The sequence below is a fragment of the Triticum aestivum genome, chromosome 3D, assembly GCF_018294505.1.
Source record: "Triticum aestivum cultivar Chinese Spring chromosome 3D, IWGSC CS RefSeq v2.1, whole genome shotgun sequence".
NCBI classification, from domain to species: Eukaryota; Viridiplantae; Streptophyta; class Magnoliopsida; order Poales; family Poaceae; genus Triticum; species Triticum aestivum.
The window spans coordinates 438,365,837-438,437,925 of NC_057802.1; the positions used below are offsets into that span (position 1 = coordinate 438,365,837).

A 72,089-nucleotide genomic window follows, 5' to 3' on the forward strand; every position below is an offset into this window, starting at 1 on the left:
ACTCGGGTTAAACTTGATGAGCCTAGCATATGCAGGTATGGCCTCGAAACACTGAGACCGAAAGGTCGAGCGTGAATCATATAGCAGATATGATCAACATAGTGATGTTCACCATTGAAAACTACTCCATCTCACGTGATGATCCGTTATGGTTTAGTTGATTTGGATCACGTGATCACTCAGATGATTAGAGGGATGTCTATCTAAGTGGGAGTTCTTAAGTAATATGATTAATTAAACTTTAACTTATCATGAACTTAGTCCTGGTAGTATTAGCATATCTATGTTGTAGATCAATAGCTCGCGTTTAGCTCCCCTGTTTCATTTTTGATATGTTCCTAGAGAAAACTAAGTTGAAAGATGTTGGTAGCAATGATGCGGATTGGATCCGTGATCTGAGGATTATCCTCATTGCTGCACAGAAGAATTATGTCCTGGATGCACCGCTAGGTGACAGACCGATTGCAGGAGCAAATGCAGACGTTATGAACGTGGCAAGCTCGATATGATGACTACTTGATAGTTTAGTGCACCATACTTTACGGCTTAGAATCGGGGCGTCAAAGACGTTTTTGAAACGCCACGGAGCATATGAGATGTTCCAAGAGTTGAAATTAGTATTTCAGACTCATGCCCATGTCGAAAGGTATGAGACCTTTCACAAGCACTTTGCCTACAAGATGGAGGAGAATTGCTCAACTAGTGAGCATGTGCTCAGAATGTCTGAGTACGAAAATCACTTGAATCAAGTGGGACTTAATCATCCAGATAAGACAGTGATTGACAGAGTTCTCTAGTCACTATCACCAAGTTACTAGAACTTCGTGATGAACTATAATATGCAAGGGATGACAAAAGTAATTCTCGAGCTCCGCAATGCTGAAAACGGCGAAGGTAGAAATCAGGAAAAGAGCATCAAGTGTTGATGGTTGACAAGACCACTAGTTTCAAGAAAAGGGCAAAGGGGTAGAAAGGGAACTTCAATAAGAATGACAAGCAAGTTGTCGCTCCCGTGAAGAAGCCCAAAGCTAGACCCAAGCCTGAAACTGAGTGCTTCTACTGCAAAGGAAATGGTCACTGGAAGTGGAACTGCCCTAGATACTTGGCGGATAAGAAGGATGGCATAGTGAACAAAGGTATATTGGATATACATGTTATTGATGTGTACTTTACTAGTGTTTATAGCAACCCCTCGGCAGTTGATATTGGTTCAGTTGCTAAGAGTAGTAACTCGAAACGTGATTTGCAGAAAGAACAGAAACTAGTTAAGGGTGAAGTGACGATGTGTGTTGGAAGTAGTTCCAAGATTGATATGATCATCATCGCACACTCCCTATACTTTCGGGATTAGTGTTGAACCTAAATAAGTGTTATTTGGTGTTTGCATTGAGCATGAATATGATTTGATCATGTTTATTGCAATACGGTTATTCATTTAAATTAGAGAATAATTGTTGCTCTATTTACATGAATAAAACCTTCTATGGTCATACACCCAATGAAAATGGTTTGTCGGATCTCGATCGTAGTGATACACATATTCATAATATTGAAGCCAAAAGATGCAAAGTTAATAATGATAGTGCAACTTATTTGTGGCACTGCCATTTTAGGTCATATTGGTGTAAAGCGCATGAAGAAAATCCATGCTGATGGGCTTTTGGAATCACTTGATTATGAATCAGTTGATGCTTGCGAACCATGCCTCATGGGCAAGATGACTAAGACTCCGTTCTCCGGAACAATGGAGCGAGCAACAGACTTGTTGGAAATAATACATACTGATGTATGCAGTCCGATGAGTGTTGAGGCTCGCGGCAGGTATCATTATTTTCTGACCTTCACAGATGATTTGAGCAGATATGGGTATATCTACTTGATGAAACATAAGTCTGAAACATTTGAAAAGTTCATATAATTTCAGAGTGAAGTGGAAAATCATCGTAACAAGAAAATAAAGTTTCTACGATCTGATCGTGGAGGAGAATATTTGAGTTACGAGTTTGGCCTTCATTTGAAACAACGCGGAATACTTTCGCAACTCACGCCACCTGGAACACCACAGTAATGGTGTGTCCGAACATCGTAACTGTACTTTATTAGATATGGTGCAATCTATGATGTCTCTTACCGATTTACCACTATCGTTTTGGGGTTATACATTAGAGACAGCTGCATTCACGTTAAATAGGGCACCATCAAAAGCCGTTGAGATGATATGAACTGTGGTTTGGCAAGAAACCAAAGTTGTTGTTTCTTAAAGTTTGGGGCTGCGATGCTTATGTGAAAAAGCTTGAACCTGATAAGCTCGAACCTAAATCGGAGAAATGTGTCTTCATAGGATACCCAAAGGAGACAGTTGGGTACACCTTCTATCACAGATCTGAAGGCAAGACATTCGTTGCTAAGAATGGATCCTTTCTAGAGAAGGAGTTTCTCTTGAAAGAAGTGAGTGGGAGGAAAGCAGAACTTGATGAGGTAACTGTACCTGCTCCCTTATTGGAAAGTAGTTCATCACAGAAATTTGCTCCTGTGACTCCTACACCAATTAGTGAGGAAGCTAATGATGATGATCATGTAACTTCAGATCAAGTTACTACCGAACCTCGTAGGTAAACCAGAGTGAGATCTGCACCAGAGTGGTACGGTCATCCTGTTCTGTAGGTCATGTTACTTGACCATGACGAACCTACGAACTATGAGGAAGCGATGATGAGCCCAGATTCCGCAAAATGGCTTGAGGCCATGAAATCTGAGATGGGATCTATGTATGAGAACAAAGTGTGGACTTTGGTTGACTTGCCCGATGATCGGCAAGCCATAGAAAATAAATGGATCTTCAAGAGGAAGATGGACGCTGATAGTAGTGTTACTATCTACAAAGCTAGACTTGTCGAAAAAGGTTTTGACAAAGTTCAAGGAGTTGACTACGATGAGACCTTCTCAGTCGTAGCGATGCTTAAGTCTGTCCGAATCATGTTAGCAAATTGCCACATTTTATGAAATCTGACAAATGGATGTAAAGACTGCATTCCTGAATGGATTTCTGGAAGAAGAGTTGTATATGATGCAACCTGAAGGTTTTATCGATCCAAAGGATGCTAACAAAGTGTGCAAGCTCCAACGATCCATCTATGGACTGGTGCAAGCATCTCGGAGTTGGAATATACGCTTTGATGAGTTGATCAAAGCATATACAGACTTGCGGTGAAGCCTGTATTTACAAGAAAGTGAGTGGGAGCACTACAGCATTTCTGATAAATATATGTGAATGACATATTGTTGATCGGAAATAATGTAGAATTTTCTGGAAAGCATAAAGGAGTATTTGAAAGGAGTTTTTCAAAGAAAGACCTCGGTGAAGCTGCTTACATATTGAGCATCAAGATCTATAGAGATAGATCAAGACGCTTGATAAGTTTTTTCAATGAGTACATACCTTGACAAGATTTTGAAGTAGTTCAAAATGGAACAGTCAAAGAAAGAGTTCTTGCCTGTGCTGCAAGGTGTGAAGTTGAGTAAGACTCAAAGACCGACCATGGGAGAAGATAGATAGAGAATGAAAGTCATTCCCTATGCCTCAGCCATAGGTTCTATAAAGTATGCTATGCTGTATACCCGACCTATTGTATACCCTGCCCTGAGTTTGGCAAGGGAGAACAATTTTGATCTAGGAGTAGATCACTAGACAGCGGTCAAAATTACCCTTAGAGGACTAAGGAAATATTTCTCGGTTATGGAGGTGATAAAGAGTTCATCGTAAAGAGTTACATCGATGCAAGCTTTGACACCGATCTGGATGACTCTAAGTCAAAATCCGGATACATATTGAAAGTAGGAGCAATTAGCTAAAGTAGCTCCGTGCAGAGCATTATAGACATAGAAATTTGCAAAATACATACGGATCTGAATTTGGCAGACCCGTTGACTAAACTTCTCTCACAAGCAAAACATGATCACACCTTAGTACTCTTTGGGTGTTAATCACATGGCGATGTGAACTAGATTACTGACTCTAGTAAACCCTTTGAGTGTTGGTCACATGGCGATGTGAATTATGGGTGTTAATCACATGGTGATGTGAACTATTGGTGTTAAAATCACATGGCGATGTGAACTAGATTATTGACTCTAGTGCAAGTGGGAGACTGAAGGAAATATGCCCTAGAGGCAATAATAATGTTGTTATTTATATTTCCTTATATCATGATAAATGTTTATTATTCATGCTAGAATTATATTAACCGGAAACTTAGTACATGTGTGGATACATAGACAAACAAAGTGTCACTAGTATGCCTCTACTTGACTAGCTCGTTGAATCAAATATGGTTAAGTTTCCTAGCCATAGACATGAGTTGTCATTTGATTAACGGGATGACATCATTAGTGAATGATGTGATTGACTTGACCCATTCCGTTAGCTTAGCATTTGATCGTTTAGTATATTGCTATTGCTTTCTTCATGACTTGTACATGTTCCTATGACTATTTGATTATGCAACTCCTGAATACCGGAGGAACACTTTGTGTGCTACCAAATGTCACAACGTAACTGGGTGATTATAAAGGTGCTCTACAGGTGTCTCCGATGGTACTTGTTGAGTTGGCATAGATCAAGATTAGGATTTGTCACTCCGATTGTCGGAGAGGTATCTCTGGGCCCTCTCAATAATGCACATTACTATAAGCCTTGCCAGCAATGCAACTAATGAGTTAGTTGTGAGATGATGCATTACAGAACGAGTAAAGAGACTTGCCGTAACGACATTGAGCTAGGTATTGAGATACCGACGATTGAATCTCGGGCAAGTAACATACCGATGACAAAGGGAACAACGTATGTTGTTATGCAGTTTGACCGTTAAAGATCTTCGTAGAATATGTAGGAACCAATATGAGCATCCAGGTTCCGCTATTGGTTATTGACCGGAGACGTGTCTTGGTCATGTCTACATAGTTCTCGAACCCGTAGGGTCCGCACGCTTAACGTTCGGTGACGATCGATATTATGAGTTTATGTGTTTTGATGTACCGAAGGTAGTTCGGAGTCCCGGATGAGATCGGGGACATGTCGAGGAGTCTCGAAATGGTCGAGACGTAAAGATCGATATATTGGACGACTATATTCGGACATCGAAAAGGTTCCGAGTGGTTCGGGTATTTATCGGAGTACCGGAGAGTTACGGGAATTCGCCGGGGAGTATATGGGCCTTATTGGGCTTTAGGCGAAAGAGAGAAAGGAGGCTGCGCGCCCCCCAAGGTCTAGTCCGAATTGGACTAGGGGGAGGGGCGGCGCCCCCTCCTTCCTTCTCTTCTCTTTTCCCTTTCCTTCTCTCCTACTCCTACTACATGGAAGGGGGGAATCCTACTCCCGGTGGGAGTAGGACTCCTCCAGGGCGCGCCATAGCTAGGCCGGCCCCCCCTCCTCCACTCCTTTATATACGTGGCCAGGGGCACCCCATAGACACAACAATTGATCAGTTGATCTTTTAGCCGTGTGCGGTGCCCCCCTCCACCATAATCCACCTCGGTCATATTGTAGCGGTGCTTAGGCAAAGCCCTGCGTCGGTAGCATCATCATCACCGTCACCACGCCGTCGTGCTGACGGAACTCATGCATCGAGCTGAACGTGTGCTGAACTCAGAGGTGCCGTGCGTTCAGTACTTGGATTGGTCGGATCGTGAAGACGTACGACTACATCAACCGCGTTGTTCTAACGCTTCAGCTTTTGGTCTACGAGGGTACGTGGACACACTCTCCCCTCACGTTGCTATGCATCACCATGATCTTGCGTGTGCGTAGGATTTTTTTTGAAATTACTACGTTCCCAACAAAATATACCAGACTCAAATTTAAGGACAGACAAATATAGATAGCAACCAGATTACTAGCATCAACATAGCCAACCATAACCAAATTCATGAAAACTAAATTCAGTTCAACAAACCATAACCAACGAGATTCAGTTCAACAAACCAAAAGTAACCCAACAGATAAACTTAAAGATTTAGTTCACAACATCACATCACGCCGGAGTCAGGGCCTTCGCGAGGGCGGCATGCTGCCCCCTAATCATGTAGTCCTCCCCGCGAATCGCTACATCCTCCGCATGAGACAGAAGGTGATCGAAGCGGCCATCCCTTGGCTTTGACTTGGTGGTGCAGTAGGGGCAGTGCCACTTCTTGGTCTTGCAGTTGTGGAAGGAAGCAACTCCCTTGGCCTTGATCTTCACCACCTCCTTGGCTGTGAAGGATGCGACGTTGCCCTTGTACACTTCTTCTCCAGAATCATAATGCACACATCAATGAGTTACATTAATACATTATAGATTCATGGATACACTATGTCAAAGGAACTAAATGAACAATCTAAATTTCAAGTAGGCTTACCTCATATTATTCATCATCACTTTCCTCTGGATCATACGGGTTGTACTGGGCCAGCTTCCTCTTTCTACCCCCCCCCAACCATCATCCTCCGGAACATACAAATACAAGTAGGCTTACATCCATCACTAGTAAATACGGAAGCCAATTGAAAATGTTGAAAATTTAGATATGCACACATGACACATTGATCATAGGGCTAATATACTCCCAATATACTATGATCATTGTTTTGCATTTTCCATTGTCATGCACACAAATTGAACAACAGAGCTAATATAACTACATATTGTGGACAAAGGGTTACTTTTGGTTATGACCACTAGTAGAAAAAGGGCCATTTGTCCCGGTTCATAAGGCCCATCTGTCCCGGTTGGGGAACCGGGACTAAAGTGTCGTTACTAATGCCCTAGGCCTTTAGTCCCGGTTCTTATACGAACCGGCACAGATGGGCCTCAACGTGGCCGCTCCGGCGAGCCCAGGCAAGAGGGCCTTTGGTCCCGGTTGGTAGCACCAACCGGGACCAATAAGATTCCACGCGTCAGCATTTCAGGGGCTATTTTTTTGAAAGGAGGTGGTTTTGGGGTTTTGGGGGTTAATTTAGGTTGTTATAGGTAGCTAATAGAGATATGTGTCCTCTCTTATCTCCGTGCTACTGCTACTGCTATGTCTAAACATGACTTAGATTGAAGTGAGGCAACATGTGGTGCATGTCGAAAGTAATACTAATCCTAACTTGATCAAGTTTGGATTGTACTACTTTCGACATGCACCACATGCATGTTGGCTTCACTTCAATCCAATCCATGTTCATTTCACCCACAGATATATAATAACTCTTCATGCTCGCATCATGCATCATCATAATAACAAGTCCTACTAATCATCATCATACAACTTCTACTCGTTATTAATAACAAGTCATACGATCATCATCCTGATAGTCATCGAACCAACCCTACTTAATTGTTCTTAGCACATGATCATCAGTATTAGGCAGGACCTAAATACCCTATTTAAGGTAAAATAGCATAAAACAATATAGACCCTGACTCTCCATTATGGAGAATGGAGATCATCCTGTCTCCAATTCTTGCGCGGCGCTTCCTTTTGCTTCCAAGAACCTCCTTACGACTGTCCATACATTTTTTCCATTCTCTGATTAGCATGTCTCCACTTCTTTTAGAAATCCGGTATGGACAGTTGAGATTCGTAGGATGACCTGGTTGTATGTTCAAAACATGAAGGCTACCATACTCATACATCAAATGAGGCACACAATCCGTCGGGATTCTCTGTTGAAAAACATAGTAATAACTTCATAGTTAGCAATGATGTACTAGTTTTAGAAGTATGCAAAAGATGCACGAATGTCGTAATAGTAGAAAATCTTACCAGGGTATCTCCATAGTAGTTACCGTAGTTCAACACGTGCACTAGTGGCACGTATTGACCATAATGTTGAGGAGTTTTACAATAGATATTGTAATTCTCAAGATCAGTACAAAATCCGACCAGATGATTTTTCTCCTTATAAGTTAACTCAGAGCCATCGGTGTAGTAGGTTCTGTCTACCATCTTCCGCACATTCTTTGAACAATCAAAATAAGCTGTCAATGGAAATAAGCTGTCAACTATTTTGAAATGAACAATATAAATTAGTTAATAATTAACTATGTTTGAGAAACTCACATAGCGGTAGAACTGGAGGCGTATCAACAAGGACCCAAATGTCCATATTGTCTTGGTCGATGTCAGGATCACCAAGATCCATGGTGACAAGCATACCCTCATCAAAACCATACATCTTGCAAAATGCTTCCCAATTTTTGCAACCAAAATGGGTTACGCTCTCAGCATTATACAGATTTACTTCAAAATCCACATCATGATGGGTCCTTAGGTGAATTTTCTTCGTTTCAAAATTTTCATGGTCTTCAAAATCCATCCTCTCCAAGACATAGCGTCTTGCATGGCATGGGATAAGCTATACTCGAATTGTAAAAGATGAAAATTACACGTTGAAATAGTTGAAGTCATGCTTAATTACGAAAAAAACACTTGTCGTCGTTGCGTACCGTTTCAACATCGAAGGTCTCCTCGAGCTTAATGCTGAAGCGCCGATCATCGTCCAGGTGAGGCCTGTCGCACAGACCTCGATCGTCGTGGCACCAGCCGCACTCCCCCGGGAGACTTTCGTCGTCCGATGACGACATTTCCTACGTTCATAATTCAAAGATTAAACTTGTACAATTAAATATATGTACTACAAAAACTAAATTAGATCATTATTATTCATCACGGGTTGACTATCGGTTTGTCGAGTCTTTTCTTGAAAACTCTCAGCTCACGTGGTGTATACATTCGACCGTTGGTGATGGTCGCTCCTCCATTCGTCCCCGAGTGCATTACACCAAAATGTCTAGCACACGGGAACGAAGGAGAAGCGACCCCCACGACAACAGTCGGGATTCTTCGTCCTCTCATATATGGTGGAGACTCGACAGACTTAAAGTCAACCCGAAATATCGTTTAATTATCTTTCTAAAAAAGGATTTGGCTGGTCTCACCTCGAGGTCGGAGGGGGTCGGTGACGGGGACGACGGCGGGGATGATGGAGGGGGGCTCCTAGATTTCTGCGACAACAAAAACCCTATAAGCTATCAACTAATCATATGCATACGCCTTGCATAGTGCTCTCCAATTTTAGCATTCAAAGTAGGAGTAGTTTTCCAATTTGAGCATTCAATAAGCAAAATCAAATCGCAAAATAAAGTAGTATTCATATTAGGATGCATTCAATTATAAGCAAAACTACATCATCTCTTGCGTCCATACATCGTCGAATATTATCACTAATACACCTCGAATACTATCATACATATAGCATCGCTAGTACAGCTAGAACCGTAGCGCCTGACGGGTATCGGCGCGGGCGGTGGACACCCAAAGAGAAGGAACCATCACAGGATCATAGCTCCAGTGAGATCCCTGAAGAAGCTGCCAGGTATTGTCGAACCTGCCCTCCAACGCAACCATGTAGCGACGGACGTGCTCGTCCTCCTCGCTGACACGGTGAGGTACCACCTCCGCGGTGTCCGAAAGCCTCGGCACCGTCACAGGCCCACGCGACCGCCACCAAACAAGGATCGGGTCAACGACGGGCTGGCTCCTCACCAACCTACGCCCCCCGGAAGGTAGCACCTCCCAATACCAGCCCGGTGGAGCCCAGTCCCGGACATGGCCCCTCTGATCAAGCCGGCCTCCTCCGCCGAGTCGACGACGAGGATGCGGGATAGGCATCATCGACGTCGATGCGGGAATAATTGCTTGAACTAAAAAAATAAACTAGTTCTATTAATTTTCTTGCTAAAAATAAACTAGTCCTCTTCATTTTCTTCTTCTTTTTCCTCTTCTTTTTCTTCTAAATATGAACATATACATAAAAGACTTTGATCATACACAATTTTAATATGAGTTTTAACTTAGTAAATTCTATGAACAAATTTTTTTCCACAAACATCTCATCTCGTCTCCACAAAACACATCTCATCTCATCTCATTTCATCCAAAAATAATTCTTTGCACATTCTTTGCATATGAACATACATACATTTACTTTTTTTTCTTAAATGTAACATATGAACATTTTCTTAAATGAGCATATGAACATACATATCACCAAAAAATAGACTTTTTCTTTGCATATGTACATAAAAAATCTATACACATCAATCCATCCATCCATATATATAAATACATCAATCCATCCATCTATATATATGAAAAAAATTAAAGACAAAAATTCTATGAACCTAAAAAATTCTAGGAAGCAGGGGCAGGGGCGGCGGCGGCAACGCGTAGGGGCGGTGGCGGCGGCAACTCGTAGGGCAGGGGCGGCGGCGGTGGCAGCGCAGGGCAGGGGTGGCAGCGCGCGGCGGCGACGCAGGGGGAAGGGGAGCGGAGCTCACTGGGGGGCGGCGGCAGCAGCGCGCAGGGGCGGGGGCAGCGGCGGCGGAGGCGCGCAGGGCAGGGCAGCGGCGGCGGCGGTAGTGCAGGGCAGGGGCGGTGGCGTAGGGCAGGGGAAGAGGGGGCAGAGCTCACTGGGGGCGGCGGAGCTCACTGGGGGAGCGTGCAAGCTTGGGGAAGGGCGGCGCAGTAGTAGCCTGGCGGCGTCGGCGTATGCGTCGATCGGCGTCGGGGCAGGGTGTCGGCGTCGAGAGGAGAATGGGAGGTGGGGGAAAATTTCCTAAGTGCTGTATATATAGACAGAGCATTGGTCCTGGTTCGTGACACCAACCGGGACCAAAGGTCTCTTTTCAGCAGCCGAAAGGGCGGGAAGCAGAGGCCTTTGGTCCCGGTTGGTGGCACCAACCGGGACTAAATGCCCTTGCACAGCGGCGTGGTGGTGGGAGTTTAGTCCCACCTCGCTAGTTGAGAGGGGCGCGCAGTGGTTTATAAGCCCCACTGATGCACCCCTCTCAACCTCCTCTCCATTGCAGGCTTACAGGCCTACTTGTTACTGCTATGCCTGATGGGCCTGCTGGCCTTGCTGCGGGCCTGAATCCTGGCCCATGGATGGGTTTCTAGTCGTATTCAGGCCATGGTGGCCCAGTAGGTGGCATTTTTTTTTATTTTTCCTAGTTTTTTTTCTTTTTTGCTTTATTTGTTTTGTTTTGTTTTGTTTTGTTTCTACTTACAACAAAATACTTATTTATTTTATTTTATTTGTTTCTAATTACTTATTTATTTTATTTTATGATAATTCTTTTTGCTACTAAAGTTTCTAACAAAAAAGTTCTTTATGATTTTTTTTGCTTTTAATGATTTTGAACAGAAAATACTTTGATAATTTTAATTGCATCAATTTTATATAATTTTAGTTTCAATAATACTAGAGGTTGCTTATAACGTTTTGAACAGAAAATACGTTGATAATTTTAGTTTCATAAATTTTATTTATGTTATTAAAGTTTATTTTATTTTATTTTATTTTGTTTCTACTTATATATTTTATTAAAGTTTATTTTATTCTCTTTCTAATTACTTATTTATTTTATTTTATGATAATTGTTATTTTCCATGCATTTACTGATTATTTTGAGCTATAAGACCCTGAAATTGAAAAGCACTACAAATGAACTCTGAAAAGGTTGAAAGTTGGCATGGTATCATCATTTCACCCACATAGCATGTGCAAGAAAGTAGAGAGGGTTACGGCAAAAACTGGATGCACTTTGTGTACAAAACGGACAATCTCTTTCAAAGTATCAGGGTTTCATACGGAAACTCATCTGTTACAAAGGGATTTCATTTTTTAGAACTTATTTGAACTCCATAGTTTTTCTGTGTTCAAAATGCACCATTCAAAGCCACATCATCAATTTTCAACCCTTTTTGACTTATTTTTTATTTCCATGTATTTACTGATTATTTTGAGCTATAAGACCCTGAAATTGAAAAGCACTACAATGAACTCTGAGAAGGTTGAAAGTTGGCATGGTATCACCATTTCACCCACATAGCATGTGCAAGAAAGTTGAGAGGGTTACGGAAAAAACTGGATGCACTTCGTATACGAAACGGACAATCTGTTTCAAAGTATCAGGATTTCATACGGAAACTCGTCTGTTACAACAGGCATTTCAAATGAACTACGAAAAGGTTGAAAGTTGGCATGGTATCATCATAATAGTTGTGGAGAGAAAGTCTTCACTTTTTTCGCTTGTGTGCTTTGCTTATTGCGCCGTAACCATGGATAATCTTCATCGTTTATCAGGATGCTTGGGTCAGCCTTGATTTTGAAGGGAGGAATTTCATGAAACTTTTCATAATCTTCAGACATGTCTGTCTTGCCCTCCACTCCCACGATGTCCCTTTTTCCTGAAAGAACTATGTGGCGCTTTGGCTCATCGTATGATGTATTCGCTTCCTTATCTTTTCTTTTTCTCGGTTTGGTAGACATGTCCTTCACATAGATAACCTGTGCCACATCATTGGCTAGGACGAACGGTTCGTCAGTGTACCCAAGATTGTTCAGATCCACTGTTGTCATTCCGTACTGTGGGTCTACCTGTACCCCGCCTCCTGACAGATTGACCCATTTGCACTTAAACAAAGGGACCTTAAAATCATGTCCGTAGTCAAGTTCCCATATGTCCACTATGTAACCATAATATGTGTCCTTTCCCCTCTCGGTTGCTGCATCAAAGCGGACACCGCTGTTTTGGTTGGTGCTCTTTTGATCTTGGGCGATCGTGTAAAATGTATTCCCATTTATCTCGTATCCTTTGTAAGTCAATACAGTCGAAGATGGTCCCCTGGACAACGAGTACAGCTCATCACAAACAGTGTTGTCACCTCTGAGACGTGTTTCCAACCAACTGCTGAAAGTCCTGATGTGTTCACATGTAATCCAGTCGTCACACTGCTCCGGGTGTTTGGAGCGCAGACTGTTCTTGTGTTCATCGACATACGGGGTCACCAAGGTAGAGTTCTGTAGAACTGTGTAGTGTGCTTGAGACCAAGAATGCCCGTCCCTGCATATTATTGAGTCCGCTCCTAGCGTGCCTTTTCCAGCCAATCTTCCGTCATACCGCGATTTAGGGAGACCTATCTTCTTAAGGCCAGGAATGAAGTCAACACAAAACCCAATGACATCCTCTGTTTGATGGCCCATGGAGATGCTTCCTTCTGGCCTAGCACGGTAACGGACATATTTCTTTAGGACTCCCATGAACCTCTCAAAGGGGAACATATTGTGTAGAAATACGGGGCCCAGAATGACAATCTCGTCGACTAGATGAACTAGGACGTGCGTCATGACATTGAAGAAGGATGGTGGGAACACCAGCTCGAAACTGACAAGACATTGCACCACATCACTCCTTAGCCTTGGTATGATTTCTGGATCGATCACCTTCTGAGAGATTGCATTGAGGAATGCACATAGCTTCACAATGGCTAATCGGACGTTTTCTGGTAGAAGCCCCCTCAATGCAACCGGAAGCAATTGCGTCATAATCACGTGGCAGTCATGAGACTTTAGGTTCTAGAACTTTTTCTCTGGAATATTTATTATTCCCTTTATATTCGACAAGAAGCCAGTCGGGACCTTCATACCGAGCAGGCATTCAAAAAAGATTTCCTTCTCTTCTTTGGTAAGAGCATAGCTGGCAGGACCTTCATACTGCTTTGGAGGCATGCCGTCTTTTTCGTGCAAACGTTGCAGGTCCTCCCGTGCCTCAGGTGTATCTTTTGTCTTCCCATACACGCCCAAGAAGCCTAACAGGTTCACGCAAAGGTTCTTCGTCACGTGCATCACGTCGATTGAAGAGCGTATCTCTAGGTCTTTCTAGTAGGGTAGGTCCCAAAATATAGATTTCTTCTTCCACATGGGTGCGCGTCCCTCAGCGTCATTCGGAACAGCTAGTCCGCCGGGACCCTTTCCAAAGATTACGTGTAAATCAGATACCATAGCAAGTACGTGATCACCGGTACGCATGGCGGGCTTCTTCCGGTGATCTGCCTCGCCTTTGAAATGCTTGCCTTTCTTTTGACATTGATGGTTGGTCGGGAGAAATCGACGATGGCCCAGGTACATATTCTTCCTGCATCTGTCCAGGTATATACTTTTGGTGTCAGCTAAACAGTGCGTGCATGCGTGGTATCCCTTGTTTGTCTGTCCTGAAAGGTTACTGAGAGCGGGCCAATCGTTGATGGTTACAAACAGCAACGCATGCAGGTTAAATTCCTCCTGTTTGTGCTCATCCCACGCACGTACACCGTTTCCATTCCACAGCTATAAAAGTTCTTCAACTAATGGCCTTAGGTACACATCAATGTTGTTGCTGGGTTGCTTAGGGCCTTGGATGAGAATTGGCATCATAATGAACTTCCGCTTCATGCACATCCAAGGAGGAAGGTTATACATACATAGAGTCACGGGCCAGGTGCTGTGATTGCTGCTCTGCTCCCCGAAAGGATTAATGCCATCTGCGCTTAAAGCAAACCATACGTTCCTTGGGTCACCTGCAAACTCAGCCCAGTACTTTCTCTCGATTCTTCTCCACTGCGACCCGTCAGCGGGTGCTCTCAACTTCCCGTCTTTCTTACGGTCCTCACTGTGCCATCGCATCAACTTGGCATGCTCTTTGTTGCTGAACAGTCGTTTCAACCGTGGTATTATAGGAGCATACCACATCACCTTCGCAGGAACCCTCTTCCTGCGGGGCTCGCCGTCAACATCACCAGGGTCATCTCGTCTGATCTTATACCGCAATGCACCGCATACTGGGCATGCGTTCAAATCCTTGTACGCACCACGGTAGAGGATGCAGTCATTAGGGCATGCATGTATCTTCTCCACCTCCAATACTAGAGGGCATACGACCTTCTTAGCTGCGTACGTACTGTCGGGCAATTCTTTATCCTTTGGAAGCTTCTTCTTCAATATTTTCAGTAGCTTCTCAAATCCTTTGTCAGGCATAGCATTCTCTGCCTTCCACTGCAGCAATTCCAGTATGGTACCGAGCTTTGTGTTGCCATCTTCGCAATTGGGGTACAACCCTTTTTTGTGATCCTCTAACATGCGATCGAACTTCAGCTTCTCCTTTTCACTTTCGCACTTTTCCCTTGCATCAACAATGACCTGGCGGAGATCATCATCGGGCACATCGTCTGGTTCCTCTTGATCTTCAGCAGCTTCCACCGTTGCAGCATCACCGTATTCAGGGGGCACATAGTTGTCATCGTCCTCTTCTTCTTCGTTGTCTTCCATCATAACCCCTATTTCTCCGTGCTTGGTCCAAACATTATAGTGTGGCATGAAACCCTTATAAAGCAGGTGGGTGTGAAGGGTTTTCGAGTCAGAGTAAGACCTCGTATTCCCACAGCTAGGGCATGGACAGCACATAAAACCATTCTGCTTGTTTGCCTCAGCCACTTCGAGAAAATTATGCACGCCCTTAATGTACTCGGAGGTGTGTCTGTCACCATACATCCATTGTCGGTTCATCTGCGTGCATTATATATAATTATGTGTGTCAAAAGTAAGAAAATTAGACAAGTATCTATGTAAAGTAAGATTTTTTTCAGAAAGAAGATAAGAACAAGAGGCTCACCATGGTGGTCCCGGCGACGAGATCGGCGCGAGCGATCGACGGCGGTGAAGACGGGGACGGGGCGTGACGGACCGCTAATATAAACCTAGACAAATCTCGGGGAAAATGGAGCTCGGAGGTCGAGCTTCGAGAGGAGAAAGCTTAACTAGTGTGGCTCGGACATTTCATCGAACACCTCATGTGCATAGGAGGTGAGCTAGAGCACCCAATGCCCTCCCCCTCGCCGGCTAGCAAAAAATAGAGCACTGTGGGGTGCTCTGCTCGCCGGCGATGGGGTATATATATAGGCAACTCATTTGTCCCGGTTCGTGGATGGAACCAGGACTAAAGGCCTTCCTTCTGTCCCGGTTCCTGCCACGAACCGGGACCAATGGTTGTGGGCCAGGAGCGAGGCCCATTGGTCCCGGTTCGTGCCAAGAACCGGGACAAATGGGCCCAGACGAACCAGGACCAATGCCCACGAGGCCCCGGCCGGCCCCCTGGGCTCTCGAACCAGGACAAATGCCTCCATTGGTCCCGGTTCGTGGCAGAACCGGGACTAATGGGCTGGCCAGGCCCGAACGAAAGCCCCCTTTTCTACTAGTTGACATTCAAATTTATATTGTGATTCATACGGTAGGATTGTGATTCTAAACATAACTAACTTCTTAATCAATGGATTCCATTTGGGCATATGACATTCAACACCCCAATCTGAGTAGCATTCAAAAAAAAAGCTAATAGGGACCCAATCTCCCAATCTAATAAGCATACATGTATGTAGCATTAAAAACCCCAATCTGTGAGCATTAAAAACAAATCTAATAAGCATACATCTGTGTAGCATTGAAGCACATCTAATAAACAGATCTATCTAGCATTTTTTGCAACGAATTTATCCAACAAACCCTAGTACAAAAACCCCCATCCCTCCAATACAGAAAACCCCGGCCCATCCGTCAAACCAACTACTCTAACCATCTGAACTACGGTATGAATCCATAATCTAACCAATCCAACTAAGTCTACAAGCTAATATCCTAGAGCAAAGCAAGTGCAAATACCTCCTGCTTCTCGCCAGGCTGCGCATGGCGGTATCGGGATTGACTGTGCCGCTCGACGCCGTCACCTTCTGCAACGCTGAGGTGGAGCCCGCCACTTTCTTCTCCACATCCGCAGCGATTGCGAGTTTCCCCGCACCGCCATGGACGCCGCCGGCATCCGCGGTCACCGCGCCCTGCAGATCGACCACATCTCCGGCCGCTGCGCCGGCGCCGCGACGGGCTTCGGCCATCTCTGGGTGAAGGCGATGAAGGTGAGGAAGAGGATGCGGTGGGGGAGAGCGAGACGGTGCAGTCGAGGCAGTGGAGGAGAGCGAGACGACGCCGGTGGGGGAGAGGAAGACGATGCAGCAGGGAGGGGATTTGGGGGAAAATGGTAGGGCGATGGAGGTGGTTGCCCCTCTTTATATGATGGGACGTTTCAGGCATGTCCATGGTGCTATCCCACGACCGCGGTCTTGCATGCGCCCACGTATACGCGGCCCCACTCGTCAGTGTTAACGGTCAAAGGCAGTGACCTGACGGCAACGTCCGTTACAACCTGTTCTGAGGGTTTCGGGCAAGGGAGTGGGGAAAAGTGAGCAAAAGTTAACAGAGTGGGGATGAATGAGTAGAGCTAAGGAACCAGGGGCACAGTAATAAAAATCCCTAATATTTTCTATCTTGAGAGAAGCCTCTAGTGAAACCTATGGCCCCCGAGTCTACTTTCCATCATATAAGTTTCTGATCTACAATTTTAGTTTCCTATTTACTTCCTTTGCAATCTTTTACTTTCCGTTCCATAAACCAAAAATACCAAAAATATTATTTTATCGTTTATCCATCTCTATCAGATTTCACTTTGCAAATAACCGTGAAGGGATTGACAACCCCTTTATCGCGTTGGGTGCAAGTTGGTGTCTGTTTTTGCAGGTATTCGGTGACTTGTGCGTTGTCTCCTACTGGATTGATACCTTGGTTCTCAAAACTGAGGGAAATACTTACTCTACTTTGCTGCATCACCCTTTCCTCTTCAAGGGAAAACCAACGCAAGCTCAGGAGGTAGCAGGAGGCCACCCAGGCGCGCCCTGGTGGGTTGTGCCCACGTCGGGGCACCCCTCTAGTACTTCTTTGGCCCATGTTGTTTCTTCTGGTCCATAAAAATTCTCCAAAAAGGTTCGCTGCGTTTGGAATCCGTTTGGTACCGATATTCTGCAAAGTAAAAAACAAGCAAAAAACAGCAACTGGCACTGGGCACTATGTCAATAGGTTAGTCCCAAAAAATGATATAAAGTTGCTATAAAATGATTGTAAAACATCCAAGAATGATAATATAACAGCATGGAACAAGCAAAAATTATAGATAAGTTGGAGACGTATCATACATCCTCGACTTTGATCCCTAAATGCCCCCCTCTCATAGTTTCCACAAACAAATCATTCCATTTATTAGGAAAAACTTTCAATTTAAACATTTTTTTGTGCAAAGGGCCAGTTCATTTGTCATATGCTTTTCTAAAGCCAACTTTGAAAAGCATAGCACTATATTTTTTAAACATGGATAGAGTTTAGAGCTTCATGAAGAATCAACACTCCTTCCATAATATGTCTGCCTTTAATAAAGGTTGTTTGGACTTGAGAATCAAAGATCCCACTATTTCACTTAGTCTACTCATCGGAGTTTTGGTAAAAAAAATCTTACAATCAATAGACAGATAGGTCTAATTTTTGTACCTATCTCGCATCTTTAGTTAGTGATAATACCATAATTCAGCCTAGACAAATTCAATTTTTCCTATGACTCATCTAACATAGCTTTCAAGTCATTTTTTGTTAGATTCCAAAACCTTTGATAGAACTCTATTGGGAAGCCATTAGGACCCCGACTTTTATCTTGTTCTATTGGAAAAAAACCTTATGGATCTCTTCCATAGAAAATTCTCTAATAAGTTTATTAGCATCAACTTCAGATATTTTACTAGCTTCCTAGATATTCAGAGAAATACTAAAATCATCAGGTTTGCCAAACAAATTATTGTAAAAGTTAGTATTATATTTCATGATATTATCTTTCCTAGTAATTCCCGCCCCAAAGAGGTAATAGTGTTTTCCTTATTCCCCCATTAGCCTTGGCTTGATAATACCTAGTATTAGAATCACCCTCTTTGATTTCTTTTTCTATACATCTATGTAGCCCTTTTAACTCTTCCTGTCTCAACAATCTATTCAATTGCAACCTAAGATCTTTTTGCTTCTGCCTAACATCAATGGTGAGTCCAAAATATTCAGTGTTTGTCAATAGCATCTAATTTTCCTACAATATTTTTCCTTAGTTTTCTATACCAAGAAGTAACATTTGTATCCCACCCTCTCAGTTTTTTCCCAAGTGTTCTTAGTTTCTTTTGCCATATTTCAATACTGGAATGAGAATATCCAGCATCCCGGACTTTGAAAACCACCTCATTCAAATCCTCTCTTAGAATCCAAGCATTTTCATTCATAAATATAGGAATTCTGCAACTATGTTCACCAGTGTCTAGAATTAGGGGAATATGATCAACAATCTCCCTTTGTAATGGGGTAACTGCAAGGATATTTCTCTTCCCAATGAGGACACAACAAATTTCTGTCAAGTTTTCAAATGTAGGGTCCTCCAAATTATTTGCCCAGGTATAATTTCTATCACCCAAGGGTAGTTCTCTAGGCCTGACATGTTTAAACATTAAAAGCAAAACTCTAATGGCCATGAGTATTGGGTTTATTCTTTTCAGAGCTCTTTCTAATTATGTTAAGATCCCCACCTAATAGGAAAGGCAAATCATTTTATATATATAACATGGATACTTTAGCTGAAAATTCAACTTTCCTCTCAGGTTAAGCGGCTCCCTAGAAAATATTTAAATTTATTTCATGGTCAAATCAACCTTCTTATCATAAACCAACATTCTTGACAAAGTATTCTCCATGTTCAATATCTAAAATTTCTAAAGAATCTTCATTCACACTCATTAGAATTCCTCCAGGTTGCCCTCTAGGAGGAGCACCAATGCCATTTAAAGGTCCCCCACTCCACAATAAGAGTGCAATTCATTGTTAGTAAAGTGATCTTTTATGGTTTTCCGAATCCCCAAGAAATCTAAAGAGAAATCCACTACACTCTCTCTAATAAATAGTCTTTTAGTTTCTCCACCATTCCCTCCAGCATTCAAAAAAAAAGCCTTTCATTTTTGTTCTCACTTTTTAATGTTTTTTTTGCTTTTTGTATCAGATCTATTAACATGTATACCTTTCGGAAGTTCAATTCGGCTCCCGGGAGCACGTGCTCCCGGGCCCAAAAATCGTTTTTGAAATGTCAAAAAAATCAAGACAAAAAAAAATTGTGTGTTCTTACTCACGTCCAAATGCTATTTGCAAATTTTGAGGCAAAAAGTTTAAGCATTTTGGCATGTGCAAAAAAACAAATCGAACACCAAATGTCACCTCAAATTTGTTTTTTTTCACCGACGACACGCTGCTGCTCCGTTTCGCATGAAATTTGTCAAGCATGCTTGCGACACTAACACGAACATCTACAAGAAAATCAGAATTTCTTGATTTTTTACATGTTTTTTGAATTTACCTGTTCATCCAGGAGCATATGCTCCCGGGAGCCAAAACGCCCCTCTCTATACCTTCCTTCAACCTAGCAATTACAAGAGATTAGACCTCCCTATTTTTCATAGAGAGAAAAAAAACTTTAAAATTTTCCAAATATTTTCTTCCAAGTCAACATCAGAGTTATCCCTATCAGAACATAATTCGTTTAATTCAGCATCTCCAGTGGCAATAGGACCTGGAGAGCTAGCAAGCATATCACTATCAGTATTATTATCATGCCCAAAGATCATATCTAATCTACCAATCTCTAGAGTTCTCATCATTTCGATATTATGCCCAATCAAATACATAGTGCATCCTAAATCAATACCAACGCAGGAAGACATGGTTAGCAATGAAGTATTATTAACATCCAAAAGATTAGGGATAAAATCATTACCATACATAAGTGTCTTTTGCAGCTGCTCTTTCCTTAGCCATGTCTTCCACTCTGACATCCTCCCTATCTTTAAGTCTAGGGCATCTTGTAGGTACCCTATCCTTGCCATCCTCCCCAATATCTTCCTCTTGCCCATCAAAATTAGTAATACGAGTAATCCTTGTCATCACAACTCCAAAGGAATCAGAACTACTTCAGTCTAATTGGCATTATTATCAATAGGTTCCAGATAGTCATCTCATGTATCCCCAAGCTTCTACTCCGTACCATTTCCTAATTCCTTATTTCTTCTATAGGAGGCACATAACTTCTTTGGAGCATCTTAGTTTGTTTTTGTAATTCCACCTGTAACTTATTCCTTTCAGCTTCATTATCTCCCATTCTTTTTTTATCCATAGCAATTTAACAGTTTGTTTAGCATTCTCTTATTCCACCTCTTTCATTTTAGCATTCAACTTAGGTCTATCATCTAACAGCTCAACAAATATGGGATGTGTGTCACTAGCAACTTTCTCTGTTACATTTATTTTATCAGCTTTCAAATTCATATTGAGCCAAAGACAAACTCCCCAAATTGATAATCTCTTTCTCAGCTTCAAAACCTTTATTCTTCTTAGACTCCCCCAAATATATTTGTGTCCGACTTTACTTATGAAAAGGAATTTATGATATGCCGCCAAATAATTGCTTATTCCTTCTAGAATATTACAAGCTATGCATTTCTTTTTCTTTATCTCTCTATGTTATCCCGTGATAACACAATCGCAAGAGAATATAAATGTCTAAAATTCCCAGCTAATCAACGGTTCAAAGAATCTATCCAAATTCCATCCTTTGGAGATTATATTCTGAGATAAAAATTCAGCCAAGTTGCTGAAACCCACAGTGCCAGATGCTACTGGTTGAAATGAACATAAAAGGAATCGTAGCAGAAGAAAATCATGTTGAGAAAATAGTAGTCCATGAATAGTGGCAAGCATAATAAAAAAGGGGAAACGGAGAACATTGGCCAGAACTAGGATTCTCCACCTTTTCTATCCTGTCCGCTCCGATCCAATAGCATCGCTGTCCACCGCTTGCTTCATTCCCTCTAGGTCTCTCCTCCTTCGAGATACCCAAAATAAAAGGAGAGGGGGCAGGAGAACACCAACACAAGATTGATGGAGAGGTGACGAGCAAAAGGTGTAGGCAAAAAGATCGAAAGAGAGGCAACAGTAAGAGGTTTTGCAGTTGCAAGGAGCAGCCGTTGTTGACACGTCTACACATCAGATGAGATCTTGATGCACTTCGGTAGTCTAGGTATTTTGCACTCACAATCTACTTTTGTTGATTCAGTCTGACTCCTCATTCTAAATTCAAATATACTGATGTTGTTTACCATGTATTCACATGCAGGAACGTTGGTGTCCTAACTGGAATCCTGTGAGGTTTTGCGATTGTGGTGAGAGTAGTTGACATGTTCATGCTCCTGGCCATCATGCAAATTTGGTACTTACTACATGATCTTTTGACCATTCAATCACTAATAAGTACACGCTCTGTTCCTAAATATAAGACGTTTTGGCAGTTTAAAAACAGAGGTAGTAGTAATCTAGGGGTTACGTGAATTTCTTTCGAATTGATTTTGCCTCTAATAAGATCCTGCTGAATCGGTAATAAGCTTTTATGGAGCAAGTAGGGTAACAAGTTCTCGAGTTTTTGAACTGTTTTTTGGCGCTTTTGTCCGACTTCCCCAGTTACTAATCATAGGAGGAGAATCTAGCTTGTTGGCACATTTTGTGACAAAATGGACGACGGACTATACCTTCCGATCCCCAGCCACCTTCTGTTTCCATATCCTGAGATCTCCCACGGCTTCGATGATGAGTTCCTAGCGTGTACTCACACACACACCTGCTGCAACGTTCCATCATGGCCGGCCGCGGCGCACGCCCACACGTGCCTCCACGCGCACACCCAAGTCATAGCTTCCGGTGAAGATCACGCGGAGCATGACCAACTGAGGAATCTCCGGAAGCCGCTGGGGAACCGTGAGGCCGTGCGCAAGTACCGGCAGAAGAAGAAAGCCCACGCAGCCTTCCTCGAGGAGGAGGTCAAGAAGCTCCGCGCCGCCAACCAGCAGCTCCTGAGGCGGCTGCAGGGCCACGCGGCCCTGGAGGCCGAGGTGGCGAGGCTGACGGGCCTCCTGCTCGATGTCCGAGGCAAGATCGACGCGGCAGAGATCGGCGCCCTGCCGTTAGAGGAGCGGTGCAGCTTCGGCTCTGTCGTCTGTACTGCTGCAGAACCGACGCCATGCTTTGACGCTGGCGGTGCTGAGGTAGCAGCGGTCCGGGAGGCTGGCGATGTCGATGACGGCGGCATCGTCTCGGGAGAACTCGGTGTTCCTGAAGTGGTGGATGCTGTTGCCAGCTTCGTGAACTCTGCTGCATAATTTGACGAAGTTCTTTGTACCCAAATACAGTATCAGATAGAACATGGCATCCTTTCATATAGCCTGCTTGAATAAATGGTGGCTGGGAGCAGAAGTGTGGAAGTGAGACACCGTATCAAGGTCTTGCTGCTTATACTTCTGTTCTGAAGTGTTCGGTTTGTAATGTACTTGTTGTGTTTGTATTGGATGGAGTTAATAGTAAGTGTGACCCAGCATTATCTGTGCTTTCCAAAGTGCTGCAACTGTGAAGAGATGAGCTAAACTTGGTTCCTTAGGTTGGTCTTCTCTGGAAGAATTGACCGCTGTTTAAAAATTCAATTGTGTTCTGTAATGGGATAATGATTTGTTTACTGTGTTATCTTCAGTTAGATGCAACCTGGAAATGTCTTTTTTTTTCCTTGAATACTTGGCTCTCTGGATATAATTTTACTATCTAGATCGATTTTGCTGTTACAGAATTAGGATATTTATCACATGTACTGTCTAAACGTTTACTCCTGCAAATTTATGTTGGCAACCATCTTCATCATCCATTTAAATGTCTTGATGAAGAAACATCGTCACACAAATGGGAGTGCGCTAGCTAATGCTTCCTTTACGAGATCTCGGCTCTTCGGAATGATTGGAGAGAGCCCCGCCTCCTCTTGGTTGGTGCCGGGCCTGAGAGTGATGGGACTACTTCTTTAAAGAGCCTTTCATTGGGGCGGCAGGTGGAGCCCTAATCTATCAAACTGAGGGAGCAAAAAACAGGTCTGCTTTGCTCCCCCTTTTTTAGTGAAGAAAGAAAGAAGGGCGAAGTTTAGACCACTCATAGTAGTTCTACCCATAGAAAAGATCATGAAAGAGACGATCAGAATGGTACCCGAATCTAGTTACAATCCCGAGTTTCTAGACACATCGCACTTTTGCTCGGGTCGAGGCTGCCATTCAGCCCTCAGATGGATCAAAGAAGAGTGGGGAACCTCTTGCTGGTTTTTGGAATTCGACATCAAGAAGTGTTTTCACACCATCAACTATTGTACAGCAACGACCTTTGACAACGTAAGCACAACAAAATTCACAAGACTTACTAACTGCAATTTACGTATTCCCACACAAAAACTGCAATTTATGCATATTGCTTCACTGTTTTGCAGTATATATTTAGATCTTTGAATTCCAGAGGATGATTCGGCAAGGCCAGGCAGTGCCACTTTGCCACAGGTCAACTGGGATGCCATGTCTATTGGATTTCATGAGTCGAATTTTCATACTGTGATGATACCAGTTACTTCAATCAATCACGTCTCTGTGGGGTTGAAATCATGGTTTTATGTTAGTGTCTAGACAATGAGATTTTGCTAGTTTGATTCTAAACCTTAAGGAAGCCTTGCTAAAATAGAATATTAGTAAAGTTTGTTTTGTACCTAAATGACACCACGGGTAGAGAATAATTAATTTAACGTTTTTCTCACCAATGCAACTAATTTAGTATCAAAATAGCATGATATAGCTTGTCTTGCTAACCTGGTAGTGTTGGCCCACCTGTTTCAAGCAAAATGGCGCATGATAAAAATGAAATGTAGACATACTGATGTTCACCATTTATTATAGGTTGCAAAGGCGTGCACAGATGGGCCGATAGACGAAATGGAGAATGAGAGGGGACTAATTGACTCGTACTCATGCTAGACCAATTGAGCTACCTATGCCAGTCGTGTCGCTTCCACACACAAGAAACCCATCAACAATATAACTAATGAGTACTTGTCCTATTTATGGACCACATGTGTTTCAACCGTCAATTTAGGAAAATATTTGAACATGATACTTTGTGATATTCTAGCTTAAGTTAGGCACATTGAAAAATATCCTCAAACATAACGTCTGTTGATACTTATGCCAACTTTGGAAATGCAGAATATATTTTTGCATACAAAAATATGTTAATAAAACATGATGTTGAATGCAAGAAAAGAAAAGGACAAACACAAACACGAAGATAAATTTTATAGAAACCCTTAGTCACTTTTATTAATGCATTAGAAAAAGGACACATGAAATAAAACGTGGTGTTCATATGATATGCAGCTTGCATGTGGACAGAAAAAAGGAAAGATAGAGCATATGTTGACTACTTGGTGCAAGTGCAAAAACGAATAACAACCAAGAATATTGGATGATTCTAGGCGAGTACTCATTCTAAAAGATCATGATGGCTACTTCATGCCAACAAGAATAACAAGTTAAACTATCAAATGGTTCTAGAATTGTTTCCACCTAAAATAAAGTATCTTCTAAGTGTTGATAAACTTTATTTTTTCAGATATATCATTTCTGCATCCCAAGAGAGAAGAAGCACAAATAATATGAGTGAGTCAGGAAACTAAACAATTGTCATTTGTGGGAACTTTGGGGCTCAAGACAACCGCGTGTAACATTGTAAGATGATGATGCCATCTATTGTAACTAATATGAGTGATCCGGAAAACTAAACAATAGTTATTTTGTACTTTATGCAATCTTCATGCTCTAAAGACAACTGTTTGTAACATTGTAGTGTGATGATTTCAACCACATACAAATCTATTTCATGTCCAAGATATTTATAAATGATTCATAGACTTATGTTGTTAATTTATTATGCAGGAGTTTATGCCATGTGCTTGTCTTTCAAGAAATATTTTTACATTACAGAATATCCATATGTTTATTGTGATGGTTTCCTAATATACATTTTCGTGTTTTTTATGAGCGTATTGACACATAAATGTAAATCTGACAAAACATGGGTTGGTTTAGTAAGGGCTTGTTTAGTTGGCCAACTTTAAAGTAAATATAATTATTATTATTGAAGTTGTAGAGGAATGAATAGAATTTACAACAATTAAGAAGTATAACAGTCACCGGCGAAACAAACACAATCCCTTTCTTCTTTAAAATCAAAGCTACGGCATGGAAGCTACAATATACGAGAAGATAACATGGCTAGTTGTCATTTGGCTAAAAATGACTCTACCATCATGTTGCTTATTTGAGCCAATAACAGATCTGGGATTTTATAAATTAGTCTTCTAGTTATAACAATATCATTCAATATACACAAATAAAAATCATCAGTTGCAAAATTGTAAGCACAATTTTTTGAAAGTTTTTAAAATTTTGGAAACCAAGAAACAAAATAGTTAATTCAAGTTAAACCGACTATGCTAGCAGATATTTCTATTAATAGCAATGTATAGTGTACACTCGAGATAAAATCTCCGGATATTCATTAAGTAGAAGAGAAACAATCTAGTTTAGAAGGGTTCTAAAATCTTAAGTTTAAACTCCTTTTTAGGAATACCATCATAGAGATTATGCATCTTATAGGCAGTGGCTAACATTATTGCTACAACACATATGCATATATTCGAGACTATACCCACGCCCATCAATAAAAGTCTATTTTTTAACATGATGTGTTTGTTTATACGTGATTCTTGTGCTAATGGCATGTTTGAAGTTTAAATTTTTACACGACACTTCTGAACTCCTTTCAGTTGCTTCTCTATATGTTCACAATACAACTCCCAGTACCTCAGAGCTTTTTCATCCGGTACTTCCGAGTTGTGACCCTGACATTTAAGGATGATCCTTGTTTGAGAACTTTTCCATCTACTATGGTATACAGAACAATTTGTTTTACCCGGTACTTCCAATTTAGTTCTCTACACGCAAAAAGGCACATTTTGGTCTTCAGGACCGCTTATTCTTATCCCGGTACTTTTGAGTACTGTGTTATCCTACGTTTCCCAAGAATTGTTCTGGCCGATCAAATTTTGAACGCGTTTCAAAGTTCCAAAGATTTTTTTCCTCCACTTTGGAACTTCTGAGCTAGTTATTTTTTTTCAAGTAATGGTTAGATTTCTGCCGAGCTCCATATATAGATCTGCATGCACCTTTGTTCTGGCAAGCCATTCAACTCATTTTCACTCGTATCCAACATCCACATGTCCAGGGGGTGCGGAGAGCCGCCAGGCAGGAAGACAAGGCAAGAAGTGATGGGTGATTCTGTGAATACTTCTTTGATTCTTTGAATACTAATACTTCTCCCTTCCTCTTGAACCCCCAAACCTAGTGTTAATCTCTTTTTACACCACTCACATCCTTTGTGTGCGTGAGAGAGAGAGAGAGATCCTATTGGTTCTTGAGAAGAACTTTGATTAAAGATCTTCTAGAGCAGTTATACCCAGTGACTTTGCTTTGTTGTTACTCTTGAAGGATGTGCGCCTCCTTGATAGTTGCGAGTTACTTAAGAGCATTCATCCTCTACTTGTGAAGGACCCGAGAGCTTGTGAAAGCAAGGAAATTGCCTACTTTGTGAATATCTACCCCTTTGCGAGACTTGACAATGAAAGGTCGATAGACCATGGTGAAACATTATGCTTGGTGGGGGTCGCAATCAAGGTCCTTGTGATCTTAGAACCATTTGGTTCAAAGCCTCCATCAAGGAGTAGGACAGCGGCAACTATCCAAACCTCGGTAAAACATCTTCAAGCCCCTCCATGTTCACATCATCTTCACTCAACTATTTACTTTCATGCAAGTTATCATTCTCCGTTGCATTACTTATTCAACTTGCTTGATTTATGCTAAAGATTAACTAGGAGTTACCTTAATAGTTGCCAAACTTAAAACTGACTATAACCATGAGTCCATGACCCCCTTTAAAATACAGATCATAACAACTAAGTCAAGAAATTAAGAAAGTAAGAGCATCTCCAGCCGTTGGCCCCCCAGGACGCATAAAAATCGCCCCCTGGGGGCGAGCCGGCGCTAAATCCGCGCTGGGGGCGGTTTTGCACCCAGCCGTCGCCCCCAAGTCGCTCCCAGACGCCAAAATTGGCCCACTTTTCGGCCCACTTTTGGCGAATAAAGGGCCCATATGGGTGAGAATAGCCCTATATTCGGCGTGGTTCGCCGTGGCTCGGCTTTGAATTATGAACATTTAAATATTTTTTATCACATATTTCATCACAGAAAAAATTAAATACTTCAACAAAATAGTACAACAACAAATAGTTCAATACAAATTATATAGTTCAACAAATAAAAATTCATATTTCATCACACGTCGCGCCCGGCGTCGCCCTTGAGCCTCCATAGGTGCTCCACCAGATCATGCAGCAGCTGATGATGCACCTGTGGGTCTCGGATCTCCTGACGCATACTGAGGTAGGCAGTCCAGGTTGCCGGTAGCTGGTGATCAACTTCGGCTAGAGGGCCTTGCCTGTAGTATGGTTCAGTGTCAAACACGGGGTCTTCTTGCTCGCTTTCGATGATCATGTTGTGCAAGATGACACAGCAAGTCATGATCTCCCACATTTGATCTTTCGACCAGTTCTGGGCGGGGTACCGGACAACAGCAAATCGAGATTGGAGCACACCAAATGCCCGCTCGACATCCTTCCTGCAAGCCTCCTGAATCTTCGCAAACCAGGCTTTCTTGCCTCCTGCCACAGGGTTTGAGATGGTCTTCACAAATGCAAATGTCGACCATCTCGGATAGATGCCATCAGCTAGATAGTACCCCTTGTTGTAATGCCGCCCATTGATCTCGATGTTCACCGGAGGAGAATGACCTTCAACAAGCTTGGCAAAGACAGAAGAGCACTGCAGCACGTTGATATCATTGTGAGTTCCTGGCATACCAAAGAAGGAGTGCCAAATCCAGAGGTCCTGTGTGGCCACCGCCTCAAGTACCACACTGCAACCCCCTTTGGCGCCTTTGTACATCCCCTGCCAAGCAAATGGGCAATTCTTCCATTTCCGATGCATACAGTCGATGCTTCCAAGCATCCCAGGAAATCCTCTTGCTGCATTCTGTGCTAGGATCCGAGCAGTGTCTTCCGCATTGGGTGTTCTCAAGTATTGCGGTCCAAACACTGCCACCACTGCCCGACAGAACTTGTAGAAACACTCTATGCTGGTGGACTCGGCCATGCGCCCATAGTCGTTGAGTGAATCACCGAGAGCTCCGTATGCAAGCATCCTCATCGCTGTCGTGCACTTCTGGATCGAGGTGAATCCAAGTTTGCCGGTGCAATCCATCTTGCACTTGAAGTAGTTGTCGAACTCCCGGATGGAATGCACAATCCTGAGGAAGAGCTTTCGGCTCATCCGATAACGGCGCCGAAATGTTTTCTCGCTATGAAGTGGAGCATCGGCGAAGTAGTTGGAGTAGAGCATGCAGTAGCCTTCGAGACGATGCCGGTTCTTTGCTTTCACCCGCCCCGGCGCCGAGCCACCTCGCCGCGGCTTTTCATTGCTCGCCAGCAGCTGGGCGCGGGCGGCGAGCACCATGAGATGTTCTTCTTCCTGGACGTCGGCCTCGGCTTCCTCCTCCAGCAGCGCGGCGAGCGCTTCCTCGTCATCCGAGTCCATCGCCGAGGCAGGCAAATCGCCGAACACCTTGTGCCCAGTGGGCGTGTACCCGCTGCTAAACTGCCCCTCCGCGGCCGGAAACGGCGGCCGGAAACGCCCAGCTGCTGTTGGATGGACTGCCGCGGCGAACCGCTGCTATTTTTCTGGCGGGGAATGGCTATCTAGCGGTGAAGGGCGGGGGGCGGCGCCGGGATATAGCTAGTGGCGGCCGAGGGCGCGGGGGGTGGGAGGCGAGTCGGTGAAGAAAATCTTGACTTTTCACCTGACGGTGTGGGCCAGCCGCGCTTTTCCCTTGCGCCGGAGCCCCCAATGGCCCCCAGTGCGCCGGGTTCGGCCCGTGACCGCCGGGCGGAAAAAAGGGCCGAACCGGCGCTTTTCGGCGTTCTGGGGGCATGACTGGGGCGTTTTTTTTACACCGGCGCCGAAAAAGTGGCCCAGGGGGGCCTGTTAGGGGCGCGGCTGAAGATGCTCTAAGTACATAGAGATGCGAAAACGACTTCTCTTGTGATGAACATTGAAATGTTTAAAATGTCAAAAATTCTCTATAAACACTTGCAAATATGTGTTCATGTATGTGCCTTCGAACTCTTCATAACCAAAAGAACATTTTTGCATAAGAGGAATGATCATTTTTTGGTACTTCAAAAACAATAAGTTCAGAATTAATTTTTTTATGCCAGATGCAAAATCTAACCTACAACAAGTTTTTTGTGAGAAATACAATACAGACGTAGATGTTTATATGCACCCACATGCACTCACCCCTATAAACGCACACATGTAAACCCATGTTTTTTCCCTGGTGGGCTGGGGACACAACACAACGATCCTCCTAACCATCCGATCACACGTTTGTTCTTTTAATTTTCTCGAATACGCATGAGTGTGCATATTATATATTAAAGAAAAAGAGCCACACTCATAGTGACAACACAGACAACTAACCCGCCTTGCCCGTACTCAAGCCAAACAATAGCGAAGAGGACGGACAGAGAACACACCTGAATCAAACACCTCAAAACACGACAAAAACATCTAACCAAACTATATCATCGTACTCTCCACCCTTGGTGCCTAGAGGATCGGCAGGCGGACAGCGGGAGCTAGACTGACTCGAAGAAGACGTCGTCGAAGAGGTGCCGATGATGGAGTACATGGCGCCCCGGATGCTCCTGCCCACAGCAACAACCCGCACATGACAACTTGGCACCCCAAGACTCGCCGCCGAGGCGAGCGAGGCAACCCACCAGTAGCTCCTCCGGACGCACCCTGAGAACCTAGGCAGCACCTCCAAAAAGGGGACGGTGCCGAGATGTCGCCGCTGCCCGGCCCGGCGAACCGAGCCTAGGGTTTTCCCCGGTGACAGAACAGGGGATGGACATGGCCATGACAACGCCCCCAAGGAGGAGACGGCGCCCACAGGCGTCGTCATTACCCGCAGCCGCAGCCACGCCGGATTTCTCCTCGGCCCTGTCCATCAAAATCCGAAGCACGACAAATTGGAAGGGAGGGCAAAGTTGCCACCTTGGGCCATCACCATGGAGGGGGGGGAGGGGACTCGGATGATGTCGCGCCGTTGACCGGCAAGACCATCGTAGCCCCTGGTCGAGGAAGACCAGGACCTGCATCCACCCGCTACAGCCCCGTCGCCCTCACGGGCAGGGAATGCAGCACCGCCGCCTGATGTCCGGCCATCCACCTTGTCGCGCCTCCGCTCCGGAAAAAGGAGGGTGAGTCCACCGCAGCCTGGGGACGCCGCCCTAGTGTACCAACGCCGGAGGAACGACGAGAGTCCCCGACGCCACCCGCAGCCCCAGCGGCCACGCGCGGCCCTTCGCGCTAGCAGCCGCGCTGCCAGCCCCATGCCGCTCCCGTGCCCCTCTCGCTGCGCTCGACCACCGCCGAGCCACCCGACCACCGCCGAGCCGCCCAACCCATGGCCATGACGCCAGATCTGAGCCACCGAGACACCATGGCCAAACCACCATCGAACACTGCCAGATCCGGCCGCTATGCTGCCCCAGCAGCCACAGGATTCGGCACACCACCGCCAGGTCCTGGGGCCGCCGGACGCGCGCCTCATCCAAGGCCGCCGCTCCGACAGGGGCTCTCCTCGTGCGAGAGGAAAGGTCCCGCCGCCGCCGGCTGCTGCGCTGGCTTTGCCCGCCGACGTTGCCCAACGGCGGCGAGGGGAGGGGCTGAGGTAGGGTGGCGGCGGTGGCGGCACTAGGGTTCGCCCGAGCCGCTCCCTTGGAGCGACGCGGACGCGAGTCCAGGCCCGAAAAGCTAGCCAGCTCTCGTTCTTTTAATGACAAGTTTTTTTTGTGAGAACTTTTAGAAGCATACGAAAGACAAAGACATTTACATGCCTAGATATTTTTCAAAATTATTTGATACTCCAGTAGTATTATACTCCCTCCGTTCCTAAATATAAGTCTTTGAAGAGATTCCACTATGGACCACATACGAAGCATGAATCTATACTCTAAAATGCATAGATACACCTGTATGTGGTCCATAGTAAAATCTCTACAAAGACTTATACTCCCTTCGTTCCTAAATATAAGTCTTTGTAGAGATTCCACTAGGTGGACTGCATAGGAAGCAAAACAGATGAATCTACACTTAAAATGCATCTATATACATGCGTATATGGTTCATAGTGTAATCTCTATAAAGACTTACGTATATGGTTCATAGTGTAATCTCTATAAAGACTTATATTTAGGAACGGAGGAAGTATTTAGGAACAGAGGGAGTATATACTCGTCTCGACCCATGCTTGGTGGTGTTGGGTGGTGGTGACCCGAGGAAGCAAGGGGCGCGCGTAGCGTGATGGTCGAGTGGTGCTGGAGCGCGCCACGCCTCCTCCCACCCTCGCGCACGCCACCTAGCCATGGGGCCCCGCGCGTACAGCGAACGGCGCACTGCTCACTCGATCGGTGCCACCGGCGTGCCACGCTTCGCCGCAAACCCCGCCGCGTTTATATGACCGCAGCGCCTGATCACTCCCCGTCACACATCACGCACACACTCCTCGCCACTCCCCACAGCGCCCCCAATTGCCCGCACCTCCGCCATCCCTCCTCCCCGCCGGGATCAAAGGTACCGTGCCACCAACCCTCACCGCCCCCTCCCCCGATCGATGCTCTTGGTGCTAATCGCTTAGGGTTTCTGCATGAGCGCCGATTCCTGTCGCCCCTTTCCGTGCCCGGCCGCGCGAGATTTGGGGCGAGGGTGGGCTGTCGCCGAATTGGGAACGCATGGTTTGCTAGATTCATGCATTGAATGATTGATGGCACTGTTCGTCTCTTGTTTACCTTCCTGTCAGTGGCGAATTGAGGCCTGTTGTGAGATTATGGGTCCTGATGAACTCGTTCTGATTTCTGACGCGAGGTGTGAGATTATGAGTTCTGTAGCCTTACTGTTCTCTTTTGCACGAGACAATGCGTGGTCCTAGGGTTGGTTGGGTACGAAGATCTTTCTTTCCCCTTTTAAAATTGGAATTGGATTCGGGGGAACAAGTTGTTGGAACCTGCAGTATTTTTATCTGGCAGTACTACTAACAAAAGCACTCCGACATAGCGGTTCTAAATACTCATCCTGCACCACTTAGCATAGCAGCCACGCAGCAAAATAGGGTTTCTCACACAGGCTGGATAGCCTATTAGCAAGTGCACTCTGTTTCGTATCGCGTCTTAACGTCTTAGCAGAATCATAGTGCGTCTGGATCATGTGGATAACTGAAGTTGCTTCGACAGGCAAAGCATAGGCAGTGTAATGGGCAAATGATGCTGAACTTTGGTCTAGTAGGTTAATTGGTTCAAGAGCCTTATTCTCAGTAATCATGTAAGTGGGATCGTTCACTAAGAAATCACTGGCAATTACTCCCCCCGTTCCGTATTATAAGATGTTCTAACTTTTTTCTGAATCGGATGTATATAGACGCGTTTTAGTGTGTTTGTTCGCTCATTTCAGTCCGTATGTCGTCCATATTGAAATATCCAAAACGTAGTATAATTCAAAACTGAGGTGATACCTTGTTTATTCAGAGTACACCATTCTGTAGCATGCTCACAGGCAACCATATGAAATCTGGATAGCATACATAACCAATTGTAAGTGGTGAGTTTTCCTTGTAGTACCCTGGGGGTTAGGGTTTATCCCCGAAACATATCTAAGATACTAATTCAATTCAGCGTAGAGAAAGCAGCAATAAGCACTGCCTGCAGTCTTCCAAACCTCAGTGGGATAAGTTCTAGTGAGAAACGTGAGTTGTTCTTATCTGTTATTTCCTTCCAGTCTACTGAAAAACAAACTGTGCAATAGCCCTCAAATGGTAACTGTAATGAAATGCGCAGACAAGTAAGCATTTCAGATTACAGTCAATTTTCCTAAAATTACATTTAAGAAAAAGCATTCCAGCGTGTACACTGCATACGGTACAAATCACACCTAATTGGACTGATAAAGTTATCTTTTCTATCACAGCGTAGCCAAATGGATTGCATTCTATCTGTGATAAGTTGAGTAAGATATTATCACTGCAGTAGCACAGTACCTTCTGACACCATTGTCTTGTTCTCTTTCTGATATGGATTAACATGGAGTTAAATTGTTGTATGCATCAACAATAGAAATCCAAATTCGGAAATATAGAGGTGATATGTGCAGCCAAACACATTGATTCTGTTTCATGACATGCATAATCTATATGAGCAAACTTGCTATTTGATGAATGATGAGTTAGGTGTAATATTAACCAAGTACAGTTATCTGGCTTACCTTTTCCCCTTAGTATTCATTTGTGCTAGTGTATGTTTTCAAATGTTGCTCGTCGTTGGTACTCCAAAATATAGAAACTTCCTGCTAATTCTGGGAGCTTAACCTGTCACAGATACAAGATGTCAAACAGAGCCACACATTGGTGTTATGCCTGCCGTCGGCCAATTCGTCTTCGTGGCCAAGAGATAATCTGCCCGAATTGCAATGATGGCTTCATACAAGAGATCAGTGAGATAGGAGGCGCTTTGAACAACTACGGTATGTTTGGGCCACGCTTCGATGATCGCCTAGATGGACGATTTGGAATGATGGATGCTATGTCTGCCCTCATGCGTCGACGGATGGCAGAAATGAGCAGCAATCCTGTGTTTGATCCTAATGCAGCTTGGGCAAGTACCACACAAGGAAGGCCGTCCCCGATTGGCCCTAGGCTGATATTCGGCAGCAACATGCCTGCTCAGGGGAGCGAGGACAGCGGAGTAAACGTGCTTGTCAGGGGAGGCCGCAGAATCGGCGCTGACCGTCCAAACTTCAGCGGCTTCCTTGTCGGTGGCCCCAGCCTCGAAGCTCTGTTCGAGCAGCTGCTACTGCAGACCGGCAACCGTCAAGGGCCGGCGCCGGCTCCACAGTCTGCAATCGACTCCATGCCGGTGGTGAGGATAACCCGCAGGCATCTGAGCGATGATCCAGTCTGCCCAGTCTGTACGGACAGATTTGAAGTTGGCTCGGAGGCGAGGGAGATGCCGTGCAAGCACCTGTACCATGCCAGCTGCATCATCCCCTGGTTGGTTCAGCACAACTCCTGCCCAGTTTGCCGCCACCCGCTGCCGCCGCAGCGAGGATCAGACAACAATGCAGCCCGCCCACAACCTTCGGCCCACGCCAGCGAAGCCGTGAACCGTGGGGTCACCGGTGCCGGAGCCGACCCTGGGCCTGTCACGAGGAACGGCGGCGACGACAGAGGGAGCCCTTTCTCGTTCCTCTGGCCGTTTGGGTCGTCGAGCCCCGGTCCCAGTTCTTACCAGTACGGAGGAGGCGGGGGTGAGCCTGCGCCTGCGGTTTACAACGACGACCCTGGCCAGATAACCTACTCTGAGTGGCACTATGATCCGTGACACTCCCTGAGCTCCTGCTCCAAGCTGGAGGCGTTGTGTGAAGCTTAGATATATATGCTCCAAGCTGGAGGCGTGGTGTGGAGTTTAGATATATATGATGAATCTGTGATGGGTGCCTGTAACGTTCACCTTATGTTGGCTGGAGCTGTGTATAAAATGTAAGCTGTCTACTGAGTGAGCAGTGTGAACTACTGTATATTCTGTAGTAAAATACTCCCTTTGTTCCAAATATTTGTCTTTATAGAGATTTCAACAAGTGACTACATACGGAACAAAATGAGTGAATCTATATTTTAAAATATGTCTACATACATTCGTATGTAGTCTATTTGAAATGTCTAAAAAGACTTATATTTAGGAACGGAGTGAGTATATCGGACTGTACTGTACTGGTTCAGTTTCAGCTGAACTTGTATTATCACGCGATTATAAGCAGTGAGCAAGCAGAATTCAGTCTGAAACGGCATTTTTGTTCTCTGTGTGCCGCACAAAAGAAACGTGGCAGCGAGCGAGGCATGGAGATGCCATTTTGTCCTGCTACCACTACTTGTTTAGTCAGGCCGTCCAGACTTATCTATCTCACGTTCGCCAAAATTCCAAACACATGTCGAGGACGAGGAGGGCCTCTTTGACCGGAGGCAGAGAGGCCACTGCTCAAACCCGTCGCCCCGCCAGAGTGGCCGGCTAGCTACCGTGTTATCTTCTTCCGAGTCTCTTCTTCCTCCCCCCGCTGCCCTTCCCCGTTTCTCAGCCCGACTCCGGCCGGCGCCCGCCGGCAGCCATGGTTTGCTCCGCTCATCTTCTCTCGCAGAGCCTGTACCAGTCCCACCGCTCCTGCCCGGCCCCGTCCAAGCACCTCCGGTTCCAGGCCCGACCCGCGGCGGCGGCTTCCGCCGGCGTCAGCTCCAGCTCCGGCACCAGGAGCCAACGGTCTCCAAGCGTAAGAGTCGCCGCGTCGGCCGAGCAAGGGAGGAAGAAAATCGAGGTAATTGATCGCTCTGCACTCTCTCCGTGCGTTATCTGTGATTTCTGACCCCCTCCAATTAGTTAAGTCACCGGCGCAATTTCCTGTGTGGTTCATGTGATTCCGCTCATCCCATGATGCTTTACTGCAAATTAATAGAATAAAAATTCTGGACAACAATCATGGACTTCCATTTCTTCGTGTTGTCGAGTAAGCACCAAGTGTATATCATCATAGTTGTATGGTATCAACTGATTCAGTATTTCACTCTGAGAACAGCATTTGTCTTGCTTATAACATAGTGAATTGCTTCAAGCTCTGTTGTGATGCATTATTTTCCTTGCTGTAACTAGGTGCTACGATATGTGCCTGCCATAAAGTAAAGAGAAAAGTATATTTTTGGTCCCTCAAGTTTCCAAAAAGTACAGACTTGGTCCCTTAATATTTTTTGGTATACATTTGGTCCCTCAAGTCTCAAAACCGGACAAGTTTGGTCCTAAACCAGATTTTGACCCCGTTGACCTGATGAACAGTAAATTCGAGTTTTAAAAAAACTTCAAAAAAATCTGAAATTTTTTGCGGTCCAATATGCTTACGCATGTAAGCATATAAGCATATTGGACACCTTGCGCATGTAAGCATATTGGACCCCAAAAAATTTCAGCTTTTTTTGAAGCATTTTTTAACTCGAATTTACTGTTCATCGGGCGGTTTTGTGGCGGTCAAACCCGGTCAACGGGGTCAAAATCTGGTTTAGGACCAAACTTGTCCGGTTTTGAGACTTGAGGGGCCAAATGTATACCAAAAAATCTTGAGGGACCAAGTCTGTACTTTTTGGGAACTTGAGGGACCAAAAACATACTTTTCTCTAAAGTAAACTATCTGCCCTGCAGTTTTGGCAATTTAAGAAAATCTACTGCAGCTGTTGTTTCTCCTGGATATTTTGTGTTCTAATTTATAGCTGTGTTCTTTTGTTAAGCTTACGTATGACGCACAAGCCAAGTTTAACCAGCTAGCCGACCAGATTGATAAGGATGTAGGGATTACACGGCTCAACCTGTTTTCACCTTGCAAAGTATGTACCAGTTGTTATGTTTCTGATAAGCAAGGGAAAGGTTAAATTTGGTTCTTATTGTTTTGCCTATTGACCTAGACCTGTATAGCATTTTACCTTGTAGATTAATGTCTTCTTGAGGATAACCGGGAAGAGACCAGATGGGTTCCATGACCTGGCTTCTCTGTTTCACGTGAGTTATTTCTTGTGCTTGTTCTAGTGATATTTAGTGATATCTGCATGAACATATGTGGAAAGGGTGATTTTATAATTTTAGCACCATTCATCTTTTCATGGAGTTGTAGTATGGAAGATTAATATTTTTTGGGGGAAAACCCAGCAGGTGGAAGATTAAAAATAAATCTATAGAGATGTTTCTTTTATTCGCATAATCTGTCAGATGTACCAACTTATCAGCTGTATGATATTTTCTGGTCTAGCTATAACAATTCTATTTACTAATATGTCAGTTTCCCCCTAAGTTCTTGTGCATCGGGTAATTAGAGCTAGTAATAAACAATTGGCTCTGCAATGTACATTATTCCTTCTCCAAATTAAGTTGCCAGATCTGATCTTAGCCCTATGTTATAGTGGTGTGTCCTTCCTTTTTATTGATATGGTTATGATTCGTTCTGCTTTATAGAGCTGTTCTTTGTATCACTTTTGATAATCATATATATGAACCAGGTGGTTAGTTTGGGTGATACTATCAAATTCTCACTGTCGCCAAGTAAGAGCAAAGATCGGCTATCAACCAATGTTGCAGGTGTCCCAGTTGATGATAGTAACCTGGTATGTTTGATATAGATACTTCTTATATGGACTTACAAATACACTTGAAGCATCTTTATTACCTTACCTTACTTTTTTATTTCATGAATTCACAGATCATCAGGGCACTTGACCTTTACCGCAAGAAAACTGGCACTGATAAGCACTTTTGGGTATGTAACCTATACATTGTTTTGACATTAAAGGGAGTGAAGGTTATTTTATTTTACTTGGTATGTTTGCTATAGATTTTATCTTTTACTCTTGTCCTTGTTGAAGTGTAGATACATCTTGATAAGAAGGTCCCAACTGGTGCTGGTCTTGGTGGAGGAAGCAGTAATGCTGCAACTGCACTATGGGCTGCTAACCAGTTTAGTGGTGGCATTGCTTCAGAAAAAGATCTTCAAGAATGGTCTGGTGAGATTGGATCAGATATCCCCTTCTTCTTTTCACGAGGAGCAGCATATTGTACCGGCAGAGGAGAGGTATGTGAAGCACTACTTCCTAGTGAATAGTCCCTACTCCATTAAGGCGTGTGTGTGTTTTTCTTCTTCTCTCGAACAGAAACCAAAATATGTGTCATTGTATATCAGAAGAAGGCATTAAGATGATGCAAAGTAGAAGGCAAACGAAAGACTGAAACTGATACAAAGCAGCCTAGCTAAGGAAACAAAAACAACTAGACAGCAAAAAGAAAAAGACTATACAGGGAGCTAGCTAAGCTAGGGTACGGCGTAGGGAGACAGGGCATGGAGTGGTAGGCGCCGGAGCACCTTGACACCTGCCAACACCCAAAGCTTAGTTCCCCCAGGTTGAAATCCACCAAAACCTTTCCTGAAGTTGCTGCGAATTGGGTGACGATTTTCTGTGATACTGGCATGAAACTCTTTGTTACAATCCTGATAGCACATTCTCGGTCTTCCCAAAAGAACTTCAGTATCTTTTTCAGTTTCTTATATGTTAGAAAGAAAATCTAGAAGAAATGCCAGGCCACATTAATACGATTGGAGCAGATCCATCATTCAATTTCTTATAAGTTCATCTATGATATCCTGGACCAGAAAGAGTGAAGTATCATACTGAACCCTGTTTCAACCTATTGACAGTTGCTTAAATAATTGGTTTAGCTGATACATCGCAATTGTGGCATACTACATTACTGATTTTTATTTACAGGAGTTATCCTTGTTCAACTGTGTTCGAGCAAATATCCACTTTCATAGAGGGGTCCTTTCAGATTCCAAATTTATTTATTCATTACTATAAACTAGAAACTGACATGGAAATGTATGTCCATGATCTATGTTTACCTTACTGCTGAAGTGGCTGATCATAATCTACAACTTTCAAGTTAAATGTATGCAGATTGTCCAAGATATTCCAAACCTGTTGCCAGAGAATCTGCCAATGGTTCTAATAAAGCCACCTGAAGCATGCGCAACTGCTGAAGTTTACAAGGTAATATGTATTAAATTTGCTTAACTTAAAAGTGCATGCTTTTCTTAACAAGCTTTGTATACTGCAGCGACTCCGGTTAGACCAGACTAGTAAAGCTGATCCTCTGGCTTTGCTCAAGGAGATTACGCAAAACGGAATATCACAAGATGTCTGTGTAAATGATCTAGGTATGGAGTGTGACTACAATAACTTGTTACATGCTATCACTTAGATGTATCTTCAATTCTTTGTCTTTTTAGTATGTTGCTGGAGAACATTTAGTAAAACTGGTTCTCGTTCCTCATTTTCTTTTTTCAGAGCCTCCAGCTTTTGAGGTGTTGCGTTCACTAAAGAAGTTGAAGAAACGATTTATTGCATCCAACCGGGGAGATTACAGCGCTGTTTTTATGTCAGGAAGGTAAGGAGGGCACATTCTCTTGCTGAACTAAATCTGGTTTTTCCAAAGTAGCCTTATTCTAGCTTTAATCACCATCATATTATTCTCTGCCTCTTGCCTCAATTTATATTTGACTTCCCTCAGAAAATTATATTTTGCCCTGGTCTTGGGTCGATTAGATGAGTCTTTTTGAGAGTTCCAAATATGAAATTTTAGCTGTGTAGTTAGCATTGTAAGCTACCTAAGTGCTTTTCTGTCAAATTTCAGTAGCAAAAATAACGTATTTAAGGTGTGAGATTCCATGGTACAAGTTTGATTATAACAATCAGGGCAAATATAACCCCCTGTTGACTATTCAACACTCGTATCTGCATTTGAAATTTGGAAATGCATTTAGTAGCCAAACTATTTGATCGGGACAACATTGTGAATGTTTCATGCAGTGGAAGCACTATAGTTGGAATTGGTTCCCCAGATCCACCTGCGTTTGTGTATGACGATGATGACTACAAGGATGTTTTTGTGTCAGGTATGTTGCCTGTTGCATTTCACAAAATTTATGTTTCTCATCTATATAAGGTCAAAACGCTTAGCCGAATTGCCGAACACATAGACAAAACTGGATTGCTGATATCCGAATAGACAAAAGTTGTGTTAAACAAAAAATTGGAACCTGTATTGCGCTAATTTTGAATCCTCCATGTCTTTGGTGCAGAGGCTCGCTTCCTCACTCGCGAGGAGAATGAGTGGTACAGGGAACCAATGTCATCGAATGCCACGTTTAGCAAAGAAGATTCACTGTCAGAGGCAGCACCAGTCGTGGACTGACCGAGTGAGGTTCTGTATTTGGTCTCAGTTTTGTGGCTGTGGCACACAGGTGTGGATTTGTTCAATCCATGTTGACATGAGAAGAGCAGCTACACCATCAAGTTTGTTGATAAGAAAACTCGATTTTGTAAAGGGAAACGGTAATTAAATTAAGCAAATCCTGGAACTAACTACTCCCTCCGTCCCATAATGGTCTTACATTATGGGAGGGAGGGAGTATTTCAGTAGGTATCTAGGAAAAAACGCCAGGTTTGGTTCTACACAGGAATCAACGTTGACTTCCAATCCTCCATTCCATAAGAAAACAAAGCTTTGACATACATTCCCTTCAACTGAAACTATCACATGATCTAGTAGGAAGGAAGAGAACAACATTGACGCCCTTGAAATCTAAACCGGGCTGCGGAGAAGAAACTAATCAAATCCAGAGAGTCATCGTTCCGATTCAGTTTGTCTTCCCGGATGGCGACGGCCCTGATCGTCCACCGCCGCCACTGACTGCGAACTTCCGTCTTTGCCAACCTCAACTCCGGTGGCCGAGGCCGTATCCCCCTCCTCCTTCACAACCGGTGAATCTTCCGGGTGGAGGGCCTCCTGCTCGGCGGCCACCGGCGGGTTGAATGACCCGAACTTGGGCGTCGTCTCCAGCGCCACGAAACCGCCGCGCGAGTGCTGGAAGGAGAAGGACGAGCCGCCGTCACGGTTCCCGTCCGCCTCGCCGTCCGCGCCCTTGGCCGCGGCGCAGGGCACGCCGTCGAGCGCCGCGACGCTCGCGCGGCGCCGCTTCGTCCCGGGCCGCTCCTCCTCCCGGCCGTCTACCGGGGCCGGGCGCTTCTCGGGGACGGGCAGCGGAGGGGGCGCGGGCGGCCCGGAGCCCTCGGCCCGGGCCTCCGCCGCCATTCGGGCTTGGAGAGCAGACAGCGGAATTGGGCAGGGCGGCCAAGGGGTGGAGGCGGAGCGGAGTGAGGCTCGGGGAATCCGCGGGGTGGGATCGGGAGTGGAGTTTTCTATTCCGGCCGAGTCACGGTGCGCGTGCTCGCCTCCGCCAGCTTCCTTTTTGTGGCCAGTTGATGACGATTAACGGCGTGAGGGTAACATGCGAGCCCTGCTGGACGGGACGGGACGGGACGACACCGCCCACGCTGCCCTCTCCTGTCGTCGTTGCTGCACAGCGGCGGCACCTTTGCTGCGACGCGCGCAGGCGCCTCTCTGCTGCGTTACCGCCACGACCGTCTCTATGTTTTTGTTAGGATCTACTCGTCCTCTCTATTGATTTCACAGCTCAATTGCGATAGGTGGTCTCTCTCTGATACAAGTTTACTGGAAAGGTAAAACAGAAATGTAAAAGCCACCGAGCCGTTTGCCGTGATCCATCGGATACTCCTCTTCCCACCCCCGCCTCTTAAGAGCATCTCTAGCAGACCTCGTATGAAATATCAAGGTCCTATGATAACAAACAACATGGTATGTGGAATATAAAGGTCCGAAATGATCGACCTTGACTTCTCCTTGTTAGTAAGATCTGTTTCCTGCAGCTATTTGTTTTCAACAGGCTCCTGGTCCGGATGGTTTTCCGGCAGAGTTTTATAAGAGGTGTTGGCATATCATTAAGAATGACCTAATGCCTATGATCCTTGATTTGTTTAGCTCTAACCTACAGACTTTTCACCTAAACTGTGGAACAATAACATTGTTGCCAAAGAAGGAGGAGTTTGTGCGCATTGAGCAGTTCAGGCCGATCTACCTGCTCAATGTGAGTTTCAAAATTTTCACTAAGGTTGCCACAAATAGGTTGACACAAAATGCCCATTCGGTGATACACCCAACACAGTCTACGTTTATGCTGGGGAGATACGTCCTAGAAGGGGTTGTTGTCTTACACGAAACTCTTCACGAAATCCATTCGAAGAAACTTGACAGGGTTATATTCAAAGTGGACTATGAGAAAGCGTACGATAAGGTCAAATGGCCCTTCCTCCAACAAGCCTTACGCATGAAGGGGTTTGATGATGCCTGGAGGAAACAGGTAGACTCCTTTATTCAAAAAGAAACTGTTGGAATCAAAGTGAATGATGACATATGTCATTATTTTCAGACACATAAGGGCTTACGACAGGGAGACCCGATGTCTCCTATTCTGTTTAACATAGTAGCAGATATGTTGGCAGTGCTTATCGGTAGGGCCAAGGAGAATGGCCAAGTAGGAGGACTAGTCCCACATCTTGTGGATGGGAGAATATCCATACTACAATACACTGATGATACTATTATTTTCATGGAACATGACCTTGCTAAGGCTAGAAATATGAAGCTGATATTTTGCCTTTTTGAACAATTGTCCGGACTGAAAATTAATTTTAACAAGAGCGAATTGTTCTGTTTTGGGTGAGCCAAAGAGGAACAAGATGCATATATTCGGATGTGAATTGGGATCCCTACCATTCACGTACCTAGGGATACCGATTCACCATCGGAAATTATCGAATAAGTAGTGGAAATGCATTGAAGATCAATTTGAGAAAAAAAACTAAGTTGCTGGAAGGGCAAGCTTATGTCATATGGGGGTCGGCTAGTGTTGATAAACTCAGTTCTAACTAGCATGCCGATGTTCCTCTTATCTTTTTTTGAGGTATCGGTAGGGGTACGAAAGATTAGATTTCTATCGGTCTCGTTTTTTCTGGCAATGTGATGAAGTAAAATCGAAATTACCTCTATAAGCATTGTTATTAAAATTGTTTCACAAGACAAAATTCACATCTACGGGATCACTATTTTGCTCAATCAGAGTAGACAAAGGCATATCATTAAGATCAATAGGAACATTTTTATTAGCAACCAATTTCATAAGAGCATCAACCTTTTCACTCAACGTACTAATTTCTTCAATGGAATTGATCTTTATACTAGTAGGCGCTCTTTCGGTATGCCATTGTGAATAATTTGTCATAATATTATCAAGCAATTTAGTAGCTTCACCCAAAGTAATTTCCATAAAAGTACCTCCCGCGGGGGAATCTAAAAGATTTCTAGAGACAAAATTCAATCCCGCATAAAATTTTGTATGATCATCCAAAGATTTAAACCATGAGTAGGACAATTTCTTAGCATCAATTTCATTCTTTCCCAAGATTGTGCAACATGTTCATGCTCAAGTTGCTTAAAATTCATGATTTGAGTTCTACGGGAAATATTTTTTGCGAGCGGAAAATACTTAGTAATATAAGTATCTTTACACTTATCCCAAGACTCGATACTATTGCGAGGCAAAGAAGAAAACCAATTTTTTGCACGGTCCCTCAAGGAAAAAGGAAATAATTTCAAATTCACAATATCATTGTCCACATCTTTTTTTCTTTTACATATCACACAATTCTACGAATGTGTTTAGATGGGACGCGACATCCTCATTAGGTGTACCGAAAAATTGATCTTTCATAACAAGATTCAACAAAGCGGCATTAATATCACAAGACTCCACACTAGTGGCGGGAGGAGCAATCGGAGTACTAATAAAATCATTATTATTAGTGTTCGAAAAAATCACACAATTTGGTATTTTCTTAAGACATCGTGACTACGCAAACAAGATTGCAAGCAAACAAGAGATCTGACGAGAAAAAAGATGAACAAAAAAGAAGGCAAATAAAAAGGTAAATTTTTGTGAAGTGGGGGAGATGAAAACAAGAGGTAAATGTCAAATAATGTAAATTGTAAGGAGATGAGATTTGTGATTAGGAACCTGATAGATGTTGATGATGTCTCCCGGCAACGGCGCCATAAATTCCTTTGACGTGGCTTAGATCTGCGTTGGTATTTCCCCAAAGAGGAAGGGATGATGCAGCACAGCTACGGCAAGTATTTTCCTCAGTTATGAAACCAAGGTTATTAATCCAGTAGAAGGACCAAGCAACACTATGTAAACGGTACCTGCACACAAAGAACAAATACTTGCAACCCAACCCGCAAGAGGGGTTTTCAATCCCTCTACCGTAAAAAGATAGATTAATTAGTACGAGATTGGATAAATAGATCTTGCAAAAACACAAAAAATAATAAGTAAAGAAAAAGTGCAGGAAGGTATTTTTGGGATTTAGGAATAATAGATCTGAAAAAAATACGATAAAAGATAGACCCGGGGCCGTAGATTTCACTAATGGCTTCTCTCGAGAAAATAGAATACGATGGGTAAACAAATTACTGTTGGGCAATTGATAGAAAAGGAAATAATTATGACGATATCCAAGGCAATGATCATGTATATAGGTATTACGTCCAAGATTAGTAGACCGAAATAATTCTGCATCTACTACTATTACTCCACACATCGACCGCTATCCAGCATGCATCTAGTGTATTAAGTTCATGGAGAAACGGAGTAATGCAATAAGAACGATGGCATGCTGTTGACAAGATCTATTAATGTAGGGATAGACCCCATCTTTTTATCCTTAATAGCAACGATACATGCGTGCCTCACTACCCCTTCTGTCACTGGGTGAGGACACCGCAAGATCGAACCCATCACAAAGCACATCTTCCCATTGCAAGAAAAATCAATCTAGTTGGCCAAACCAAACCAAAGTTTCGGAGAAGAAATACGAGGCTATAACAATCATGCATATAAGAGATCAAAGAAACTCAAATAATATTCATAGATAGATCTGATCATAAACTCGCACTTCATCAGATCCCAAGAAACACACCGCAAAAATTCAATACATCAAATAGATCTCCAAGAACCTCGAGGAGAACATTGTATTGAGAATTAAAAAGAGAGAAGAAGCCATCTAGCTACTGCCTACGGACCCGTAAGCGCACACAATGATCTATCCATGGAGATGCATAGCAACGAGGGGGATAGTGTGTCTACGTACCCTTGTAGACCGTAAGCGGAAGCGTTTCACAACGCGGTTGATGTAGTCGAACTTTCTTCGCGCTCCACCGATCGTACCGAACGTACGGCACCTCCGAGTTCTGCACACGTTCAGTTCGGTGACGTCCCTCGTCTTGTTGATCCAGAAAGACGTCGAGGTAGTAGATGAGTTCCGTGAGCACGACTGCGTGGTGACGGTGATGGCGAAGTGATCCTTGCAGGGCTTCGCCTAAGCACCGTGCGAATATGACCGGGGGTGTAAACTGTGGAGGGGGGGCGCCACACACGGCTAGGCAACTGTCTGGTTGTGCTAGATGCCCCCTCCCACATATATATATAGGTTGGGGGAGGAGGGAGCAGCCAGGAGGGCGCCCCAAGTAGGCCGAATCCTACTTGGGGTCCTCCCAAGTGGCGCCCCTTCCTTATTGCCGGAGGGGAAGGAAAGAGAGGAGGGAGAGAAGGACGGGGGAGGCCGAATCCCCCCTTTCCTTCTCCCTTCCCCTCTTTCCCTCTCCTCCTGGTTCGGCCCATATGGGGGGCGCACCAGCCCCTTGTGGCTGGTGCGTTTCCCCTCTTGGCCCATAAGGCGCATATCTTTTGCCTGGGGTGCCCGGAACCCCTTCTGTTGACCCGATATGTACCCGGTACCCTCCGGAACACTTCGGGTGTCCGAATACTATTGTCCTATATATCAATGTTTACCTCTCGACCATTTTGAGACTCCTCATCATGTCCGTGATCTCATCCGGGACTCCGAACAACATTCGGTCACCAAATAACATAACTCATATAATACAACATCGTCATCGAACGTTAAGCGTGCGGACCCTACGAGTTCGAGAACTATGTAGACATGACCGAGACACCTCTCCGGTCAATAACCAATAGCGAAACCTGGATGCTCATATTGGCTCCTACATATTCTACGAAGTTCTTTATCGGTCGAACCATTATGACAACATATGTTATTCCCTTTGTCTATCGGTATGTTACTTGCCCAAGATTCGATCGTCGGTATCTTCATACCTAGTTCAATCTTGTTACCGACAAGTCTCTTTACTCGTTCCGTAATACATCACCTCGTGACTAACTCCTTAGTCATTTGCTTGCAATCTTATGATGTGTATTACCGAGAGGGCCCAGAGATACCTCTCCCATACTCGGAGTGACAAATCCTAATCTCGATCTATGCTAACTCAACAAACACCTTCGGAGATACCTGTAGATCATCTTTATAATCACCTAGTTACGTTAAGATGTTTGATAGCACACAAGGCATTCCTCCGGTATCCGTGAGTTGCATAATCTCATAGTCGAAGGAATATGTATTTGACATGAAGAAAGCAATAGCAATAAAATTGAACGATCATAATGCTAAGCTAACGGATGGGTCTTGTCCATCACATCATTCTCCTAATGATGTGATCCCGTTATCAAATGACAACTCATGTCCATGGTTAGGAAACCTTAACCATCTTTGATCAACGAGCTAGTCTAGTAGAGGCTCACTAGGGACATGGTATTTGTTTATGTATTCACACATGTATTTAAGTTTCCGATCCATACAATTCTAGCATGAATAATAAACCTTTATCATGAATAAGGAAATATAAAAATAACAACTTTATTATTGCCTCTAGGGCATATTTCCTTCAGTCTCCCACTTGCACTAGAGTCAATAATCTAGTTCACATCACCATGTGATTAACACTCATAGTTCACATCGCCATGTGATCAACATCCAAAGAGTTTACTAGAGTCAATAATCTAGTTCACATCGCCATGTGATTAACACTCAAAAGAGCACTAAGGTGTGATCATGTTTTGCTGGTGAGAGAGGTTTAGTCAACGGGTCTGCCACATTCAGATCTGTATGTATTTTGCAAATTTATATGTCTATAATGCTCTGCATGGAGCTACCTAGCTAATTGCTCCCACTTTCAACACATATCCGGATTGAGACTCAGAGTCATCCAGATCGGTGTCAAAGCTTGCATCGACGTAACCCTTTACGATGAACTCTTTATCACCTCCATAACCGAGAAACATTTCCTTAGTCCTCTTAGGTAACTAAGGATAATTTTGACCGCTGTCCAGTGATCCACTCCTGGATCACTAGTGTACCCCCTTGCCAAACTCATGGCAAGGTACACAATAGGTCTGGTACACAGCATGGCATACTTTATAGAACCTATGGCTGAGGCATAGGGAATGACTTTCATTCTCTCTCTATCTTCTATCGTGGTCGGGTTTTGAGTCCGACTCAACTTCATACCTTGCAACACATGTAAGAACCCTTTCTTTGACTGATCCATTTTGAACTTCTTCAAAATTTTGTCAAGGTATGTGCTTTGTGAAAGTCCTATTAAGCGTCTTGATCTATCTCTATAGATCTTGATGCCCAATATATAAGCAGCTTCACCGAGGTCTTTCATTGAAAAACTCTTATTCAAGTATCCTTTTATGCTATCCAGAAATTCTACATCATTTCCAATCAACAATATGTCATCCACATATAATATTAGAAATGCTATAGAGCTCCCACTCACTTTCTTGTAAATACAGGCTTCTCCGAAAGTCTGTATAAAACCATATGCTTTGATCACCTCATCAAAGCATATATTCCAACTCCGAGATGCTTGCACCCGTCCATAGATGGATCGCTGGAGCTTGCACACTTTGTTAGCACCTTTAGGATCGATAAAACCTTCTGGTTGCATCATATACAACTCTTCTTTAAGAAATCCATTAAGGAATGCAGTTTTGACGTCCATTTGCCAGATTTCATAATCATAAAATGCGGCAATTGTTAACATGATTCGGACAGACTTATGCATTGCTACGGGTGAGAAAGTCTCATCGTAGTCAACTCCTTGAACTTGTCGAAAACCTTTCGCGACAAGTCGAGCTTTGTAGACAGTAACATTATCATTAGTGTCATTCTTCTTCTTGAAGATCCATTTATTCTCTATGGCTCGGCGATCATCGGGCAAGTCCACCAAAGTCCACACTTTGTTCTCATACATGGATCCTATCTTAGATTTCATGGCCTCAAGCCATTTATCAGAATCTGGGCTCATCATAGCTTCTTCATAGTTCGTAGGTTCGCCATGGTCTAGTAACATGATGCTACCTCTTGAGCTTGTGTTGGTTTTTCCCTTGAAGAGGAAAGGGTGATGCATCAAAGTAGAGTAAGTATTTCCCTCAGCTTTGAGAACCAAGGTATCAATCCAGTAGGAGACGACGCACAAGCCACCGAACACCTGCACAAACAAACACCAACTTGCACCCAACGCGACAAAGGGGTTGTCAATCCCTTCACGGTTATTTGCAAAGTGAGATCTGATATAGATGGATAAACGGTAAAGTAATTATTTTGATATTTTTGGTTTATGGAACGGAAAGTAAAAGATTGCAAAGAAAGTAAATAGGAAACTAAAATTGTAGATCGGAAACTTATATGATGGAAAGTAGACCCGGGGGCCATAGGTTTCACTAGAGGCTTCTCTCAAGATAGAAAATATTACGGTGGGTGAACAAATTACTGCCGAGCAATTGATAGAAAAGCGCAAAGTTATGACGATATCTAAGGCAATGATCATGAATATAGGCATCACGTCCGTATCAAGTAGACCAACTCCTGCATGCATCTACTACTATTACTCCACACATCAACCGCTATCCAGCATGCATCTAGAGTATTAAGTTCATAAGAACAGAGTAACGCATTAAGAAAGATGACATGATGTAGAGGGATTAACTCAAGCAATATGATGAAAACCCCATATTGTTATCCTCGATGGCAACAATACAATACGTGCCTTGATGCCCCTACTGTCACTGGGAAAGGACACCGCAAGATTGAACCCAAAGCTAAGCACTTCTCCCATTGCAAGAAAAACCAATCTAGTTGGCCAAACCAAATCGATAGTTCAAAGAGACTTGCAAAGATATCAAATCATGCATATAAGAATTCAGAGGAGATTCAAATAATATTCATAGATAAGCTAATCATAAATCCACAATTCATCGGACCTCCGCAAACACACCGCAAAAGAGTATTACATCGAATATATCTCCAAGAACATCGAGGAGAACTTTGTATTGAGAATCAAAGAGAGAGAAGAAGCCATCTAGCTACTAGCTATGGACCCGTAGGTCTGTGGTAAACTACTCACGCTTCATTGGAGAGGCAATGGTGTTGATGTAGAAGCCCTCCGTGATCGAATCCCCCTCCGGCAGGACGCCGAAAAAGGTCCCTAGATGGGACCTCACGGGTACAGAAGGTTGTGGCGGTGGAAAAGTGGTTTTGTGGCTCCCCTGATAGGTTTTGGGGTATATGAGAATATATAGGCGGAAGAAATAGGTCGGTGGAGTCATGAGGGGCCCACAAGGGTGGGGGGCGCACCTCCCGACCTTGTGGCCGCCTCGTGGCTTTCCTGACGTGCACTCGAAGCCCTCTGGATGTCTTCTGGTCCAAGAAAAATCATTGTGAAAGTTTCATTCCGTTTGGACTCAGTTTGGTATTCCTTTTCTGTGAAACTCTAAAACAATGAAAAAACAGAACTGGCACTGGGCTCTAGGTTAATAGGTTAGTCCCAAAAATCATATAAAATAGCATATTAATGCATATAAAACATCCAAAATAGATAATATAATAGCATGGAACAATAAAAAATTATAGATACGTTGGAGACGTATCACATGACTTCCAGGACAGGATTACCATACCACTCTGGTGCGGAACGTGCTCTATTCAACCTACAAGGTCCAGTAGTAACTTGATCTGAAGTTTCATGATCATCATCATTAGCTTCCTCTGTAGTTGGTGTAGGCATCTCGGGAACAGATTTATCTGATGTGCTACTTTCCAATTCGAGAGAAGGTACAATTACCTCATCAAGTTCTACTTTCCTCCCACTCACTTCTTTCGAGAGAAACTCCTTCTCTAGAAATGTTCCATTCTTGGCAACAAAGATCTTGCCTTCGGATTTGTGGTAGAAGGTGTACCCAATTGTTTCCTTTGGGTTCGAGCTTATCAGGCTGAAGCCTGTTGACATAAGTGTCGCAACCCCAAACTTTCAGAAACGATAGCTTAGGTTTCTTAGCAAACCACAGTTCATACGATGTCATCTCAACGGATTTAGATGGTGCCCTATTTAACGTGAATGCAGCTGTCTCTAATGCATAACCCCAAAACGATAGTGGTAAATCGGTAAGAGACATCATAGATCGCACCATATCTAATAAAGTACGGTTACGATGTTCGGACACACCATTACGCTGTGGTGTTCCATGTGGCATGAGTTGTGAAACTATTCCACATTGTTTTAAATGAAGGCCAAACTCATAATTCAAATATTCGCCTCCACGATCAGATCGTAGAAACTTTATTTTCTTATTACGATGATTCTCTACTTCTCTATGAAATTCTTTGAACAATTCAAATGTTTCAGACTTGTGTTTCATTAAGTAGATATACCCATATCCGCTCAAATCATTTGTGAAGGTCAGAAAATAACGATACCCGCCGCGTGCCTCAACACTCATCGGACCGCACACATCGGTATGTATTATTTCCAATAAGTCATTGGCTCGCTACATTCTTCCGGAGAACGGAGTTTTAGTCATCTTGCCTATGAGGCATGGTTCGCAAGCATCAAATGATTCATAATCAAGTGATTCCAAAAGTGCATCTGCATGGAGTTTCTTCATGCGCTTTACACCAATATGACCTAAACGGCAGTGCCACAAATATTGCACTATCATTATCAACTTTGCATCTTTTGGCATCAATATTATGAATATGTGTATCACCACAATCGAGATTCAACAGAAATAGACCACTCTTCAAGGGTTCATGACCATAAAGGATATCACTCATATAAATAGAACAACAATTATTCTCTGATTAAATGAATAACCATCTCGCTCTAAACAAGATCCAGATATAATGTTCATGCTCAACGTTGGCACCAAATAACAATTATTCAGGCTAAAACTAACCCCGGAGGTAAATGTAGAGGTAGCGTGCCGACGACGATCACATCGACCTTGGAACCATTCCCTACTGTTGGGGAACGTAGCAGAAATTCAAAATTTTCTACGCATCACCAAGATCAATCTATGGAGTAATCTAGCAACGAGGGGAAGGGGAGTGCATCTACATACCATTGTAGATCGCCATGCGGAAGCGTTGCAAGAACGCGGATGAAGGAGTCGTACTCGTAGCGATTCAGATCGCGATTGATTCCGATCTAAGCGCCGAACCACGGCGCCTCCGCGTTCAACACACGTGCAGCCCGGTGACGTCTCCCACGCCTTGATCAAACAAGGAGAGAGGGAGAGGTTGGGGAAGACTCTGTCCAGAAGCAGCACGACGGCGTGGTGGTGATGGAGGAGCGTGGCAATCCTGCAGGGCTTCGCCAAGCACCGCGGGAGAGGAGGAGGACATGGAAGAGGGGAAGGGCTGCGCCAAGGGGGAGATCAAATCATCTATTGGGCAGCCCCCATACCTCAAGTATATATAGGGGAAGAGGAGGGGCTGCGCCCCCATCTAGGGTTCCCTCCCCAGGGGTGGCGGCAGCCCCCAGATCCCATCTGGGTGGCGGCCAAGGGGGAGAGAGAGGGGGGCGCACCTAGGGTGGGCCTTAGGGCCCATCTGTTCTTAGGGTTTGCCCCCTCTCCTCTTGAGGGCGCCTTGGGCCTTGGTGGGAGGCGCCCCAGCCCACCTAGGGGCTGGTCCCTTCCCACTATTGGCCCACGTAGGCCTCTGGGGCTGGTGGCCCCATCTGGTGGACCCCCGGGACCCTCCCGGTGGTCCCGGTACGTTACCGATAGCACCCGAAACTTTTCCGTTGACCAAAACAGGACTTCCCATATATAAATCTTTACCTCCGGACCATTCCGGAACTCCTCGTTACATCCGGGATCTCATCCGGGACTCCGAACAACATTCGGTAACCACATATATCTATTCCCTATAACCCTAGCGTCATCGAACCTTAAGTGTGTAGACCCTACGGGTTCGGGAACCATGCAGACATGACCGAGACGTTCTCCGGCCAATAACCAACAGCGGGATCTGGATACCCATGTTGGCTCCCACATGTTCCACGATGATTTCATCGGATGAACCACGATGTCGGGGATTCAATCAATCCCGTATACAATTCCCTTTGTCCATCGGTATGTTACTTGCCCGAGATTCGATCGTCGGTATCCCGATACCTTGTTCAATCTCGTTACCGGCAAGTCTCTTTACTCGTTCCGTAACACATCATCCCGTGATCAACTCCTTGGTCACATTGTGCACATTATGATGATGTCCTACCGAGTGGGCCCAGAGATACTTCTCCGTTTACACGGAGTGACAAATTCCAGTCTCGATTCGTGCCAACCCAACAGACACTTTCGGAGATACCTGTAGTGCACCTTTATAGCCACCCAGTTACGTTGTGACATTTGGTACAACCAAAGCATTCCTACGGTATCCGGGAGTTGCACAATATCATGGTCTAAGGAAATGATACTTGACATTAGAAAAGCTCTTAGCAAACGAACTACACGATCTTGTGCTAGGCTTAGGATTGGGTCTTGTCCATCACATCATTCTCCCAACGATGTGATCCCGTTATCAACGACATCCAATGTTCATGGTCAGGAAACCGTACCCATCTATTGATCAACGAGCTAGTCAACTAGAGGCTTACTAGGGACATGGTGTTGTCTATGTATCCACACATGTATCTGAGTTTCCTATCAATACAATTTTAGCATGAACAATAGACAATTATCATGAACAAGGAAATATAATAATAACCATTTTATTATTGCCTCTAGGGCATATTTCCAACACCTACGTGTATCGTCACCTCGTCCTTAGCCAATTTTTGTTTAATCCGTAGCTCCTGTTTCGAGTTACAAATACGAGAAACCGAACCGGTAACAAATACCCAGGCGCTACTATGAGCATTAGTAAGGTACACATCAATAACATGTATATCAAATATACCTTTCTTCACTTTGCCATCCTTCTTATCTGCCAAATACTTGGGGCAGTTCCGCTTCCAGTGACCAGTCCCTTTGTAGTAGAAGCACTCAGTTTCAGGCTTGGGTCCAGCTTTGGGCTTCTTCCCGGGAGTGGCAACTTGTTTGCCATTCTTCTTGAAGTTTCCCTTCTTTCCCTTGCCCTTTTTCTTGAAACTAGTGGTCTTATTAACCATCAACCACTACAAAAAAAGACACATCCGTGACTTTTTGGGCCGAACGAATTTTTTTCTGTCATGCTTATGACACTTCTATGACGATAATTGTAACAAAACCAGGTATCATCATAGATGTGGTGGGCTCCTGCTTCTATGACAAAAAATCATGACAGAAAATGGGCTTTTTGTCCTAGGCGGGCCGGAGACGCACCTGCATGACATTCTTTGGGTCGTCCATGACGGAAAAAAATCGTGGTAGAAGCGAGGGCGAGGAAAATTTCAGGGAGTTCCCGGTTACGGTGGGTGGTCGGGGCCGAGCGATGCACGGAGGTTTGCGCATTTCTCTCGTACACGTACGCGCGTGTGTGCGAGGCGTTGGGCTCTAACTGAACCCGAGCGAGGCATTCGCTTACTGAACCCGAGCGATTGAATTGGCTACGTTACTGAACCCTAGCGATCGATCCCTGGCTGTTAACTAAACCCGAGCGATTCCTTCGCTGCTGCTGCTAACTGAAGCCGATGGAACATGCTGCCTCTTGATGAACAGTGAGCTTTGTTGGGGGGTGGATGAACAGTTCCCGGTGGGGGTTGGATGAACAGGACCCCGTGGTAGTAGAGGCCGTTGCCGCTGGATGAACAGGACCCCGATCGAGCCGGTTGGGGGTGGATGCACAGGACCCCGTGGAGGCTGGTTGAACAGTAACTGGTGGAGGACTGGATGAACAATAGCCCGTGGAGGGGTGGTTGAACAGTAGCCGATGGAGGAGTGGTGGAGGCTGGATGAACAAGAGCCCGTGGATGAATAGTAGCTGGTGGATGCAGGAGGAAGACGCCATGGATGAACAGTCGCAGGTGGAGGCTGGAGGAGGTCGACGGTGGATGAACAGTAGCCCGTGGAGGCTGGAGTGAGGCAGTAGACGGCGGATGAACAGTAGCCCGTGGAGTCCCATTTTGTGGTACGCCACACCCATCTCGATAAACATGACCCCCGTTTCAACCGTAGGCGCTCCAACACAAGTCTGTTTCCTCCGTTTTGCGGTACGCCACACCCCTCTCGATCAACAGCACCCCATTTCCACTGTAGGAGCTCGAACACAAGTCTATTTCCTCAGTTTTGTGGTACACCAGACCCTTCCCGATGAACAGGACCCCGTTTCGACCATACGCGGTCGAACACAAGGCGGTTTTCCTCCGTTTTGCGGTACACCAGACCCTGTTCTGGCTGTTCCGTCCAAGCTAGTTGGCTCCCACTGAACACGACCCATTCTGACCCAATCTGTTGCCTCCCGATGAACAGGACGCATTCCGACCCAGTCACTTGGCTCCCGGTTAACACGGCGTTGTTTCCTCTGTTTCGACCCAGCCGGTTAGCTGAACATTAACAGGACAACGTCGCTGCCGTCCATTGCCTCTCCATGTACACGAGCCATGGCCGTCCGTATGCGCGAGTACGCATTTCGAGACCCCGCTCGTATGTACATACGTGGCCGTATTTTTTGGCGTGTGGCTGTATGTACGTGTACACGGTTTAGACGAGACAACCTAAACTGCTACGTGGGGGGTTCTACTATGACATGTGCCGCTACTTACTCGGCCATGGTTCGTCGTTGCAAAGCAACCGATCGACCAGTATGTACATACATGTTCGTGACAAGACAGACAACGCTACGTACGCTTCGACCGGGTGGGTCCCAGGTGTCAGGGAGGATAAGGACGCACTTCCTTGAGTGCGAAGATATAGCTGCTGGGTCCCAGCTGTCTGGGGGGGAATTTTTTTTGCCCGTAATAAGGAGGCACTTCCTTGCGTGCGAAGATGTAGCTAGTGGGTCCCAGCTGTCAGGGGGAGAAAGATTTATTTTTCAGGGTAAAAAGGATGCAGTTGCATGCATGCGTCCATGGGCGTGGTGCGTCCCCACTGGCAGCCTCTCACGTATAGTCATCTTCTGATGACTCTCGTTTGTTGACCATGTTGACCACACCATGCCGAGTGCACCAAGGCCGGTGGACGACGGTGAGGCCCCAGACTGGAACGACCCGCAGATGGGGAAGACACGATAGTGGAGTCATAGATGGAGTGGAGTGGGAAACTTGACTGGTTCTGGTGCGCGGCAGTACTGCCACCCATGGGAGACAGGAGTAAGAACAGAGGTTGAAGAAGTAGCACGGCTGGTTGATTAACATCCAACGGTCCAGCTGCTAGAATCATTTGTTGATTAAGGTTACAAAGCCTTGCGTACACGTCAGCTTAGCAGGCCCACAAGTCAGCCACCAAATCTGCCGGGTCCCACCTGTCATCGGGAGGAATAGTTTTTTTTTCACATAACAAGGAGGCACTTCCTTCCGTGCAAAGATACAACCGGTGGGTCCCAGCTGTCAGGGGGAGGAACCATTTTTTCCAGCTTAATAAGGAGGAACTTTCCTTGCATGTGACCATGGACCTCATGGGTCCTAGCCGTCAGGCTCTCCATGTACAGTCCTCTTCCGATGACTCTCGTTTGTTGACCATGCCGCGCCGGCCCCGGACGGGAACGACCCGGAGATGGGAAGACGTGGCAGTGGAGTCACAGATTGAGAGGAGTACAAGGGTTATAACTAGTTCTGGTGCGGCGTGGGGCTGTAGTCAGTGGAGAATAACAGGAGGTGTGGAGGGGTGGAGGGATAGCCTGGCCGGCGGTGGGGTAGCGCTTCGCAGCGATGCATGCTAAGTAGAGCCGCTAGCCGCCGGAGGCCGGAGCAGGCAGTCCTGCCAACGCTGGAGGAAGAAGATGAGAGATTGAAGGTGCATGCCGGCCATTGGATATAAATCCAATGGCTGTGGATGTCAAAATCATTTGTTGACCAAGTTGACAATGCCTTGCGTAGGTTTCGACCTATTGACCCACATGTCAGCCTGCAAAAATGTGGCATATATTTAACCCATGTTTTCTAAAATTTACATTCCATTTCCTGGGCTGGGTGAACAAATAATTTTGCTACAATGCGGCCCATTTAATATTTTCTAAGAAATCTCAGCCCATTTGCACTTTCTTGAAATACACAAATTAGCTGGGCTTGTTCTATATATAATGTTAGGTTAGAAGGAGCAATTAATATCAAAAAATAGACCGGAGCGACACATTTATATATATATATAAAATTAACAAATTGGCGAGTTATTGCTCGAAAGAAAAATGAGCACGTTATTATTACATTGGTCCTTAAAATCCTCGCAAGCTTTTGTACGCAATCGGCAGGATTTTCCTTGCCTATGAGTCAAAAACAACCAGGATTTTCCTTGCCAACTTCTGTTAAACATTTACTTTTATAAGTTAATAAGACATGGGATGTTTTTATAATGTATATTAAAGTCTCTATTAAATATACGATAATAGTAACAATATAAATATATATAGTGTGGTTAGAAGGGAAAACATAAATTGGACACAACATTATTATTCTTATATATAGATATATAGAACAAAGATCTGTGTTTTATTAAAAGAATACATTGGGCTGCCGATCTTTAGGAAAAGGTAAAACCTACGCTGGGAGGCCCATAGGCCGGTACGTACATGATGGAACTCAAAAAATAAGTTGAAACCACTGTCTCGATATGTCGTGGGCTACACATGGTAAAAAACAAAACCTAGGCCTAGCTGATACTTGTTCGCCCTCTGGAAAAAAATGATACCAGCTAGATCCCCTATACCCCTTTCCCGCAACAAAAAAAATAAAAGATCCCCGATACCCCTGAAAAAAAAGCTCCCTGAAGACAATCATTGTTGGAAATTTATTTCCTTTATTGACTAGGTTGACAAATCCGTGGGCCCAATGTCAGTATACAATTAGGAGGAAGCTTTTTTTCCAATGAGGCACTTGCTTGTGTACGCCTTGGACCTGGTGGGTCCCCACTGTCAGTCTCTCGGCGTACAGTCCTCTCTGGATTCCTCTCGTTTGTTGAGCATGTTGACAACGGCATACGGAGGCGCCACGGCAAGCGCACACGGATGGGAAAGAACCGGAGCCGGGGAAGATGCCTTCATTCTTTCAAACATACCGCACTAGCCCTGTGGCTGCAGCCCTCTCACCCAAAAGTTGTACTGCCCGGGTTTGATTCCAACTGGTGCAGTTGAAAAATATCTAACACTTGCCAAAATTTTGTCCCTAGTTTACCCAGTTTTTCGCACACTCAACATTGTCTTGCCATTTTGAAAATAGCATATCTTTTTGACTTTGCATCATATGAAGATGTGCTATACATGAATGTTGATCAACATGATGTTAACCTGTTGTTAGTTCCATTTTTTACCATGAATAAAATTTCCAACATTCTGTTATCCATGTTTGAAAAGTGCCTGTTGATTTAAATGCGCTGCCTCTGAAACATGCAGTTTCTTATCTGAAAATCACTTGGACAAGCAGCCATCACCGGTGTTGAATTCGATGCCGCGCTTCTTCAATCCCCCAGTAGCGCGAGGGGGAAATAAACTTCCGTCCCGTGCTGCCAGTCGGGGAATGAAGCGAACTGGATTAAAGAGGGGGCCAGCGGCACGACTGAAGAAGCACATTAGACGCGATTTTTTTCAGTGGATGGCTCTCGATGGCGTTTTTTTACTTGCCTCTGCACCATACAACTGTTAGCCTCCCAGTCTGTTGTGGACCAGCAGCCCATTTGTTGGGCGGCCAACCTACAGAAAGCAGCACTCGATTTTTCATCAAGTCCCAAAAACAACGCAGTACTATGTTTGTTTTGAGGCCGAAAAAATTATGACATGGGTTGAGCGGGGGAGGGGGAAGACAGAGCAAAGAGATAAAAAAGAGCTGATGCGTCGTTGCTACCCTAACAAGCAGGTGCAATTCTTCTTGGGAAGAGGGTGTGCCGTTGACACCCACACATCACAAATCTCACAGTAGACATGCTAACAAGTTCACACACAAGTACAACAGAAAAGATAAACATCCGTATCAAACTCAGGTTCACAGGACACGTTCATATTCATAGCCAACATTCACAATCAACAACTCAAAAGATTCATATATACACAAGTTCAGCATGTCTATGCATCCAAATGATTGATAGATCACAAGATAATATTCATAGATAATTCACAAAAAGATTCAGATATAGACATGTTCAGTATGTTTACGCATCCAAATGATAGCCAATATCATCCATGGACAAACTTTAATTACCTAGGGTACAGATTGGTAAATGGTGTTCAGTCGGAGGTAGTTCTTGCTAAAATTAATGCTTGTACGAGTAAACTTCCAAGTACATAAGAGGCAGCACAGACAATCTGAACTTTGCTTGTAGGTTTTGAAGGAAATATGCCCTAGAGCCAATAATAAAGTTGTTATTTTATATTTCCTTATATCATGATAAATGTTTATTATTCATGCTAGAATTGTATTAACTGGAAACTTGATACATGTGTGGATACATAGACAAAACACAGTGTCCCTATTAAGCCTCTATTAGACTAGCTCGTTAATCAAAGATGGTTAAGTTTCCTAACCATAGACATGTGTTGTCATTTGATGAACGGGATCACATCATTAGGAGAATGATGTGATGGACAAGACCCATCCGTTAGCTTAGCATTATGATCGTTTAGTTTTATTGCTATTGCTTTCTTCATGACTTATACATGTTCCTCTGACTATGATATTATGCAACTCCCGAATACCGGAGGAACACCTTGTGTGCTGTCAAACGTCACAACGTAACTGGGTGATTATAAAGATGCTCTACAGGTGTCTCCGAAGGTGTTTGTTGGATTGGCATAGATCAAGATTAGGATTTGTCACTCCGTGTATCAGAGAGGTATCTCTGGGCCCTCTCGATAATGCACATCACTATAAGCCTTGCAAGGAATGTGACTAATGAGTTAGTTGCGGGATGATGCATTGTGGAACGAGTAAAGAGACTTGCCGGTAACGAGATTGAACTAGGTATGATGATACCGACGATCGAATCTCGGGCAAGTAACATACCGATGACAAAGGGAATAACATATGTTGTTATGCGGTTTGACCGATAAATATCTTTGTAGAATATGTAGGAGCCAATATGAGCATCCAGGTTTCGCTATTGGTTATTGACCGCAGATGTGTCTCGGTCATGTCTACATAGTTCTCGAACCCGTAGGGTCTGCACGCTTAACGTTCGTTAACGATCTAGTATTATATGAGTTATGTATGTTGGTGACCGAATGTTGTTCGGAGTCCCGGATGTGGTCACGGACATGACGAGGAACTCCGGAATGGTCCGGAGATAAAGATTGATATATGGGATAATAGTGTTTGGTCTCCGGAAGGGTTCCGGAATTCACCGGAAGGGGTTCCGGATGTTTCCCGAAATGTTTGGGTACGAGAACACTTTATTTGGGCCAGAAGGGAAAGACCACAAGGTTTTTGGAAAGCGCAAAAGGAAGTTTTGCGGATTCCAGGGGCCAGACGCCAGGGTCCCTAACATCTGGGTCCAGACGCCGGGAACCCTGGCGTCTGGCCCTGGAGTCCGAGAAGGACTCTTGCCTTCCGGGTGAAACCGACTTAGTGGAGGCTTTTACTCCAAGTGTCGAACCCAAGGCTCAACATATAAATAGAGGGGCAGGGCTAGCACCCAAGACACATCAAGAAACACCAAGTCGTGTGCCGGCAACCCCGTCCCCTCTAGCTTATCCTCTGTCTAGTTTCTGTAGTGCTTGGCGAAGCCCTACGAAGACTGTTCTTCACCAACACCGTCACCACGCCGTCGTGCTGCCGGAACTCATCAACTACTTCACCCGTCTTACTGGATCAAGAAGGCGAGGACGTCATCGAGTTGAACGTGTGCTGAACGCGGAGGTGCCGTACATTCGGTACTTGATCGGGACGGATCGCGAAGGTGTACGACTACATCAACCGCGTTGATAAACGCTTCCGCTTTCGGTCTACGAGGGTACGTGGACACACTCTCCCCTTCTCGTTGCTATGCATCTCCTAGATAGATATTGCATCATCATAGGATTTTTTTTGAAATTGCATGCTATGTTCCCTAACTGTGGTATCAGAGCCAGGTCTATGCGTAGATGATATGCACGAGTAGAACACAAAGAGTTGTGGGCGATAATAGTCATACTGCTTACCACCAACGTCTTACTTTGACTCAGCGGTATTGTTGGATGAAGCGGCCTAGACCGACATTACATGACCGTGTTCATGAGACTAGTTCTACCAACGTGCTTTGCACACAGGTGGCTGGCGGGTGTCTGTTTCTCCAACTTTAGTTGAATCGCGTTTGACTACGGCCGGTCCTTGTTGAAGGTTAAAACAACACACTTGAGGAAAAATCATTCTGGTTTTGATGCGTAGGTAAGAACGGTTCTTGCTAGAAGCCCGTAGCAGCCACATAAGACTTGCAACAACAAAGTAGAGGACGTCTAACTTGTTTTTGCAGGGCATGTTGTGATGTGATATGGTCAAGACGTGATGAAATATAAATTGTTGTATGAGATGATCATGTTTTGTAAAAGTTATCGGCAACTGGCAGGATCCTTATGGTTGTCGCTTTATTGTATGAAATGCAATCGCCATGTAATTGCTTTACTTTATCACTAAGCGGTAGCGATAGTCATAGAAGCAATAGTTGGCGAGACGACAAGGACGCTATGATGGAGATCAAGGTGTCAAGCCGGTGACATTAGAGATCATGACGGTGCTTTGGATATGGAGATCAAAGACACAAGATGGTTATGGCCATATCATGTCACATATTTTGATTGCATGTGATGTTTATCCTTTATGCATCTTATTTTGCTTAGTACGGCGGTAGCATTATAAGATGATCCGTCACTAAATTTCAAGGTATAAGTGTTCTCCCTGAGTATGCACCGTTGCTACAGTTCGTCATGCCGAGACACCACGTGATGATCGGGTGTGATAAGCTCTACGTTCACATACAACGGGTGCAAGCCAGTTTTGCACATTCAGAATACTCGGGTTAAACTTGACGAGCCTAGCATATGCAGATATGGCCTCGGAACACTGAGACCGAAAGGTCGAACGTGAATCAGATAGTAGATATGATCAACATAGAGATGTTCATCATTGAAAACTACTCCATCTCACGTGATGATCGGACATGGTTTAGTTGATATGGATCACGTGATCATTTAGATGATTAGAGGGATGTCTATCTAAGTGTGAGTTCTTAAGTAATATGATTAATTGAACTTTAATTTATCATGAACTTAGTCGTGATAGTATTTGGAAATTATGTTGTAGATCAATAGCTCGTGATGTAGCTCCCTGTTTATATTTTTTTGATATGTTCCTAGAGAAAAATAAAGTTGAAAGATGTTAGTAGCAATGATGCGGACTGGGTCCATGATCTAAGGACTATCCTCATTGCTGCACAAAAGAATTATGTCCTTGATGCACCACTAGGTGACAGACCGATTGCAGGAGCAGATGCAGATGTTATGAACGTTTGGCAAGCTCGATATGATGACTACTTGATAGTTTAGTGCACCATGCTTTATGGCTTAGAATCGGGGCTTCAAAGACATTTTGAACGCCACGGAGCATATGAGATGTTCCAAGAGTTGAAATTGGTATTTAAGACTCATGCCCATGTCGAGAGGTATGAGACCTCTGACAAGTACTTTGCCTACAAGATGGATGAGAATAGCTCAAACAGTGAGCATGTATTCAGAATGTCTGAGTACTACAATCGCTTGAATCAAGTGGAGTTAATCTTCCAGATAAGATGGTGATTGACAGAGTTCTCTAGTCACTATCACCAAGCTACTAGAACTTTGTGATGAACTATGATATGCAAGGGATGACGAAAACAATTCCCGAGCTCTTCGCGATGCTAAAATCGGCGAAGGTAGAAATCAAGAAAGAGCATCAAGTGTTGATGGTTGACAAGACCACTAGTTTCAAGTAAAAGGGCAAGGGAAAGAAAGGGAACTTCAAGAAGAATGGCAAGCAAGTTGCCACTCCCATGAAAAAGCCCAAAGCTGGACCTAAGCCTGAAACTGAGTGCTTCTACTGCAAAAGGAATGGTCACTAGAAGCGGAACTACCCCAAATATTTGGCGGATAAGAAGGATGTCAAAGTCAACAAAGGTATATTTGATATACAGATTATTTATGTGTACTTTACTAGTGTTCGTAGCAACCCCTGGGTATTTGATACCGGTTCAGTTGCTAAGATTAGTAACTCGAAATGGGAGTTGCAGAATGAACAGAGACTAGTTAAGGGTGAAGTGACGATGTGTGTTGGAAGTGGTTCCAAGATTGATATGATCATCATCGCACACTCCCTATACTTTCGGGATTAGTGTTGAACCTAAATAAATGTTATTTTGTGTTTGCGTTGAGCATGAATATGATTTGATCATGTTTATTGCAATATGGTTATTCATTTAAGTCAGAGAATAATTGTTGTTCTGTTTACATGAATAAAACCTTCTATGGTCATACACCCAATGAAAATGGTTTGTTGGATCCCGATCGTAGTGACACACATATTCATAATATTGAAGCCAAAAGATGCAAAGTTAATAATGACAGTGCAACTTATTTGTGACACTGCCGTTCAGGTCATATTGGTGTAAATCGCATGAAGAAACTCCATGTTGATGGGCTATTGGAATCACTTGATTATGAATCATTTGATGCTTGCGAACCATGCCTCATGGGCAAGATGACTAAAACTCCATTCTCCGGAACAATGGAGCAAGCTACTGACTTATTGGAAATAATACATATCGATGTATGCGGTCCGATGAGTGTTAAGGCTCGCGGCGGGTATCGTTATTTTCTGACCTTCACAGATGATTTGAGCAGATATGGGTATATCTACTTAATGAAACACAAGTCTGAAACAGTTGCAAAGTTCAAAGAATTTCAGAGTGAAGTGGAGAATCATCGTAACAAGAAAATAAAGTTTCTATGATCTGATCGCGGAGGCAAATATTTGAGTTACGAGTTTGGCCTTCATTTAAAACAATGTGGAATAGTTTCACAACTCACGCCACCTGAAACACCACAGCGTAATGGTGTGTCCGAACGTCGTAACCGCACTTTATTAGATATGGTGCAATCGATGATGTCTCTTACCGATTTACCACTATCATTTTTGGGGTTATGCATTAGAGATAGCTGCATTCACTTTAAATAGGGCACCGTCTAAATCCGTTGAGACGACATTGTATGAACTGTGGTTTAGCAAGAAACCTAAGCTGTAGTTTCTTAAAGTTTGAGGCTACGATGCTTATGTGAAAAAGCTTCAACCGGATAAGGTCAAACCCAAATCAGAGAAATACATCTTCATAGGATACCCAAAGGAGACTGTTGGGTACACCTTCTATCACAGATCCGAAGGCAAGATTTTCGTTGCTAAGAATGGATCCTTTCTAGAGAGGGAGTTTCTCTCGAAAGAAGTGAGTGGGAGAAAAGTAGAACTTGATGAGGTAGTTGTACCTTCTCTCGAATTGGAAAGTAGTTCATCACAGAAATCAGTTCCGGTGATGCCTACACCAATTAGTGAGGAAGCTAATGATAATGATCATGAAACTTCAGATCAAGTTACTACCGAACCTCGTAGGTCAAGCAGAGCACGTTCCGCACCAGAGTGGTACGGTAATCCTGTTATGGAAGTCATGTTACTAGACCATGATGAACCTACGAACTATGAGGAAGCGATGATGAGCCTAGATTCCGCAAAATGGCTTGAGGCCATGAAATCTGAGATATGATCCATGTATGAGAACAAAGTATGGACTTTGGTGGACTTGCCCAATGATCGGCAAGCCATTGAGAATAAATGGATCTTCAAGAGGAAGACGGACACTGATGGTAGTGTTACTATCTACAAAGCTCGACTTGTCGCAAAAGGTTTTCGACAAGTTCAAGGTGTTGACTACGATGAGATTTTTTTCACTCGTAGCGATGCTTAAGTCTGTCCGAATTATGTTAGCAATTGCCGCATTTTATGAAATTTGGCAAATGGATGTCAAAACTGTATTCCCTAATGGATTTCTTTGAAGAAGAGTTGTATATGATGCAACCAAAAGGTTTTGTCGATCCTAAAGGTGCTAACAAAGTGTGCAAACTCTAGCGATCCATCTATGGACTGATGCAAGCATCTCAGAGTTGGAATATATGCTTTGATAAGTTGACCAAAGCATATAGTTTTATACAGACTTGCGGTGAAGCTTGTATTTACAAGAAAGTGAGTGGGAGCACTACAACCTTTCTGATAAGTATATGTGCATGACATATTGTTGATCAGAAATGATGTAGAATTTTCTGGAAAGCATAAAGGAGTGTTTGAAAGGAGTTTTCCAAAGAAAGACCTCGGTGAAGCTACTTACATATTGGGCATCAAGATCTATAAAGATAGATCAAGATGCTTGATAAGACTTTCGATGAGTACATACCTTGATAAGATTTTGAAGGAGTTCAAAATGGATCAGTCAAAGAAGGAGTTCTTGCCTGAGTTGTAAGGTATGATGTTGAGTAAGACTCAAAACCCGACTACGGCAGAAAATAGAGAGAGAATGAAAGTCATTCCATATGCCTCAGCCATAGGTTCTATAAAGTATGCCATGCTGTATACCGGACCTATTGTGTACATTGCCATGAGTTTGACAAAGGGGTACAATTGTGATCCAGGAGTAGATCACTGGACAACGGTCAAAATTATCCTTAGAGGACTAAGGAAATATTTCTCGGTTATGGAGGTGATAAAGAGTTCATCGTAAAGAGTTACGTCGATGCAAGCTTTAACACCGATCTGGATGACTCTGAGTCTCAATCTGGATACATATTGAAAGTGGGAGCAATTAGCTAGAGTAGCTCCATGTAGAGCATTGTAGACATAGAAATTTGCAAAATACATACGGATCTGAATATGGCAGACCCGTTGACTAAACTTCTCTCACAAGCAAAACATGATCACACCTTAGTACTCTTTTGGTGTTAATCACATAGCGATGTGAACTAGATTATTGACTCTAGTAAACCCTTTGAGTGTTGATCACATGGCGATGTGAACTATGGGTGTTAATCACATAAAGATGTGAACTATTGGTGTTAAATCACATGGCGATGTGAACTAGATTATTGACTCTAGTGCTAGTGGGATACTGAAGGAAATATGCCCTAGAGGCAATAATAAAGTTGTTATTTTATATTTCCTTATATCATGATAAATGTTTATTATTCATGCTAGAATTGTATTAACTGGAAACTTGATACATGTGTGGATACATAGACAAAACACAATGTCCCTAGTAAGCCTCTACTAGACTAGCTCGTTAATCAAAGATGGTTAAGTTTCCTAACCATAGACATGTGTTGTCATTTGATGAACGGGATCACATCATTAGGAGAATGATGTGATGGACAAGACCCATTCGTTTGCTTGGCATTATGATCGTTTAGTTTTATTGATATTGCTTACTTCATGATTTATACATGTTCCTCTGACTATGATATTATGCAACTCCCGAATACCGGAGGAACACCTTGTGTGTTATCAAACATCACAACATAACTGGGTGATTATAAAGATGCTCTACAGGTATCTCCGAAGGTGTTTGTTGGGTTGGCATAGATCAAGATTAGGATTTGTCACTCCGTGTATCGGAGAGGTATCTCCGGGCCCTCTCGGTAATGCAAATCACTATAAGCCTTGCAAGCAATGTGAATAATGAGATAGTTGCGGGATGATGTATTGCGAAACGAGTAAAGAGACTTGCCGGTAACGAGATTGAACTAGGTATGATGATACCGATGATCGAATCTCGGGCAAATAACATACCGATGACAAAGGGATAGTGTATGTTGTTGCGGTTTGACCGATAAATATCTTTGTAGAATATGTAGGAGCCAATATGAGCATCCAGGTGTCGCTATTGGTTATTGACCGCAGATGTGTCTTGGTCATGTCTACATAGTTCTCGAACCCGTAGGGTCCGCACGCTTAACGTTCGTTGACGATCTAGTATTATATGAGTTATGTATGTTGGTGACCGAATGTTGTTCGGAGTCCCGGATGTGGTCACGGACATGACGAGGAACTCCGGAATGGTCCGGAGAAAAAGATTGATATATGGGATAATAGTGTTTGGTCTCTGGAAGGGTTACGGAATTCACCGGAAGGGGTTCCGGATGTTTCCCGAAATGTTTGGGTACGAGAACACTTTATTTGGGCCAAAAGGGAAAGCCCACAAGGTTTTTGGAAAGCGCAAAAGGAAGTTTTGTGGAGTCTCGCGTCTGGCCCTAGAGTCCGAGAAGGACTCTTGCCTTTGTGGAGGCTTTTACTCCAAGTTTCGACCCCAAGGCTCAACATATAAATAGAGGGGCAGGGCTAGCACCCAAGACAGATCAAGAAACACCAAGCCGTGTGCCGGCAACACTGTCCCCTCTAGTTTATCCTCTGTCTAGTTTCTGTAGTGCTTGGCGAAGCCCTGCGGAGATTGTTCTTCACCAACACCGTCACCACGCTGTCATGCTGCCGGAACTCATCTACTACTTCGCCCGTCTTGCTGGATCAAGAAGGCAAGGACGTCATCGAGCTGAACGTGTGCTGAACGCGGAGGTGCCGTACAGTCGGTACTTGATCGGGACGGATCGTGAAGGTGTACGACTACATCAACCGCGTTGATAAATGCTTCCGGTTTTGGTCTACGAGGGTACGTGGACACACTCTCCCCTTCTCGTTGCTATGCATCTCCTAGATAGATCTTGCGTGATCGTAGGAATTTTCTTGAAATTGCATGCTACGTTCCCTAACAGGTTTATCCTCGAGATAGTTTCCTCGATGCCGAGGGACGTTTGAGCAACTTGGCCACTACTTTCATCCAACTAGTTTACTGGCTCATCTTGGTCCTGTAGCTCGCCAAAATTCTACATTGCAGACAAGAAAGGAGGCGGTCGATAAAATGAACCAACCAAATTTTTTGTGCAGTTCAACTGAAATGGAGAATCCCTGGCATGCAGACTGATTAAGTGCCAGATGAATATATGCGTCAACCAACTTGTCTGGAATCTTTAGACTCCATGACATACAGTTCTGTCGGAGTAATGGGCCACGGGTAGCCTAACCCGAGCCCCAGAACCTTTCAGGACATCGAGGCCGGCTGCGCCCCTTAAGAGGCCAAGATAGAGCGCCGCCTTCTGGCGGCCGGCTGGCCGAACTGCCGACTGCCGGAAGACGGCCGTGCTCAGGAAGGCGGCTCCAAGACGAGCCGACTCCTAGCAGGCGGCCTCCAGAGTGGCCGGCTCCTAGCAGTCGGCCCATGGCGCCCTCAGAGTCTGCGCCCCCATTAAGACGACAAGACAGGGTGAGGCTGCAGTATAGCCCATCACCCCCGTATCCAGGGCCGGGCGTGGCCACAGTGTTCCGTACAAGCGGAGATCTCCGCCCGGCACGGCACTGTTGCCACTCCCCCCTGACATCATTCCTGTCAAGCGAGTCCCTCTTCCCATGACTGTTTGTCGGTACGGCTCGAAGACGGCGGGCCCTAACGGTCAGCGAGAGCCCGGAAGATGGCGAGAGCCTCACCAGTCGGACCCGAGGGAGGCCGGCCCCCAGCAGTCGGCCCGCTCCTTCCTCGGGACCCACACACCATTAACCAGAGAAGACGCGGAGTGGCTACAGTGATCTCCCGCCAGGCGGCGGGACCGTAGCCACGCTCCCCTGACAAAGCAAGCGTCATTAGAGTTACAGCTACAGTAACCAGCAGCCGGTAAGACCCGCGAGCGGTGGGGGCGGCCTGTCGGCTCCGTACCAGACCAATCAGCGGGGCCCACCAGGGGCGGGCCCCAGCAGTCGGCGGAGAAGCCGGCGACCAGAGAGACTGACAGGCAGGTCCTACACCCGGCCAGATTACCATTGTACCCCTGGGGGGTAGGCCTATATAAACCCCCCAGGGCACCCATGCAAAGGGTTGAAACCTGTTAGAATTAGACTCACACCTAGGGGGAGAAGAAAGCAAGCCTTGCCTTCTTCCACCTCTAGCATACAGCTCGAGGAGCACCATTTGTACTCACTAGTGCCTTAGTAATCATGCGGAGACCCCGCAGAGCAGGACTAGGTGTGTTATCTCCTAGGAGAGCCCCGAACCTGGGTAAAGTGCGCTGGCGTTCGTGTCTACGCCTTATCCCGCTTCCAGGCACCGGCGACGTTCTACTCGCCCCCACCATGATAAGCCATCCATTGGCATATGTCGCACCCAACCCCCGACATTTGGCGCCCACCGTGGGGCAAGGTGTACCGTCTCCCGGAGACCTGTTCTGGACGGGAACCCTGTTCCTTCCTGGCGAGCGCAGCCAGCCCGGCATGCCAGACGGCGCCTGCGCCGACGCGCTGCATGGCGCAGAGGTCGCCTGCGCGGCGAGCTGCCTCGCCGATCTTGTCGGCGAGATTCGCCTCTCCGACGAGCCCGCGTCTGATGCGGGCACCGATGGCCCCGAGAGCCGCCTCGTGAGCCTCCTCGATCAGCTCCACTTCGCCAGCGAGCCTACTGTGGACTTGGAGTCGGTTGGCTCGACCGACCCGATGCTTGTCGACTCCGACATGGCATCGCTTGATGCGTTCCCCACCAACGTGGTGGTCTACGACGAGCCGCTTCCTCGCATGGACAACGGCGGCAGCACCGTCACGGAAGTGCTCGTCATCAGCCACGGCGAGCACTCTGGTGAAGGTGGCCAGGATCCGTTGCAAGCGGCGATGCAAGACTTGACTGCGCCCATCCCGGAAGACGCCAACGCCGAGACGCTGGAGGCACACTGCGTCCAGCTCGTCGAGAGCGCCAACCGGCTGGCCAGCATGAGACGCCTCTCGGAGGCTTACCAGTGTGAGATGGACCGTGATGTCGGTGGCACGCCGACTCCTGGTGGGCCTAGCCGCATTGGCCAGATCCGGCAGCGTGGCGCGACCATCGCCAGCATGTTCAGGACTGATCGTCCCGTCTACGCCACGCCTGCGGAGAACAACCGAGCTGACCAGGCGGCAGCAGACGAGCTAGAGAAACTCGAGGGCGACGAGCGTCGCCACATGACGGAGCGAGTCCAGCAGCTCCTCGACGCGGCTGCTGAGCAGCAAGAGGTCGGGTGCCGCACTGAAGCGCCCAACCGGCGAAACGACGACCCGCCTCCTCACCGAGACCAAGGCGCGACATTCTGGACGCCGACTAGTGGCGCCCGCGATAGAAGAGACAAGGAGCCGGCAGCTAGCCGCAGCCGGACTCGCATCACCATCGAGCGCGACCAAGACGGCCTCCCAAGAGCAGTGCAGCGACAAGACGACTGTCCGCCTCCTCCTCCCCGCAGGGAGAGGCGCATTTCCCTGCCGCCTGTTGATCATCCGTCACTCGGCGACCGCCTTGGCCGCCGAGAAGGAATCGAAGAAAACGATGCCCGCCACAGGATCGATCGCCTCAATCGATCCCTGGCGCTAGAAGAAGATGATGAGCTGGGTCCGCCATGCTTCGACCCCCGCATCCGAGACGAACCTTTCCCCAAAGGGTTCACGCTCCCGAGAGATATACCCAAGTACACCGGCTCCATGAAGCCGGAGGACTGGCTGGTCGACTACTCCACAGCCGTCAGCATCGCAAACGACAACAAGCGCGTTGCCGTGAAGTACGTTCTGCTCATGCTCCAGGGCACGGCCCGGACATGGCTGAACAGCCTGAAGCCCTGCAGCATCAACAGCTGGTTTGATTTCACTGAAGCATTCGTCCGCAACTTCACCAGCACGTACAAGCGGCCGCCCAAGCCCTGCCAGCTCTCCTTGTTCTTCCAAGGCCCCAACGAGTCGACTCGCGACTACCTCACGCGCTGGGCCGAGCTGCGCAACTCTTGCGAGGGCGGGCACGAGGTGCAGGCCATCGAGTACTTCCCTGCCGGGTGCCGAGAGGGCACCCTCCTCAAGCACAAGCTCCTCTGCGACGAGCCGGCAACCCTCGACGAACTGCTGATCATAGCAGACAAGTACGCCACGGCCGACTCCTCCATGAAGGCGGAGATCCAAGTTAACGCGTCGGGCAAGGTGGCCCCTCAAGCTCCTCGGACCCCGGCTGGTGACACCAGTTGACGACAGCAACCAAACAACAACAAGCGCAAGGCCATGCAGCCGGTTTCCACGGGCCAGCAGGTGGCCACAGTCGAAGATCAGCAGCCGGAAGGGCAGCCTCCCCCCAAGCGCCAGAAGGGCGGCAAGCCCAACTGGTTGCCCGCCTTCTCATACGAGCAGACCCTTGATGCACCCTGCAAGTTCCACAGCGGCGCGAAGCCGTCCAACCACACCACTCGGAAGTGCCACTGGCTCACCAGGATCGCCAAGGGTGATGGATTCCAACCCCCTCCGCCTGCCGGCCCGCCGCCTCCTCCTCCTCAGCAGCCGGCGGCTCGGCCAGTCGGTGCGATACAAGATGAGTACCCTGAAGAGCATGGGGCTTATGTCACGTTCACCAGCGTGGCCGACGACAGGCACAGCAGGCGGCAGCAGCAACAAGTGAATGCAGTAGCATCGGAGACCCCTGAATTCATGCATTGGTCTGAGAAGCCCATCAGCTGGAGTAGAGCCGACCACCCGGAGGTGATGCCCAATCCCGGCTCTTATGCTCTGGTGTTGGATGCCACCTTTGCCATGGAGAGGCGAGCTACTCGCTTCTCCCGAGTTCTGATAGATGGCGGCAGCAGCATCAACATCCTATACAAAGATACCATGGAGAAGTTGGGAATCAAGCATAGACATCTTCAGCCCAGCCAGACTATTTTTCATGGCATTGTTCCAGGCCTTTCCTGCTCACCAATCGGCAAGACTCAGATAGATGTCCTCTTCGGGGACAAAAATCATTTCCGCCGAGAGCCAGTCTGGTTTGAGGTGGTGGACCTTGAGAGCCCTTATCATCCATTGCTCAGCCGGCCTGCCCTGGCCAAGTTTATGGCGGTCCCCCACTATGCTTACCTGAAGATGAAGATGCCGAGCTCCAAGGGAATCTTGACCATAGCAGGAGACTACAAGAAGTCGTCCGCCTGCGCAGCAGAGAGTAGCCGGTTAGCCGAGTCCCTTGTGATCGTGGCTGAGAAGCGACTCCTTGACCGAGTGGGGGCCATTGCCGGCAAGCAGTCGGAAATATCATCCAACCCCAAGGAGTCGGAAGCTGAGGGCTCGTTCAAGCTGGCAAAGGAAACAAAGAAGATACCCTTGGACCCAGAGCACCCGGAGAGGCACGCTGTCATAGGTGCAAACATTGACAGCAAATAGGAA

General features: G+C 45.1%; 4 protein-coding genes and 1 pseudogene across 5 annotated transcripts; 3 read left to right on the forward strand and 2 right to left on the reverse strand.

The window, feature by feature from the left end:
* Window positions 1–15,806: 15,806 nt before the first annotated feature.
* LOC123081164 (uncharacterized) lies at window positions 15,807–15,938 on the reverse strand (annotated as a pseudogene).
* Window positions 15,939–21,703: 5,765 nt separating this feature from the next.
* Window positions 21,704–23,201, forward strand: LOC123074883 (basic leucine zipper 23). Its single transcript, XM_044497617.1, has 3 exons — window positions 21,704–21,866; window positions 21,963–22,055; window positions 22,304–23,201. The coding sequence occupies exon 3, from the start codon at window positions 22,354–22,356 to the stop codon at window positions 22,996–22,998; it is 645 nt and encodes a 214-aa protein (XP_044353552.1). The 5' UTR covers window positions 21,704–21,866; window positions 21,963–22,055; window positions 22,304–22,353; the 3' UTR covers window positions 22,999–23,201.
* A 9,067-nt stretch (window positions 23,202–32,268) lies between these two features.
* Window positions 32,269–35,568, forward strand: LOC123079458 (probable E3 ubiquitin-protein ligase RHC1A). The gene is made up of 2 exons (XM_044502232.1): window positions 32,269–32,508; window positions 34,301–35,568. Exon 2 carries the CDS (start codon window positions 34,308–34,310, stop codon window positions 35,301–35,303), a length of 996 nt encoding a protein of 331 aa, XP_044358167.1. The 5' UTR covers window positions 32,269–32,508; window positions 34,301–34,307; the 3' UTR covers window positions 35,304–35,568.
* A 311-nt stretch (window positions 35,569–35,879) lies between these two features.
* Window positions 35,880–40,907, forward strand: LOC123079457 (4-diphosphocytidyl-2-C-methyl-D-erythritol kinase, chloroplastic). 2 transcript variants are annotated; one of them, XM_044502230.1, is made up of 11 exons: window positions 35,882–36,288; window positions 37,247–37,342; window positions 37,446–37,514; window positions 38,009–38,113; window positions 38,209–38,265; window positions 38,377–38,577; window positions 39,458–39,550; window positions 39,618–39,717; window positions 39,848–39,947; window positions 40,370–40,455; window positions 40,642–40,907. In XM_044502230.1, exons 1-11 carry the CDS (start codon window positions 36,085–36,087, stop codon window positions 40,752–40,754), a joined length of 1,224 nt encoding a protein of 407 aa, XP_044358165.1. In that variant the 5' UTR covers window positions 35,882–36,084; the 3' UTR covers window positions 40,755–40,907. The 2 variants fall into 2 exon arrangements, with proteins under 2 accessions (XP_044358166.1, XP_044358165.1); XM_044502231.1 differs by lacking the exon at window positions 37,247–37,342 and having other exon boundaries at window positions 35,880–36,288.
* A 97-nt stretch (window positions 40,908–41,004) lies between these two features.
* On the reverse strand, window positions 41,005–41,957 carry LOC123079459 (uncharacterized). The gene has a single exon (XM_044502233.1). The coding sequence runs from the start codon at window positions 41,652–41,654 to the stop codon at window positions 41,187–41,189; it is 468 nt and encodes a 155-aa protein (XP_044358168.1). The 5' UTR covers window positions 41,655–41,957; the 3' UTR covers window positions 41,005–41,186.
* Between the last annotated feature and the right edge of the window lie 30,132 nt (window positions 41,958–72,089).

Bases quoted from the DNA above. Each gene is read 5' to 3' on its own strand.
- LOC123074883 (XM_044497617.1), top strand. From the start codon at position 22,354: ATGGACGACGGACTATACCTTCCGATCCCCAGCCACCTTCTGTTTCCA.
- LOC123079458 (XM_044502232.1), top strand. From the start codon at position 34,308: ATGTCAAACAGAGCCACACATTGGTGTTATGCCTGCCGTCGGCCAATT.
- LOC123079457 (XM_044502230.1), top strand. From the start codon at position 36,085: ATGGTTTGCTCCGCTCATCTTCTCTCGCAGAGCCTGTACCAGTCCCAC. The intron at 38,578-39,457 runs GTATGTGAAGCA...AAATGTATGCAG, and splicing joins ATTGTACCGGCAGAGGAGAG to ATTGTCCAAGATATTCCAAA. The intron at 40,456-40,641 runs GTATGTTGCCTG...TCTTTGGTGCAG, and splicing joins CAAGGATGTTTTTGTGTCAG to AGGCTCGCTTCCTCACTCGC.
- LOC123079459 (XM_044502233.1), bottom strand. From the start codon at position 41,654: ATGGCGGCGGAGGCCCGGGCCGAGGGCTCCGGGCCGCCCGCGCCCCCT.